This window comes from Cibotium barometz, chromosome 4, assembly GCF_041138505.1.
Source record: "Cibotium barometz isolate CiBa-2024 chromosome 4, ASM4113850v1, whole genome shotgun sequence".
Lineage (NCBI taxonomy): Eukaryota > Viridiplantae > Streptophyta > Polypodiopsida > Cyatheales > Cibotiaceae > Cibotium > Cibotium barometz.
The window spans coordinates 47,162,693-47,234,781 of NC_141049.1; the positions used below are offsets into that span (position 1 = coordinate 47,162,693).

The 72,089-nt window shown below is 38.5% G+C and overlaps 1 protein-coding gene across 1 annotated transcript; it reads right to left on the reverse strand.

The window, feature by feature from the left end:
• Nucleotides 1-21,944: 21,944 nt before the first annotated feature.
• LOC147639330 (artemisinic aldehyde Delta(11(13)) reductase-like) lies at nt 21,945-24,379 on the reverse strand. Its single transcript, XM_086783216.1, has 5 exons — nt 24,174-24,379; nt 23,869-24,009; nt 23,641-23,771; nt 23,347-23,529; nt 21,945-23,249 (listed from the first exon to the last, which is right to left on the reverse strand). The coding sequence occupies exons 1-5, from the start codon at nt 24,236-24,238 to the stop codon at nt 22,528-22,530; spliced, it is 1,242 nt and encodes a 413-aa protein (XP_086639342.1). The 5' UTR covers nt 24,239-24,379; the 3' UTR covers nt 21,945-22,527.
• Between the last annotated feature and the right edge of the window lie 47,710 nt (nt 24,380-72,089).

Consider the following 72,089-nt stretch of genomic DNA (forward strand, 5'->3'; position numbering starts at 1 on the left):
CTCCTTGACCTAGATTAATGCAATTCTAGCCTGAAAGTTCAAGGCGTGAAAACACAATCGGTTCATGATGTGAAATACATCTCACAACATGAGACACACTTCATGGCATGAAACCCATTTCACAAAATGTAAAATGTCAATTTAACAGATAATTGAGCATAACAGTTGGAGTAGTGAGTTGGCCTATTGAACTATATTCTCATGCACTTGAGGTTAGGAAAACTTATTGGAGATGACCCTACCCTTGACAACACTGCATCTAACAACGCAGGATCTTCCTACCAGAAAAGTGTTGGTTTAGGTCACTTGGCAAGCACTCAATTGAGTGTTGCATCTTGGAGAAATCTGACCACCATTGCAAAAGCTAGTAGCGAAGAATCCATGGAAGAAGGACTAAGGTTCTCCGAACTTGGAGAGGAAGGGAAACCCGCTCCTCTTGTAAAATCTAGTGGAATATTTGGTCTCCAACCCGATGCAAAAGATGAATCTCAATCTGGGGAAGCAGATGAAAGCGATTGTGTTGAAGAAGTCATCTGTGTGCGTGGAGTTAGAGGAGTTGTTGCGTCTTCACATTTGTAGCTTTACTAGAATACTCCAAGATAGAAGGGTCTAAAAATTTAATGCTAGAGATTTTAAATGACACATGCTCTGATACCATGTTGGATTTTAAGGTGGGAATACAAGTGAGGCATACATGATAAAAAGGATATGATTGCATTGTTACAAATGAGCTTGTACATAGTGCTTATATAGTCATGTGAGATACATCATAGGAGACTAGAGTCATTGCTTAGGTGTGACATCATTGATGAGGTAGCATAATCACAAGTGGCTAGCAAGGAGGTGTTTCTAATCGATTTTATCCTATGTGGTATAGATTAGGGAAAATGATTGGATTATTTTTCACACTCCCCTTAAGCCAAACATTTTACTCAATACATGGGCTTATACCTAGTAATCTCCCTTGATATACAAAATGAGATAGAGTCACCCATTAATGACATTGGGTGTGTGTAGTCTTCTCCATAATACAATCAAGGTCATGTGGGATAAAAGAAAAGGTTTTAGAACCCAAAAAGAAAGAGTTAACTAAAAAGTATAGGATACATGATCAGAATTGGGACCAACTATATGAGTTACAAAATTACTTTCTTTAGCAGTGGCAAGATTGTCTTTTTCTTTACTCTTCTTGTTTTTGTCTTTAAAATAACATTTTTGTGGTGGATGGTTGGTTTTACCACAATGCACACAAGGGTTATTAATAAAACAATCCTTTGTGAGATGGTTGGTTCTTCCACAACAAGTAACACACTTCTTACAATATATGCTTCTTCTGAAGTGAGATTATTGTTGAAGTTTAGCTTCTTCTCCTCCTCCTATAGTGAATTGATTGCACTATCCAAGGAAGGAATTGGTTCCTTCTCTTTGAGCATAGTGACAATTTTGTTATATTTGATAGGCATTTCTTTAAGCAAGATGGCTATAGCATCCACATTACAAAGGGGTTTTACATACACAAGTTGGGTGATAATGCTTTTCAACTTGTTTTTAAAAGATGCATTAGATTCATTATGCTCTTTAGGAAGCCCATATAATTGCATTTTTAGACTTATTTTACGGTGCTTTGCCAGTGCTCCAAATATTTTCTCTAGAGTGTCCCAATCTTTAAGGATGCAATGTCACAATCATCAATGTAATGAATATAGTTATCATCTAGTGCAGTGATAATGTTGCCTAGGGCTTGCTCATCACGTGCTTGATTTGCGCCTATGACAGCTCTAGTGGACACACCGTCTTCCCCTTCTATTGGTTTAACTAATGCCCAAATATTTTTCTTCATGAGATGCCCCTTGACCTGCCAAGTGTGAAAACCTTGGCCATTGAATTTGTCGAGGGAATTTGCGTTGGTAGCCATGATTAGGGTAGATGCCATTTAAGGGTGGTCTCCTACACTGAGATAAGAGGCTCAGGGCAGTGTCTATAAACCCTTTACAAGATATGGCACTCAAGCTTCATACACATGCACATATACATCATCTAAATAGAAAATTAGCATGATTAAATGAATAATATTTTAATTAGCTTATTAATGAACATAATTAAGTATTATACCTTAGTGAAGCTTAGAGGGGTGATACATGTGCATGCAAAGAGGCTTGGTTCTCCTTGCCTTGTACACCAATTGTCGAGCCCTTTTAGGGCATGAAACTACACACAATAGCATGCGTTGAAGAAAAGAGATTAAAGAAGAGCAGTTCGAGGATTGGAGAGAAGCAACCAAGTGGCGGGTGACTCGAACAACAGTGGAGAGGTTAGGATTTGCAGTGGAATGCGTAGGGGTAAGGGATTTGTGTACAGAGAACAACAAGAAGAGAACCTGCAGGATGGCGCTTGCGGGTGAGCGCAAGCATAGCAAGTGGAAATGGTTAAGGATAGGGTTTAGGGATGAGCATGTATCATTGGGATTAAAAATTTGAGATGAAGCAGAGCACACAAAAATGGCTGAACACGGCAGTCTAGTGAGCATATGAAAGTGGTTGTGTTGAAGAAGTCATTTGTGTGCATGGAGCAAGAGGAGCTGGCCTATCTCAGTCCACAAGTTTGCAACTTTGCTAGAAGACTCCAAGATGGAAGGATCTAAAAATTTAATGCTAGATATTTTTAAATGACCTATGTTGTGATATTATGCTGGCTTTTACGGTGGGAATACAAGTGAGACATTCATGATAAAAAGGATATGATTGCATTATTACAAATGATCTTGTACATAGTGCTTATATAGCCATGTGAGGTACATCATAGGAGACTAGAGTCATTGCTTAGGTGACATCATTGATGAGGTAGTATAATCACAAGTGGTTAGCAAGGAGGTGATTCTAATCGAATTTATCCTATGTGATATAGCTTCGGGAAAATGATTGGATTAATTTTAACACCTCCCTTAAAATAAACATTTCACTCAATACATGGGCTTATTACAAATGATCTTGTACATAGTGCTTATATAGCCATGTGAGGTACATCATAGGAGACTAGAGTCATTGCTTAGGTGACATCATTGATGAGGTAGTATAATCACAAGTGGTTAGCAAGGAGGTGATTCTAATCGAATTTATCCTATGTGTGATATAGCTTCGGGAAAATGATTGGATTATTTTTAACACCCCCCTTAAGCTAGACATTTCACTCAATACATGGGCTTATACCTATTAATCCCCCTTGATACAAGAATGAGATAGAGTCCCCCATTAATGACATTGGGTGTGTGTACTCTTCTCCATAATATAATCAAGGACATGTAGGATAAAAGACAAGGTTCTAGAACCCAAAAAGAAAGAGTGAACTAGAAAGAATAGGATTCATCTCATCAGCATCGGGACCAACTATATGAGTTACAAAATTACTTTCTTCAGGAGTGATAAGATTGGCTTTTTCTTTACTCTTCTTGTTTTTGTCTTTAAAATAACATTTTTGTGGTGGATGGTTGGTTTTATCACAATGCACACAAGGGTTATTAACACGTCGCCAGCGCCCTCCGACTCACGTTCTCCAATTCAGGTGAGCTTTCACGAGCGCTTCCAGGTCCCTATACTCTACCTATAAGCCCATAGGGCAATGCGTTCTCAGAAATCGCATCTGAGGTCGTTTCGGGCTCCGTTTTTGCATTTCAAGTTTTGCACAGGTGTTTTCGTCATTTTCTGCAGAAATTTTGACAGTGCACTTTTTGCAAAACAGGCATACGTACTCTATTGTGGACCATGCTACATAGCACAAGTTGTTTTCTGTTCAGTGTTTGCTTCATTACATGTAGCTTTTGCATCAGTTTCAGTCAGTGGCCATGGCTGATAACAGCAATGATGTATTTCGCATGTTATCCCTGCTGATGACAAATTGGATGGAGACAGCAACTACCCACTTTGGGCATACATGATGCAACATGTTTTGGTTGCAAAAGGAGTGTGGAACATTGTGCAGGGTATGGATGTACGTCCAGGTTCTGTGGATGTAGGATCTGTTGAGGATCTTGTAGGTTCTAGCAGCTCTACTGTTGCTGCTGTTTTACCCACTGCTGAACAAGCTCGTTGTTGGGATGGTAAAGATGCGCAAGCTCATGCCTTGATTGCACTTTCTGTGTCAAACGTAACATCACCCCACATATTCGTTTAGCTAAAACAACAAAACAGACTTGGGATATTCTAGCTGGTTCGTATCCAGGTCGTAACGAGGCAAAAATTGCTTACCTGCGTAAAGAGCTAGAATTGAAGATTATGCAAGAAGATGATGACATGAATATTTTTCTTGCTGAGATTAAAGATCTCAAAGAACAGTTGATTTCTGCAGGTGAGATTATTCCTGATCATTCTCTTGTGCAGACTGTTCTTGATACTTTACCTGAGACATATCAGACTTTTGCTTCCATGTGGAGACTTCTTAATGAGGACAGACCTGATGCTGTCAAGTATGATACTTTAGTCAACAAGCTCTTGCAAGAAGCGCAGTCCAGGCAAAAGAGGGCCAGGTAGCGTGCAGTTGATCAAGCATTTATTGCTGCCCAGTAGCAGCAGAGAAGAAGTGGTAAGGCAGTCCCTTCCACTGTTTCTTCTCCTATTAGTAGGTCTGCAACTTCTTCTCCTTCCACAGGTAGCAATAATAGGTCTGAGAAGGCTCTTGATAAAGGCAAGAAAAAGACCAGGTGCAACTATTGTAAGGCAAATAATCATGTCATTAAGAATTGCCCTAAGCTAAAGGCTAAAGAGGCAAAGAAGAAAGAGTCAAATGCAGCCACAATAGCGGATGCTTCTACAAATGCAGATTTTGCAAATGTTGTGCAGGATACAGAATGGACGTTTAGCGTGTATTGCCAGTATGGCCCATCTGTACATGATGCATGTTTGGCAGTTTCTGTTGACTCTAATGTATGGTATTTTGACAGTGGTGCTACAAAGCACATTACCTCACATTGTGATATGTTCACTTGTCTTGAGGCTGTCTCTAATGGGAATACTGTCACATGTGCCAATAATGCTTCTTACCCAGTGAAGGGCATTGGTAAAATTATTCTTACTGCTGCAAATGGCAGCGCTTTCACACTTTCAGATGCTTTGTATGTGCCAAGGATAAAGAAGAATCTATTGTCTATCTCTGCGCTTGCTAGACTTGGATTTGTAGTCAAATTTGTGGATGACAGATGTATTGTTCATGATTTGACTTCTGGTGATACGATTATTGCATCTGGGACCTTGTTTCGTGGGCTGTATAGGCTCAATTCTTATGACAAGTGTGTGGAAGATTCAGCAAATGCAGTTTCTGATGAAAAGGCAGTTTCAGATGCAAAACTATGGCATGCTCGTTTTGGTCATCTGAACTTTGCTAGTTTGCTGCGTTTGCAGAAATTTGATATGGTTGCTTCATTGCCCCCTCTTGAGGCACCATTGAAACATGTTTGTGAAGTATTTTGGGCAAAATGCACATAGGTTGAAACACTACCAAATCATCTTCAAAAGAAAATCTAAGTTGATAGCATTGTTGTACATAAATTTTTTCTAGAATATCCAATCCGACTTGGAAATACTCCATCTTCAGGTCATTTAGAATGACAACTGAATTAGCTTCTTGACATAAATATGGACTGCATAGTGCTTGACTTTCTAGCATGCGGTTTGTGGATACTAAAGGTTGAATTTGATGAATCACATTATCTTCATCTACAAGAGAAAATAGGAATTTCTCCAATACCACAACTTCTCCACATATGTGCTTGTCATGCAAACATAACACCTCATCGACATATCAGGACCTTGCATCTTCGACATTAGGAAAAATGTGGAGTCATTTTTGGGCCCTCTAAGAAATGCTAAGTCATCATTCTATTACGAAAAGGGAGATCGTGGGGGGATAACTCTATCCATAGTACCTCAAAACTATATCATGTAACATATCATTGGAAAGATCTTCATGAGAGGATTCTAATGCACCAACCTCCGACAAATTTTGAGTTTTTATGCTCAAGTTATGGACTCCCCACCAAAAAGTAACCTCAAAAGTTCCGTAACGGAAGCCTCACCCTCATTTGTCCTTATGGAATATTCCCTAGAATCGCAGAGCTTAAAAGGCCCAAAAGTGAGTCCAAATTTTCCCTAATGATTCTTATGATTCGGCTCAAGTTTCTTGGCTACTTGAGAACTTGCAGACAAAGTTGTTAACAACATGCATTGTGTCATACCTCTTATAAATTTGAGTATGTTAGCATCTTGCAAACAATTGGGTCTTCTTGGTGTGTGGTTTCGGGATAGTGAGGGCTCCTCTTGGCTTCTTTGGCTCTTGGGCTATTCCTCTTGCTGTCCTCCTTCTTCCAATACTACCTTCTCAACTCCTTCCGGTTGGCTTTGTGCTTGAACATCTCCTTCCATTGAACATGGCTTTGCATCCACATCTTCGAAACTAATGACATCACACATGAAAAGATGCAGGGGGGAAGAGAGCTTGAGCTCTTGCAAGCACACAAACACACTCATAAAACCCTAATGGAGAACACACAAGGTGAGAGGCTGAAAATCTTCTTCTTCTCTACTCGACACTCAACACACCATATACAAGATAAGAGTACACATAATATGAAAGGTACTCAACCAATACATACACGGGTTCTCTATAGTGTGAACCCAACTAAATGAGCTGGCGCTATAACTATGCCAGTCTCTAGAATGGCTGTCGCACAGCCTGTCATCCCACTGGCTGCATATCACCCATGATCTCACCAACCATGCCAGTGGTGTAAGTGTGGGGCCTATCCCCCAGGCGGGTCATCAGTGTCCACCGCCTCACTGGATGAGCTCGATATCTCAACACTCCCCCTCGAGCTCAACTCCATCTCATGTACACCAAGTGAAGCCTTGAATCTGTGGAGCTTCTCTGTACCCAATGCTTTGGTGAAGATGTCAGCTACCTGATCCTCTATGCTGACATAAACAAGGTTGAGGTCTCCTGCCAAGACCTTCTCTCTGACGAAGTGGTAGTGGACCTCTATATGCTTCGTACGAGCATGAAAGACTGGGTTCTTGTCCAACTGTATACTGCTAATGTTGTCACAAAAAATGACAACTTGTCTATCCACTGATAGACCCAAATCTGCAAGTAGCTTTCTCAACCAAGCTACCTCACATGCTGCCATAGCAGCTCCTCTGTACTCGGCCTCTGTACTGGATAGAGCAACCGTAGGCTGCTTCTTGCTGCTCCAAGTCACAGCAGCACTCCCCAAAGAAAACATGCCACAAAACCTGGTCTTTCCGGGTTTTTCATCTCCTTGAACCACTCCCCACCATGACTTGTCATGTGGTTTGAAGCACCTGAATCCTTATACCATACATCATCTTTTGGTGCTTGTTTTGCTGCACTTTTCCATTTTGCATGTTAGCCTGCTTCTTATAACATTCTGCCTGCACATGTCCAGGCTTACCACAATAATAGCATTCACGTGCATCATTATACTACCTTTGCCAATTTCCACGGCCTCTTTGACTCCCCCTGCCTCTGATTTTGCCTCTTCCACCTGCCTGTTGTTGTTGTTGTTGTGAATTCTGGGACTGTTGTTGTTGTTGTTGCTGGCCATAATTCTAATTACTTGTTCGGCCACCTCCTTGACCGCGTCCACGGCCTCCTCTACCTCGTCCTCTTCCTGAACTTGTGTAGAAGGCCTGTTGCTCCGAACTGTTTTTGGTTTGTGAAGACTGTTGGTCTTCACCCAAGCTCTTCTCTTCTATAATCAGCATAGACACCAAATCTGTAAAGTTGGGAATGTTTTCCTGAGTCTGAATAGACATCTTGAACGCCTTGTATTGTGGCCGGAGACCACGTAGACAGACTTCCACCTTGTCATCATCATCTACTAACACACCAATAGATGCAAGGGATTCCACAATACCCTTTATCTTCAATGCATAGTCATTCACAGACATGCTCTTTTTCTCCACAGTATGAAGTTCATTCTTCAACTCTATCTTATGTGCCTTGGTATTTGTTTCATAGAGCTTTACCAAGGTGTCCCATGCCTCCTTGGGGGACTTGGCATCCTGAATGTGCCCAATCATAGTGTCGTGTATACTAATGGAAAGCCAATACATAACTTTCCTGGCTCCTTGGTTCCAGTCTTTAAACTCTTTCACATCTGCAGCAGCAGTCGGATTTAGGGTATCTTCGGTGCCTCTTCAGGCTCACCTTCTATGTAGTCCCAATAGCCTTTTCCCATCAGGAAATTCGCCAACCTGAACCTCCAAGCATGGAAGTTATTCTTATCAAGCTTCTCAGCCACAATCTGGGTTATCCCATCATTTGACATCTTGCCAAACACACAATTTTACCAGAAACACTGCTGTATTTTCTACAGCGGTACTGTAGTACTCTCAAATGTCACAACTAGTGACTTCAATGTGCATACATACACCCAATGGCAACTATTAACCTCTTTGCAGCACCCACAGTGTCTACACAGTCAATCTGTCTTCCTGTAGTTCTTAAAACAGAATTCTGCAGAGAATGGTGGGATGACTTACCCGCAGTGCTCGAAATTGCCTGCTTTCTAAAAAACGGAGGTCCAGACGAGCCCGAAACGCGTTTTCGTCCTAGAAAATTGTTGTCTGATAGGACAGTATAGTTTCCCTATAGCTTTACTCCCACGAAGAAAGCTCCTCAATCAGAGATCGTTTGCCAGTGCCTCCCGTAGAGCTCCCGACAAGGGTGTAGTCACCAACACAAGTAGGAAAGAGTAGTTGAAGCTCTTACCCTTGTACCGCTTCCTGTGGTTCTCTTGCTTGCAACTTAGCCCTTAGCACGAACGAGGCTCTGATACCATGAAAAGATGCAGGGGGGAAGAGAGCTTGAGCTCTTGCAACAAGCACACAAACACACTCATAAAACCCTAATGGAGAACACACAAGGTGAGAGGCTGAAAATCTTCTTCTTCTCTACTCAACACTCAACACACCATATACAAGATAAGAGTACACATAATATGAAAGGTACTCAACCAATACATACACGGGTTCTCTATAGTGTGAACCCAACTAAATGAGCTGGCGCTATAACTATGCCAGTCTCTAGAATGGCCGTCACACAACCTGTCATCCCACTGGCCGCATATCACCCATGATCTCACCAACCATGCCAGTGGTGTAAGTGTGGGGCCTATCCCCCAGGCGGGTCATCAGTGTCCACACCCCCTCACTGGATGAGCTCGATATCTCAACAACACAAACACTCAAGAACATGAATATTAGGTTCAACAAACCCTAATTTCTAAAATTTCATTCATAAAGATTGATATTTAGCCACACCATTGGTTGACTTTGGAACTGCAACAAGTGCATTTGCAGAATTTTCTTAGCTCTTGATGGCAACGTCCACCAGCTGTACTCCATTTTGTTCGGTCATTGAAAGCGTTAGTGGTGGTAACCACCACTCATCTTCCTCACTTTCCTCATCCTCCTCAAACTTATTTGCATACTTCTCCATTACCTCTTTAACTGTTTCTTAGACCATGGATATTCGCTATGTAGTAGAGCATGATTTCCTTCTCTTCCCGTCATGATCTTCATGCCATTGCTTAGTTTTATCCAGAAAATTTAAAAAATTGATCCAATTTTTCCTTTTCTATGTGCATTTCATCATGAGATGATGCATTACGGAAATATTTAAACAATCCGGAGTACAGCTTCTTGCATAGATCCAGCGTCCAATATTTGATGCGTACCTCTTCTTTCTGACATGGCTTGCATATGTATGGACACTCCTTTGTGCGGTGCTCATGATTTTGACAAATGTAACACTTCTTCTTCTTATTCCTTGCCATTTAACCAAGATCAAATAATTGAAAAACAACATTCAAACCTGAATTTTCTTCGACTGTAGTTGAAGGCATCAGAATAGGGTTTGTGCATCATCTTCTTGAGAACCATCATTGTGACATTTCACCTCAACATCTTTGCATCAGTTTTTGAAGGAAAAATAGGTCAAATTGATCTTCTTGCCTTGATAGAGCCTAAGAAACAGGAAATTGGCTTCTAATCTGCCATTGCCCGAAACCTGCCCAGATATGCAGAAAACTGCCTGAATGTGCAAGCAAACTGCCTAAAATGCAAGAAAACTACCCAAATTATCTGTAAACTACATGATTAATTTGGTAAACTTCATGATTTGCAGAAAATGCCTGAATTATTTGGTAAACTACCTGATTGATCTGGTAAACTGCCTGATTTGCAGGAAAAACTTAATTTACACAAAACGTTAGATCATTTGGAAAATGCGTGGACAATCAAGAAAATGCCTGATCATCAAGAAAACGCTGTATAGAATGAAGATGGGTGTATCCATAATTGAAGAGAAGAGAATGAAAGTTGAAATTCCCAATCTACAACATAATTGCTTTTTCCTACATAAATCAATGCACCCTCTCCTTTGATTCCAGGTTCCCTCCTAGTCAACCTCAACGGGCTGAAACCCAGAGGCTTGGGGGGTTCACCTAAAAATATGTAAGTATACCACGTGAGTTCAAATGAAGGGGTTTTTTAATTCAAAATTTAAGGTAAATTTACAGAAATACATTTACAAAAGGGGTTTTGTAAAACAATTTTAAGAAAAAACTCGTAAGTCCATAAAGAAAAAAGGGTCATTTTATTCATGAAAAATTCACAGGTAAGGGTTTTTTTGAAATATCCCTTGAATGCACGTGATATTTAAGGATTCCTACTAGTAGTGCACCCCCCGAGCCTAGAGGATCGCCAAGTGTAATGGCAAGGAGACACACACACTCACCACCATCACAACATACACACATTAATGCAGAGAAACAAAGAGATATAGAAGGAGAAACAACCAAGAACCGTCTTCATTCATTCATTTATGAATGAATAACTCCTCTCTCTCTCTCATGTACAAGAAGAGGCATGTAACTGCCCTCATGTAATGTCTCATATCAAATATGTGAAAATGTGTCTCTAAAACATAAGAGTGCATTCACATGCTAATACTAAGGCGCATAAGTAATGTGGGTAAATCGAGCTGGGAACTCGAGGAAGAGGAGCAAATAAATCATGGTTGGAAGCGAGAAAAAGTGGAAGGGATCCAAAAAATTACGTTGCAGCTTGCTCACCCAAAGTAGGGGTCTCCCCTTCTCTTCTTCTTATTATCTTCCCTTCTTCTATATCTATAAATTCTATCGAGAGAGAGAGAGAGAGAGAGAGAGAGAGAGAGAGAGAGAGAGAGAGAGAGAGAGAGAGAGAGTTAGCGAGAAAATTAGAGAAAGAGAGAGAGAGAGAGAGAGAGAGAGAGAGAGAGAGAGAGAGAGACAAAGCGAGTTAGAGAGAGAGAGAGGAGAGAGGAGAGAGGAGAGAGGAGAGAGAGACCTAGAGTTAGAGTTAAACAGAGAGAGAAATGAAATGAAATGATATATTAACGTCTCTAAGAGGCCATAATGGCCTATGAGACCAAAACTGAGAGTACATCTGAAGTTGGTGTCTCATCAAAGAGAACAACTAAATGACACTAAAAAGTATAATAAACTGATTGTCCTACAGCTATAAGAACAGAACTATAAGACTCCGAGATGATATTGAGTAGAAAATACTAGAAAATACGAAAAAATGTATATCGGGTAGATCCATGTATGCTGATTAGTTGAAGTGTTGCCCTCTACTTAGATCAAGTATCTTCGCCATGGGGTTGTCTAGAATGGAGAGGTCGTAGAAGCGAGGTAGGTGCCTCCGATGCCGAGCAAAATAATGGCTCTGAGAGAGAGAGAGTTAAGGAGGGAGTTCAAGCATGAGAGAGAGAGAGAGAGAGAGAGAGAGAGAGCAAGTTGAGCTATAGAGAGTTAGAGTTAGAGAGAGTTAGAAAGTGATAGAGTTAGAGAGAGAGAGAGTAAAGTAGAGAGAGAGAGAGTTAGAGAAAGAGAGAGAGAAAGAGTTATAGAGATAACTAGAGAGAGAGATATAGCAAGCGAGAGAAAGAGAGAGAGAGAGAGAGAGAGAGAGAGAGAGAGAGCAAGAGTTACAGAGAGAAATATCTCCAGAGAGATTTTGAGAGACAATGAGAGAGAGAGAGAGAGAGAGTTGCCAAAGGACTAAGAGAGGAAGTGGGTCTTGATCGTCAAAATTTTCCTCAATCAATTGTTACCATTTTCCATTATGTTTTATTTTCTAGTGCTGTCTTCAATGAAATAAAAATTTTGTTTTTAGGTCATTGTTTTTGGATTTTTTTTGTTTTCCAACCTCCTTGTTTTTCTAGTGGCTCTTCTCCCTTTAATTTCCATATTCCCACATACTTTCTCTTTTGTCTGCACCCACTCTCATCTCTAAAGGGCACCATGCCTTTAAGAGGGGGCTCAAGTGGGATCGAGGGTGGAGGTGGGCGAGAAGGCAGATCAAAAAGATTTGGCCATCGAAAAACGTAAACTAGGGCAAAAAGGTAAACTAGGGAAAAAAAGTAAACTAGGGACAGTCGGCAGGTAGGAAAAGGATGTGGATCGTGGATTCATGAGGTCATGTGGTAATCATTTGGGTTGGGTGGGTAAATTTTTGAATCTTAATCATTTTTTCAACACATTGTTCCAAAGAAATCTATTGGTTGCATGTAGAGGATCAATTAATGAGGTTTGAGCACCTTCCCAAGAACACCATATTAGTGAATTTGGGAATTTCCCAATTCCCATTTTTGAATACTTAAAAAGGGGACATGGATAACATGTTTGTAAGTTTCTCAAAACCCTATCATATGACCTATCGTTGGAAAGCGCTTGAAAAATGGAATCTAAAGAGTTATAAAGTGCTCATTTTGGATTAGTGGTGTTCAAGTTATGGTTAATCCAAACTTTTGACCACGTGTCCCAAACTTGTGGGAAATCTCCATATTCCCCAATGTGGTGTTCAAGGTAAACTGGGAAAGAAAAGTAAACTAGACCTGCAAGAAATATGCTTGCTTGCACCTTCTCATATGTTTGCTTCCACCTTCTCTTTTACTCAAAGAAGCTTGCTTTCATATCCCATTGACTCTTCTCATTGAGTATTTTTATATTTTTGTGATTTAAAAAAGCTCCAACTTCTCTTTGACTAAAGTATTAGGAGAAATATGGACTCTCCATTTTCCCCCTTAAGGAGTGAATAAAAAAAGATTGGCCTGACTAACGAGAAGAGAATACATATATTATATGCACGCATATTAGAGCTATACATGCTCTATGTGTGCTTAGAGAATACATAAGAGGATTCTATAGCTATACATTGCCTCTCCTCTATGATTGTAGGTCTTCTTTTCTTGGTCCATATGCATGAGAGACTTCTATGCCTATGCATTGCCTCTACTCTATGATTGTAGGCTTTCATTGTTATGGTCCATATGTATGCTTTATGCATGCTTTAATATACATTTCTATTAGAGCTATACATGCTCCACGTGTGCTTAACTACAAGTATTGGGAAATTTTTGGGTATTTTATTGTTATAGACATTGCTATTTTTTCTCCAACAAGATCTCTACCGAAACATCGATTTTAATAGCAAAATATCGCCCAGTAGCACACATATTATTGCTGGGTAGTGATATTTTGCTCTACTGTAGCGCAACAAAATACAAATTGGTTTAAAAAAAACTAGGGTAGATTGGGGAGTCATCACAGTCCAACCCCAGTCTACCCTAGCTTTTTGTTTTTAAAGAATACAAAAAAGATAGTAACATAGTAACATTTGAAAATATAAAAGAAGGAAGTGAACATAAAATAGTTTTGATTCATTGGTAAATTGAAAGATTTATACATAAGGCCAATGGTAAGGCCTTTGGCCATATGGCCATATACAAAATAAAGCATAATGAAAATGTATAGAGTTAAGGGCTACATTAAGGTCCTCTTATGATTATTATCACTTCTTTTCAGCTTCACCCTCTTCTCTCACATTTCCATTACTTTCCGCTTGCACATGGGCACCGTTTGTAGTAACATGATGCTAAAACATAATAAAACTAACATAAGTAAAATTGAGTTTTGAAGAAACAAAATTTTTGCTACTATACTCTCATTCTATTATAGTGTATGAGATTTCAACTGGATGAGATTCATATCATTCTCATAACCTCGCTCCCTTGCGACCTCTACACATATAATTTCTTAACCCTCATGTTGAACCACTTTATTGTTTGGTCCCTCCCTCCCCCCTGGTTTCTTGGTTTCCCCAATAGGCCCCATAGTGGGCATTCCTTGTTTTTGCTATTTGTTTTTCCTCCATCACTTTCCTTGTTTTCCCAAATAGCCCCCATAGTGGCCATTCCCTATTTTTAATGTTTGGTTTACTTTAATCACCTTAACAGCCTCTGTTATGGGCACTCCTATTTTCTTTCATGCTTATTTATTTCTTATCATTCCATATACACATATTTTAGATCTTTCAAAGCTAGTTAGCATTTTTAACACTGGCTGACTTGGTCGTCCTCTTGTGACCTAGGTACATCAATCATTCCTTCTCAAGGTTCCTTGCTTTTAATCACCCCAGTAGCTCCTATTGTAGGCAATATAATATTATTTAATTATTATTTATTTCTTATCATTGTATTCATATTTTGTTCTTTCTAAGCTGGTCAAATTTTTTGACACTGGTCAACTTAGTCGTTCTCTTATGACCTAGGTACATGGACCTAGGTACATGACTCATTCCTTCTTGAGGTTGATTGTGATACTATCATGTCCATTGTAATCATTAGGAAGTGAATGGGGTCTTCTTGGGCCCTTTAATTTGCCCAAGCCTAATCAAGGTGATTAAGGAATAGCCAAATGGGGGGTTGCCATGTGGACTGAAATGTTGGGTTTGTAAGAGAGGTGTAAGAGTGGTCAAAGGGTGCACTTTTCTCCCCAAAAAGGGGGGGAGGCAATTTTACAATTTTCAGACCTTCATAACTTCTACATACAAGCTCCGATTTGAGCGGAGATTATAGATCCATGATCTACGCATCAAGAGCTTTCCATAGATATGTTACATGATATGGTTTTGTCCGCTAGATTTTAAATTCCAATTTTCCTCCAAAATTCAAATTCGAATAAAGTAGCCGTTTTGAAGCTTCTAATTAGAAAACGTTTCTTCTTAAGAGAAAAGGTTTGACTCCTTAAACTGCCAAATAAAAGGGCCCAAGAAGCCTTCCATTGAGGTCCTAATGATTGTATTGCTTATTGAGGGTGTTTTATTGGTGCATCATTTAAATGTGGACATCTAGCCATACCCATCACAATCCATCCATATATGTTACTTGTTTTGGGAATGAGTGCATGGTTAAATTGGGTTGGCATGCATTCTTACCTTTGGACTTTCCAATCATGGATATATTGATGTGTGATGCATATTTTACTTCATTTGATTCACATGTGATTGTCGAGGGAACATAAATTGCGATTTATTGACAAGGCCATTCATATTATTCTTCACCTACCAAAATTGTGGTGCCCTTGTGTGCCACAAAGTATAATATCCTTGCTAACGAGGTGCCTTTTTGGTAATGATGTGATCATGTGAACCTTAAAGGTTGCGGATCAACCTGTAATTGAGTGTGCACTTCCTCGGGGATTTTAATAGCTTTTGTGATACCCCCTCTTTAGGACACCACATGATAGATTCATGCCTAAGAGGGATAAGAAAAACTATATCACTAAACAAATATTTTCAACTACATTTTCCTTAAGGGTTTCATGCTTCATTGGGAATAAATTTTGCCAAACGAGATACATAAGCATTTTATGAATCCTATGTATCACATTATCTTTCATATTTTTTCATAGATGCATGGGTGTGGATAGTGGTTGTTCCATGCATGATGATAGGTCACTAGCATCTAATAATTTTCTTCTTCTTGAGAAGGAGACCCCTCTTCCTAAAGTTTCCATGAAGCATTGCCACAAGGCCTTTGAACTTGTAATGCTCCTTGCATTATAAGATTGATGACTTGTAAGACTATTACTTTGATTCTCCACCCAACCATATCCCAAATAGTTCCTAAAATCATGGCTATATAGGCCTAAGTAGTGCATGAACTTCTAACTCCATCCCCTTGACCTTCTTTCAATGGCTAGACATTGCCTTTTCCTTGTCCAATTCCTCTTCAACTAGCACTACAAGGGGGGGGCACCTACTTCTGTGTCCCTTGGGCTTCCATTGTGCACCATCTACTTCCCTTTTTACTTTAACTTTGATGCCTATTAACCATTGCTTAGGTATTTCATATTTAAAATCCCCTGAACTTTATTTATATGCAACCTTTTACATATAAATAATCTCTCCTAGTCTTACCTTAGTGTTTCTTGTCAGTCTCATGATATTTCATTTCCCAAAAAAAAAAATTGTCCAAAAAAAACCTCAAGAAACCTTTTCTTTAGTGTAGCCACTCTTTCCCAAGTTGATCCTTCTCTCGTCTATCTTTCCATGTTAACATTCTTTAAACATAGAATGTCTAGTTTTCTTTTCTCGATATTCATGAATATTTTCAGGCTCATGTGGAAGAATAGGTGGTTCTATAAAATCAACTATTGCTTCCTTTCCAATGATGTTATTATTGTTTCCCATCTTGCATTTCAGTCTACTCAAATGAAACATAGGATGTACTCTAGATCCTTCAGGTAAAGCTACCTTGTAAGCTACACTTCCAACTTTTTTAAGTATTGTATAAGGACAATACCTTGGAATTAACTTTGAAAATTTGGAACTTTTTAAAGTTTCTGACTTTTCAGAAACATTTACATAAACTAAATCACCTTCATCAAAATTAACTGGTCTTCTTTTACCTCGCATAACTAATAGAATGATCCTGCACTTTTTTAACATTGCAACGTTTAACATTTCTTGCATGTCTTTGTTGAGAAAGTCTTTTACACTGTGAAATTAAAAAAAAAGCCCAACTGCTATGGGTTCTCTAGGTTGAAATACGTTAGCAGAAATGGACTAAAACCAGTAGCAGAATGTTTAGCGCTATTATAAGAAAATTCCAATAATGGAAGATACTCATCCCAGCTGTTTTGCTTATGATTAACATATGCTCAAAGCATATCTTCTAGGACTTGATTAACCCTTTCTATATCTGTCCATCGCTTTGTGGATGTTCAGATGTACTCATAGTAAGTTTGGTGTCTAACTTTTTGAACGCTTCATTCTAAAAATGGCTTATAAACTTTGTATCTCGATTGCTTACTATATATGTTGGCAATCCACACAATCTATATGGATGATGGATAAACATTCTAGCCAATTCTAGTGTTTTTACTTCTTTTTTAGTTGGTATAAATTATACTAACTTGGTTAACCTATCCACTACTACCCACAGTGAATCATGCCCTCTACTTGTTCGAGGTGGTCCTACTATGAAATCCATAGAAATACTTTACCACTTACCCTCAAATATTTGTAGTGGTTGTAATATTCCACCTACTTTTAGGCGCTCAGCTTTATTGACTTGGCATTTAGGAAATTTTATAACATAATTCTAGACATCCTTCTTTAAACCTTCCTAATAAAATTTTCTTTTAACAAGTGCATAGGTCTTACAAATTCTCGAGAGCCCCACACTTGGATTGTCATGACATTCTAGTAAAATATTCTCACAAATATTTTCTTCTTTTGGTACACAAATGCAACCTTTATATAAAGAATACCCATTATCAATGGAAAAAGTTTTCCAACAAGCTTTTTCACTTATCGACCCTTATTTAAGTAATTCCTTTGAACCATTATCTTTTTTAAGTGACACCCTTTTATCACAAGAGCAGCTGCATTTTCTTTACTCTTTATTCACATTTTCTTTAATCTTTATAAAAAATTTCTTTTTTAAGCAAGTAATTCCTTGATAGGTAGGATCATTAGCGCATTTTCCTTTTAAGTGAGCCAACAACTCACTTTCTAGTTGAGTAAAATCAACTCATTTATCATGGGTGCTCAACTTAGAGCACTTGCCGCCGCCGACGACATTAAATTTTCCTTTTCTATATCTAATCTAAAAACGCATTATAGTTTGCAAGTGTTGCTTACATGATACATAATTATGCATCACTTATGAGACACCCATTACGACGGTCTTTGCAACGCGACATTCTCCCATTTAAAATGCATCTCTTAAGCGATGTTTGTCATCATTTAAGCAACGCATGTGGAAAAACACTTCATTTTGGGCCCATTGTGCTAACTTTTGTTCTAGTGTACTGATGGAGTTTGACTTTACTATCACCACCATAAGGAAAGGTTCACAACATGTACTAGCATACCACATGTCCAGAATACTTAATGGAGAACCTCCCACACTGGTGCTGACGATGAACTTCCAGATGTTACTCTATTCAAATTAGATCTCATACCCAAGTGGAGTGAATAAATCTCCAAATATCTTGTCTATACATTTCCACGACATGCAATTGAACAAGGATAGAATGTGATGACGTATTAAGTTGACAACACCTTATCAATTGATACATGGTCAATTGTATAAGCTAGATAACGATCGTGTGCAAAGACGGTGTGTCGGGGAAGATGAGTTCCTAACCAATTTAGAAAAAGGTCATATAGAAGTTTCGGTGAACATCTTTTGGACAAAGTAACAGCACTAAGAAATATCTTGCAAGTAGGGTTATGGTGGCCAACTGTGTTTGTTGATGCCATGGAATTTTTCAAACACTATGATGATGAATGATACCACTAAATATTCCCCATGGATAAGATAGCATGCCTTGGGTTGTGATCATTGTGCAACAACAATTGTTTGAGGAATGGGGAATAGACTTTGTTGGACCCATTAGTCTAGCTACGCAAAAAATGCAAGTTCGGTATATCATTATGCCACAAACTACTTCATAAAGTGTGTAGAAGCGAAAGCCACACAAAAGGCGGACGCTCATACAACTGCCAAATTCTTATATGAGCATATTATGTCAAGGTTTACGTGTCCCCTAGAGCTCGTCACACAACGATAAGGGTTCCCATTTTATTAATGAGGTCATTGAACATCTGCTATGACTAGATATTTAATGGTGCACTAAAAGTCATCACCATACTACCCTCAAGAAAATGGGCAGGTAAAAGTACTAATAAATTTCTTTTCGTGGTATCTTGACCAAGACTATAGAAGCTAGTCGTCGTATACGATTGGGAAGACCATAAGCTAATAGCAATAATTTAGTGATCAAGTTGGTGAAGGGTAACCATTGACACCTTGAATGTCATTGTGAAGAGGTTAATTTTCATTTTTGACATGGTTCTTAGACCGTGATTATAAAATTATATTAGATGGGGGTGTGATTATGCAGACTGCATAGTCACGTTTTCTTAGGAACCATAGTTTTAGGTGTGAGGGATGAGAAGAGTATCAAGACAGGTTTGGGAGAACCACAATTAATGTGTGTATCCATGGAAGGGGACGTGTTGAAACACAAGATGGAAAAAAAGATAATTGTGCATGTTAAACTTTATGGCTTACCAGTTTACCAGCATATTATAGGAATCAATCTAGAGGAAATAAGAAAGGGAATAAAGGACATGCCGTGCTACACCTGATGAAAATTTGTGAACAGAATACTTAGATGATGTGCTAGACAACAGGCAAACACAACCATATGTGCAATCAAAATCAATGAAAACTCAAAAAATGAAGAAAACAATGCAAATAGAAATAGCACAAATCTATTTATAGCCAAAAGGGATCATGGCAGATGGAGGTGAAATGCATGTGACAAAAGGGATCACGGAACTCGAGGTCAAAATGCATGTGAGATGTGGCACCGTATTATTGGCCTTGGAATCCGTGCCTTAATCATGCCAATAATTGGCATGATCATATCAACAATCCCGTTATCATGACCGTGAACCATTGTGTGCAATCATGTTAGGTGAGAAGATTAAAAATCATGTGATCCCATCCTTACCAATCACAATACATCGCTAGGGCTCTAGAAAATATTAGTTTTGGCCCATTCTTTGTGGCTTGATTGTATAGATGTAAGAATCACAACCATGATTCAACCAAAATCATGGTGATAGGACTCTTACTTTTCTCTTACATGCAGTGTGGCTTATTTTCTCTCAGATACTTGGGACGTGTTTGGTGCAAGAAGTTATAGTAACATTCTACGTGGTTGCAGATTGCTCAGATTTGAGATTGTTGCCAAAGTCTAAGGCATTCCGTAGTGGCAATATATATCTGCGTAGCACTCTGATGTGACAAGTGTGCAATCGTTTACTCCTAATTTACTTCATAACCCATAGTTGAGACCCTCGGGGGGGGGGGGGGGTGAACTACCAGAAAACCCTAGGTATCATGTGCGTTCAAGAGGTATTTGAAAAACCCTTAACAAAAAAATTTTCCCCAATAAAACAACCACTCTTTACTTATGAACTAACGGATTTTTCTCCAAAGTTAAATAAAAAAACCCCTCATGTTAATGTGATCCTGTTAAATTTTCTTAATGTATCTAATTAAAAAATACCTCCTATGCTGAACTCACGTGGTACACTAACGTTTTTTGAGGTGAAGCCCTTGAGTTGAGACCTAACTTCTTTTGAGCAACAATTCCTCTTTTAATGTGTCAGGCATGACAAAACCTTACAAGGCCAAGGGTTATTTTTGGTGGAAACATTAACCTATAAACTTCCCAAGATCGCACACTTTTAACTTTGCTGATGTTGGCTCCAACTCTGGCTCCTTCAATTTCACCCATGTCTCGTACGAGTGTAAGTTGTGACTTACTCCTGCGTCAATCATTGAGGAGATTAGTTATTTTTCCTTCCATTGAGAGAGAGTCCAACTTGGACCCAAGTAGGCTTTGCCTCAATGTTCTCTTCCTCGATCAAGGTTAGAGTAGCCATGTTTATTTGGATTGCTAGCCCATTTTGTTTTTGGCTACCTCAACACCAATACTTTATCTCTCTCATGTAAATGAATAGCTTCTTGATGCCCACTAAGTGATGAGAATAGTAGCAAGATTGTAGGCAGAAACAATGCTGCTTTAGAAGTCCAAGGATGTACTCGTGCTACAAAATCTACAGCTCCAAGAAGCTCGTTATAGCCAATGCTTTGGCTCCTCACAAAGAACAAGTCTCACCGCTCTCCAGCAAGATCTACATCCACACACGGAACACGTCATGGTACAAGAAGATACTTACACCAGATTAGTGGACAGGGTAGTCCCACTAGCTGACCTTCGAGTGGTTTCTCGTGCCCCCTCATCAAAACATTTTCCTCTTTCTTGCTTCACCAACCCTCTATGTCAATAACATTAACCTCAGCGAGGAACTAACTCAGGGGTATCTAGTGCTCATTTACTAGGATACTACACATTATGCCAATCCTATCATTATAATGATTGTGTTTATAGGGCCCCTTGAACTCAACGAGGGTCACTCCATGTATATTCATCCCCCTCAACTTTTGATCTTGGTGTAAGGTACTATTTAACTTAACTAACTTCAGCGAGAGGGAAGGAAACCAATAGAACTAATGAAACCCTCTAATATAAACTCTTTTATAGCCCCCTTTCCTAAAATATAAGACATCTTGAATTGGATGCTAACACATAGTTGGGTTGAGGCTTGGGACACCCACCTGCACCAGCTAATCCATAATAGTAAAATATATCATCCTTATGGTATTTTAAGAAATTTTTATCTCATTTGGGCACATTTACAAACCTTATTAACAACATTAATCTATGATTTCAACCAAGTGCACATTGAGTATTCCTTATTCTCTAAGGAAGGGATTTGTATGCTCCACATGATTTCTCTTTACCACAAAGAAACCATCGCCACCTTTCAATGATGGGGATAGGTATAAAAGGGAAGAATAAGAGGAAAACAGCTATCCGGTGTTTAATTTAATAACCTCTTATTTATCTAGCATTTATGATAATAAGACAAAGGATGATACTACCATGCCATTAACTAAGAAATACTTTCCCTCTTCTTCATTTGATTTCCCAACAAACACTCTCTACCCTAAGGAACCACTGGATAGCCAGTTAGATGTTGAGGCCCCCACTAAGCACCAAGATCCTGACACGATGGGTTCTACCATCCACCCCATATCCTCGAGCTCCAAAATATTAGCAAATCATCACGAGTTAGGATCCCCTACTTAAGCCGCATCTTATGCAGAAAGCTCTCGTTCAAATCACTCCATTCGACCCCACCTCTCCAATCTAAGTGAAAGCAGGGGCCAGCAAACTACTTTACCATACCCTTTAGTGGGAGATAGGCAAGAGGCAAGACAATTGGGGCAGGTGGATCACCGAGAAACATTGTGGTCTAATGTACCAAAAGTAGCGTAACCTTGGTTTGCGTAGGATTAGAAAGCAACAAGCATCGAAAAAAAGTGTTGGATGAACTTTTTTTGATGGGAGGAGGACTCTTTCATACTACATTGGAGCATAGAGTCTTGAGCCTCCCAGAAAACCATAGTCCACCATGTCACGTCAAAATCCAAGTAAAATAATAAATTGAACATTCTTTAGGGGCACGTGATATTAAAATTTCAAAACCTCGGCGACGCTGCGGCCACCACTGGCGTGCCGGGTGACGAGAGATCTCCGAGAACTCTGCCGCACGTGGGATTGATCTCCAGCTTCCTGCGCAGGCCAAGATTCTTCCTCGACCAACCGTCCGCCACCTCCTTGGAATTGAGCGTGGCGTAGTCCAAGTAACCCTTCACCTGGTCATGCGTGTAGAATGTAGAGCGGTCGTACACGTTGAGCTTAGCGTCGATAGCGAAACGCAAAGGTAGATCCGGGTTGGAGATGAAGAGCCGCCCGTAAGAGATTAGATGCGCCTCCCCGGTGCGGATAGCTTCCATGCCGGACTCACGTGTGTATCCTCCACTCGACATGACCGTTCCTTCGTAGGCCTCGCTGAAGACTAGACAGTTCTCTACGGTGTCCTTCACTCCCTCCTTGGTAAAGCGCGGCTGGGTTAAGTGGAGGTAGGCCAGCTTCATCTTGTTGAGCTCCGAGATGAGGTGAAGGCCAAGGGCTTCCGGATCGGAGTCGATGGCGCCGAGGTGGTCTATTATTGGCGAGATTCGGATGGCGGTGTGCTCCTCCCCCATCTCTCCAGCTACAGCCTCCAGCACCTCCAACCCGAACCTGCAACGGTTCTCAACGGCGCCTCCATACTCGTCCGCCCGGTCGTTGATTCCGTCCTTGAAGAATTGGTCCACCAGGTAACCGTGTCCGGCGTGGATCTCCACCCCGTCGAACCCTGCAAAATTTGCGACCCATTGGCCCTAAATCATCATTTATAGGGGCCCGTATCGACCAACTAAACGATGGACGTAGTGATCGACGTCTCACTTTACCTGCCCGGCGAGCATTCCTAGCCGCCTGCCGGAACTGATCGACAATTGCGTGGATCTCGTGGACCTCGAGGGCGCGGGGCTGTGAGTATTCCGCCATAACCCCTTCCGGTAGTCTTATGGACCACTTCTTGGGCACCTTCCGCCCAGTGGACGATAATGGAGGACATCCTTTAGGCTGGTAATCTAAAATCAGCACATTATCCTTTAGGCTGCTAATCTAAAACCACAACACCATTAATCTGAGCTTAGATCATGAACTTAATAATCTACAAGCCAAGCCCCCCACATACATACATGTATGAGATGCACGGCCCACATGCCATAGCTGGCAGAAGATGATGCCGCCCTTGTCATGCACTGCTTTCACTACCTTCCTCCATGCCTCCACTTGCTCCTCGGTCCAGATGCCAGGAGAATGAGGGAACCTGAATAAAGGAAAGTTTAGACAAGGTCTTAACATTCATTTGCAAATAAAGGGCTGCTTTAATTTTACTCTGAACATAAAAGCTTTGGGCCCCTTACCCAATGCCTTCTTGGGCGACAGCCACAGCCTCAGTGATTAACAAGCCCCCTTCAGTAGCTCTCTCGGAATAGAACTCAATATGGGCAGGCTGAGGGACATAATTTAGTGCTCGGCAGCGAGTGACCGGTGCCAACACAACTCTGTAGAGCACAAAGGAGAGGATGTAAATTATCAGAGCCATCCCTTTCAAGCACTACAGTCCCATTACATGAAAAAATCATCATAGCATCTGGAAAAATGCTTGATGTCAAAATAGTCATACTGAACGAACAATCACAAAATTAAGAAGAACATTCTACAGCACCTGTGCGAGAGCTGAAATCCGCTCAGGCTCAAGGGTGCTAAGAGGTTGCTGGAGATGTCATCCATGCTGAACTGTTGTTGTGATGGAGAAGAGGAGATGAAATGGGATGTGAAGGGGAAGGGGGGGATAGTTAGTGGTGCTGTAGCCTTAATCACAAGGTGTATTAGCTCTATAAATCAATTCTAATCCTGCGAGAAGGCTTTTCGGATGTGGAAATGTTTGCGATCGCCTGCAGGGGGCGAAGGCATTTTATACATGAAAGAGGGAGAGGAAGAATGGGTTAAGAGATTGAAGACCCTCTACCGTGACGTTTTCTGGGAAGTTTCCCGGCCGTGCAAACTACGCTGCCGCAGCCAACACGGTCGTCGGTCAATTCTAATTTAACAGTGTGAATTATTCCGAATACCAACACAATTGAGACCATAGTGCTCTTCCATAAAGCACGAGTCTTTGCGTTAGATGAGAGCTCAAGCCCCAGAGCCTCTCGGTCTGTTGAATTTAATAAATATAATGTGAATGACTTCTATTATTACTAAAGGTTATTAGTAAAATAATACAAATTGAAGCCCAGCCAAAAAGGCGGCATTCACCCCTTTAATTGAAACAGTACGAAGAATTGAACGTGTCTCCTTCTCTCTGTCTCTGTGTATGAACAAGCACACCAAACACATCTCTGTGTAATCACTGCAGCACACATTAATTTCTACATGGTATCAACGTTGCATTGAAGAGGCCCCGTGCACAGCAGGAGGCGAACCGAGCGGACATCCACCCCCAAGCACTCTTGAGCGTACAAAAATCAGCGCCTTTTGTGAGCCGCTTCCCCGCTGATCTGGAACAGCAAGGTTGACATGGCCTACATGAGTCGCTCTTATAAGGTGAACAAACTCCACAACAAGAATTACCAACCCTGGCGAATGACGATGGAGATCATTTTGGAGAAACAAGACCTGCTTGCCTTGGTGAATGCCCCATGCAAGAAGACCCTGCGACGGCAGCCAAGACACAAGCGATTAACGCGACTGGAAGAAAAGAGATCTCAATGCGAGATTGGAAATCCTCTTACACACAAAAACAGGCGGTAAGAACACTGACCACTGCACGTGCAATTTGGCTTCGCTTGCAAGAAACCTATGAACACGGGGATGTTGCCAGCCAAATTCTAAACTTGAAGAAATTAGTTAATTCTACACTCGTAAGAGATGCCCAAGTTTCTTGAATCTTGGCGCCTCTTACTTGACGAGACGATCCTCTTTGGGGTTGACTTGTCCGAAAGCATCCAAGCGATGCTTCTATTAGCCGCTTTGCCTGCTTCGTGGCAACCATTTATAACCACGAAAACATCAGCACATTTAACAATACCCACAAGACTTGATTGAACAAAATAAGCACAACGAATGGAGGATTAGAGACGCTAATCCCGCCCACTAATCTGCGTTCAACAGTCACTTCTAGCGCTCCTTCCGGGCCGGGGCAGCCTGCATGCCGCCGCGTCAGGTTTTCCCCAGCCTAACGCGTGGCAGATGCATGCTCTTGCTACACCCTCTTTGCTTCAGTTCAACACACCGATTCGTCCGGTCGACCTCAACGGCTTTGCCCCATCTCCTTCGAGCTTTCCCTCTCCACCGCCTGCAGTACTCGAAGCCTTCCAAGGCCTTCCCAAGGAAGCTGCTCTCAAGATACATGGTTCTGTCTCCGATCCAGCCCAGAACCCCCCTCCTTCGCTGGCCGGCGCCGCCCACGGTCCTCCTTCCACTGATCGTCTCTGTAAAGTGGAAGCCTTGGTGCTGCTGGAGCAGGCGCATGAGACTCACATGTTGGAGGTAAGCCCTCAGTCACTCTTCCTTCTTCCCAAATCAGAAGGATTCAGCATGATCTGGAAAACAGGGCTCTTATCGGACTGTTGGCGGGTCGACCTAGACCCCCTGCAGAGGCTATCAGAAGCTGGATTCGACTCCAGTGGGGTGCGATTGGTGTTGAAGTGAAGACCATCCAGGCTCTCCCTAAAAACCATTATCTGTTTGTTTTCAAGCTCCCGCAAATGGCGTTTGATGTCCTCAGCAGAGGCCAGTGGCTCATCCGTAATTCCCCCCTTAGCCTATTTCGCTGGAACAAAGACTTCAATCCCGAAGCCTCTGCATTGGTTAACTACCCTGTCTGGTTAGAGTTTCCTAATCTGCCCCTCCACTACCATAATCACCTTGGAGTCATTGGCTCTAAGCTGGGGAAAGTTCTGGGAGGTAAACCCCGCTCTGATTATGTGCCTTCATGGCACCCTCAAGTTCTCATGGAAATGGACATTTCTATGGATCTCCCCTCAGCTATTTATATCTTCACTGACGATGGTGAACACCTTGAGCAAGCCATAGTTTACAAATACCTTCCATCCGCCTGCTTTCACTGTGGTGCCAATGGGCATTTCATCAGAAACTACCCTCGTCGCACCCCGGACAACGCCCCTTCCCTAGCTTCTCCAGATGCCACCCCTCTTCAGCAAGCCCCTAAAGTAGCAAGAGTCACCCCCCCTAAGAGGGCGGCCAAAGAGACCTGGCAGGATCTTTCTAAGACCAGGACGAAATCTGTCAATAAATTTGCCCTTCTAGCTTCACTGCCAGAGTGGGTGGACTCTGAGGTTGAAGAGTCTCTTCTCTCTGGCTCTGATGAAGAAACCGAGGTGGGTAAATCACTGGAAGACCAGGTCAATGAAAATGACCAAACTATAATGAGAGAACTGAATGTAAATGCTCTAGCGGGAGACACCTCTGCTTATAAAGGCAAGGAAGTGCAGGTGGAGGGGGATGGACTTTCCACTCCTATGGATATCCATAAAGACCACAAGAGACCAATGCAAGCTGCTTCTCAAGCATCACCCATGAGAGCTCAGGCCAAGAAATCCATCAAGAAGTCCCATAAATGAGGATTGTTTCTTGGAATATCAAGGGTCTGTTAGACCCCAATAAGGCTAGAAAGTTGAAACAATGGTTTCGCATTAACAAATCGGAGATAATTGCTCTTCAGGAGGTGAAAGCAACTGGCAACGACCTTTTTAGCTGTCTTAAGGAGGTCTCAGAGGATCATAGATGGTTCTCTTCATCTCATTCTAGGGGATCTGGAGGAGCTGTTCTGGGAGTTCCGATCAATTGGGGTGTTTCCCCTAACTCGGTTGTTAGGGGTATGAATTGGATTTCAGTCAAGTTAGATAAGCCAGTCAAAATGCAGATTTGTTCCGTCTATGCAGGGGGTGTTGCTGCTGACAGAGCCAATCTGTGGAGTGAGCTCAAGGCGATGGATGGCCCTACAGAGTTATTGTAGGAGATTTCAACATGGTGGAGTCCTTAGCGGATAGATACAAAGGCCTGGGCCAGGTAATCAAGGGTTTAGAGAAAGAGAGTTGGGCTCAAGTCAAAGAGCTTTTTTCTTTGTGGGATTTAGGTGAGGAAGCTGAGTTCACTTGGTAGAACTACTCAGGTGAGTTCACTTGGTAGAACTACTCAGGTGATAACGCCAGGAAGGCTAGATTAGATAGATGTTACATTTCTTCGGATCTAGCCAATGTCTACTCCAGGGTTGAGTCAAAACCTAAATACTCCTCCTGTTTGTCGGATCATTATCCTTTGATAGTCACCTTGGATGACAAAGCCACCAAGGTCAGAAACTCTTGGTTCCACACTGACGCTTCCCTCTTCCAGCGAAAGGTGGTGCAAAAAGAACTCAAGAAGATTTGGCTGAATGCATTCAGTAAGGCTCACTCCTCGGCCGCCGCTGCTTGGTCTCAAGCTCTGAGGGAGTCCCAAAAAGCTCTCACTGGTTTTAGAAAGGAGGTGACTATCATAAGAAGGAAAAGAAGAGAAGCTACCTACACAAAAATCGAAATATTCTCTGCTGAAGGAAATCTCCCCACTTGGCTAGTACAGCAGGGTTGTCAGAGTATTCGGGCTAGAGAAATATTTCGGCTGCTACGCATACCTATGGGTTTCGGAGCCACCCTGAAACAAAGGTGGGACTGGGTAGTTGATAAGTTCAGGGGCAAGTTGAATAGGTGGCTGGGTATGCAGCTATCGTTAGGCAGAGTGTTGGTAATCAATCACTTTCTAGCTGCTTACGTCCTCTTCTTCCTCACTTGTTGGAGACCCCCAAACACTCATCTAAAGGAAATTGAAAAACTATGTAGAAATTTCCTATTGACAGGAGACCCTTTCAGGAGAGGAGCTGCCAAAGTTAGATGGGAATTATGCTGCCTTCCCAGGGACAAAGGGGGATTGGGGGTAGTAGATACACACGCTTGGGCTGACCGTCTTGCTGTTAAAACCATTATTAGAGCTGTCTCTCACCGTGAGGAATTCTCTTCCCCCTACTGCTATTCAGAAAACTTGACCAATTCTCCCTTGAGAAATTTTCAAGCTGGAAGGATCTGCCATGGATTACTATTTTGATAGGTCATGAAGCTGTCAAGCCTAAAGGGTCGGAGCTTCTTCGCTCTTTATGGAAAGCTTGGAACAAATTTCGTGACAAGGTAGGGGTTGTGTGGGAAAGCAGACACAGCTGCTCTATCAGAGCTTCTGACTCTCTCTGGTTTCCTCTTAGTCTAGTACCTTCGGTGCCTAGCAATTCAATATGTACTGCTCTACGTATTCATAAGAAGGGCATCAGATTATGGGCAGATGTGTTGCAATCTCCCTCCCATAGGTGGATGACCAATGATGAACTGATGATAAGATTCTCGCTTCTTCCTTGGGAAGTGCAGTTGGTGCAGGATCGTATTAACATCTTTTCTGAGAGCGAGGCATGGCAGCTAACAGTCTCTGAGCCCTTTTCCCTCAAAGCTCTATGCTGGAGAGGAGGCACAGCTTTTGATTACCCCCCTCGTGTGCACTCATCAGTGCCGTCGTCCCCTGTGCATGTGGTTCTCAAAACAAGAGATGGTCAGTCCTATATGACAGATGCCAATGGAATTTCAAATTCTTCACAATTTGCTCTAAAGAGATTCAGCCTAAGAAATCTGTCTTATTGTGGTTGATTATGCATAAAGCCATATGGACAGGTGACAAGTGCAGGAAATGTGGGCTATCAGATGGGGTGTGCGTTAGATGCAAACTTAGTATTGAAGATACTGGGCATTTGTTCAGAAACTGTCAGAGATCTGTTGACATCTTGTCACCGGTTTGCTTTGCTTTGGGCTGCCTGCCCTCTACAAAACAACTACTTCTAGGGGATACTGTTGGGGTGCTCTCACGGTGTTGGGCCAGAGTCAGAGCTGAATTCCTTTGGTTGATTTGGAAAGATAGATGTGCGACTACATTTGAGGCAGCTTACCAAATTCCAAATCCGAAAAGTCTTTTTGCTGATTTTCATGTGCAGATTTATGACTTCCACATGGTGAAGACTAGACTGTATACCATGCAAGCTGCAATACTTCGAGAACCTCCAATTCAACCAAGCAATCTGGCTCTCTACACCCAGAAACAACAGTATGTGCTCCAAAGGAAGGCGGATGAGGCCAACCGTTTTGTGACGCTACTGCAAACCAGAATTGAAGCTATACGCTAAGGAATTTTGAGGTTTGTAATTGTTTGAATGTGTTCCTTGGGTCCCAGTGCTGTATCCCAGCCAGATATTGTAATTTTTGTCTCTCTTAATTAATTCTTGCGCTTGTTGGTTTTAAAAAAAAACAATACCCACATTAATACACCCGTCGTCTTACAACAATATACACTCCGCCATAGTATCTCCAATACATCTAATACATCCTCTATGGAATGTATGCTTGTCTGTCACATAAACAACATTACAACTCACGACCTAGATCCAATTCCAAAGGATTTAGATGATCAAACTGATTGTCATCATCATGCTATAATACAAATAACTCCGGTTTCCTATTAAATAAACCATATTGTAAAATCTGTGATTGCCATGGCCATTCCGCTTCTGACTGCTGGCATAAAGACAAAAAAGGTAAATCACATTCAACTCATCATGCTAATTATGCATCTGACTCTGATGATGCATCACAACAATCACATAGTGCATGCTCATCACCTAAATGGCCATTATTTCATTTTTAAGACACAAACAACATTTTATTAATCCTAAAAAAAACCACTTTGAATATAAAATAAAACAATGATTTTCATGGAACTTGAGGAAGAGGAGGCATATAAATCATGGTTGGAAGCGAGATATTTGGAGAAAAAGTGGAAGGGATTCAAAAATTATGTTCACCCAAAGTAGTGGTCTTTGACTTATCGTTCTCTTGCATTGAAGTGTTGTATCGAGTCAGAGTTTTCAAGAAGTATAAACATATCAGGTGGATACAATTTCAGACCATGTTGCTTGTGCATGTACCTAGAATTAGTAAACTCAATATTATATGCTCCTTCTTTATGGACATGAATGGTGGTAGGTTGTAATTGATCAACACCACCAGCCAAGTTGACCACTTAGTTGATCTATATGAAAATGGATTGATTCCATCGAGACCAACACCAAGTTCTAAGTGACGGGGTTCTTAACTAAATTTTGGCCATGTTCTATAAATGTGCTTGAATTCTTCATAGTCAAATGGAATACGTAGGATCCCGTCTATGCTCAAATTCTTTGTCGTCCAATCCATAAGCTTTGACAACTCGAGGCTCCAAAATAGGTACTCTATTCATGGGGATAATGAAAAATGTCTTAGAACCTTATGAGGAATAAAGGTTTCTCCCTCCTTAAAACGTGGAAGCACCGCATTTGGGACAGAGAATGGAGTTTTTGATGCTCTCCTTTGATACAAAATGCAATCATTGATGCATGCATGGATCATTTCGTACTCAAGTCCAAGACTCGTCATCATCTTTCATGCCTCGTTCCTTGTTTTTGGGATGGTGTTATCAGGCAATAGAATCTTACTAGAAAGCAATCTGGCAACAACAATAGTTTATTAAGAAAATAAATATACCCTATCACTTACCATCCATGTATTATTGTATATGATCCATTTACATTTCTCTAGGAGTAGCGAGCTTGGAGATTTAGGATGAGGAAGGTCGTAGATAATCTCGTCATAGAAGAACCCTCATATATCTTTGTGAGTGTGTCTTCTCGGAGATATTTTTCATGAGCCTCATTTCATCTTTATTACTCTGAAACCAATCATTAAGAAATCTAGTCATGTCGTCACCATCATGCTCTGCATCATTAGGTTTCTCTGTTTGACATGTGTATTTCTCTCTCAACCTTTGAAAACTACTAGGATCCTGTGCTCTAAGAATCCGCATACACTCTAGTGACAATTGAGAGTGACCTTGATGATATAAGGGCACATCCTCTACAATATCATAGTCTAGAACCTATGATCGAATATGAATTAGACAATCATAAAGACATACTAATTCATAATAAGACAAGTGCCAACAAAGCACGAGTAAACATATTTGTAAATTCTCATCAAATTAAATTCTGACATCATGTACACATGTTTTAAATATTCTCACATTAATAGGACCTTTGGTGCCATAAGATATAATAAGTGAAAAATATAAATATAGTAGAATGTCATGGATCAAAACCCATTACAAAAGACATGTGCACAAAAATGCTATAAATACATCTATTCTCTATGTGGAATTGGTGGTCGCCTATGCCAACTATAATTCACTAGCAACTCCTCACTGGCACGCAACGATCTAATAGCATTGACTACAATGTATCTAGGTACATCTCTACTCATGTGCACTGGCTTGTGACCAATGTCACACTCCATATAAAAGTACAATTAGTTCTTTCATTCCTCCCTCTTCTACTATTGATTAGCGCCTAGATATATTTCCTTGAGTGTAAGGTCTACCTGCATCCATATACAATCTCTGTGATTCGGTCATACTCTTGACGTAGCTGATGCCATGGACCCCATGAATAGATAGGTCCACAAAATGTCATAAAAGTGACCTTAGACTGAGCTGGGACATGTAAATCATGTTCAATAAAAAGACCTCAACCCCCGCCGGCAATCGCACATGGCGCAATCACATAGCGACCACCCCTAAAGCTAAAAACCTCTCCATCAGCCGGAAGTGATGCACCCAACCAGCTACCATAATGTCTACGATTCTATGTCTTTATGAGAGGTAGTAGGCAACTAGGCAAGGAATGATCGCCAAACGTCTCGACCACCTGAGAGCCAGGAGGTAATTGGGGCGCACATGCCTCCATTTGTAACTAAAGAACAGCTTGATTGTGGCGCATGCGAAGAAGCATAGATCGATCAAGCCCATGAAAGCCATCGTCATCATCAAAAACATGTACAACTGGATTAGGCCATGATGATTGTACCTAGATGCATGTTATACATCACTTTGTCTATCAAGACCATATAGAATTTGCACGAGTCAATGTAGAATGCCTAGCAAAATAAATATCATTTACCATAGGCTGAGCATATCTCTCTGGTACACCGGTGCATCATAACATCTTCCAAACTCTAGCTTGTGGATATGGCATTACCGTCATGTTCGTCGGTGAGTGCCTTGACAGTTTAGACACCAATATGGAACTCTCTTCTCGTAGTACGTATATGCCTCATCAGCCTCATGCACGGATCTAAAGGACGTCACACAAAAGATGTCGATGGAGACGAGGACATGCCTCCTCCCCCTATCATAGGAGCTCGTAGGCGTGTTGGAGGAGGTGGTGTACCAGAGGATGAGTCGGAACCTGTTTGCCATTAGAACAAAATAAAAATTACACCAACTATTCGTTGAAGTCAGCTATGTATGAGTTTGCAGCAAAAGAATTCATAGCATGTTCAATTCTTTTGCATCATATGAACCTATTAGGTATTATATGTACTTGTAATCTTTATTTAGACTCATTTTTTTGTTGCAACCTATGTCTACGTGATGTGAAAGTCGGTGACAACTTGATGGAAGAGTGTTTCACAGCTCATAGTTATTGATACATGCATTTATTTTCTATTCTAACTTCTTGTATGTGACTTCGAAATGTAAGATATTGCGCAGTGGCGAAGAATACCCACCCCACTACTATACATCCTAAGTCGTGGAGGACCTTTTGGTGAGAGATGCAACTCCAGACACATTGGGATCAGCAAAAGGTATGTAATAATTACTCTCTAGCTATGCACTATTTTATTTCTTAAATCTTAGGTCTATATACACATGCTTTTTGATTTCGAACATATGTCTATAAGTTGCATCACGAGCTAGGCATCAGGCTGGGCATACTTATGTCACTTGCACTTGAACGACTTTCTTGCATGAAATTTTTCCTTGACACCACAGTCGAATGCGGTTCTCTTCTTATCTATTCGCTGCACTCAAAAGTGTTAGAGAGAGAGAAGTAAAAAGAGTTAGAGAGAGAGTTAGTGTTACAGAAAGAGTTAGAGGGTTAGAGAGATAGAGAGAAAGAGAGGGTTAGAGGGTTAGAGAGTTAGAGAGAGGGATGAGGCTAGAAAGAGAGAGAGTGAGTGTCAGAGAAAGAGTTACAGGGTTAGAGAGATAGAGAGAAAGAGAGGGTTAGAGGGTTAGAGAGTTAAGGGAGAGGGATGAGGCTAGAAAGAGAGAGAGAGAGAGAGAGTTAAAAAGAGTTAGAGAAAGGTAGAGAGTTAGAGAGAGAGTGAGTGTTAGAGAGAGAGAGAGAGAGAGTTAGAGGGTTAGAGAGAGAGGGGGGTTACAAAGAGAAAAGAAAATAGAGTTAGAGAGAGAGAGAGAGAGAGAGAGAGAGAGAGAGAGAGAGAGAGCATGAGAGTTAAAGAGAAAGAGAGAAAGCGAGAGGGGAGTAAGAGAGTGTTAGTCGGAGACTTAGAGAGAGAGAGATGTTTAGAAAGAGAGTTAGAGGGTTAGAAAGAGAAAAAAAGAGAGAGTTAGAGAGAGTGTTAGAGAGAGACAGAGTTAGAGATAGAGAGAGGAGGTTAGAAAGAGAAAAAAAGAGAGAGTTAGAGAGAGTGTTAGAGAGAGAAAGAGTTAGAGATAGAGAGAGGGGGTTAGAAAGAGAAAAGAGAGAGAGTGTTAGAGAGAGACAGAGTTAGAGATAGAGAGAGGGGGTTAGAAAGAGAAAGAAACTGAGTGATAGAGAGTTAGAGAAAGGTAAAGAGAGTTAGAGAGATTGTGTTAGAGAGAGAGAGAGAGAGAGAGAGAGAGAGTTGGCTGGTTCCAAAAAGTTAGAGAGAATATGAAAGGATTAGAAAAAGGTAAAGAGAGCGAGTTAGAAAGAGAAAGTAAGTGTTTAAGGGAGGGAGAGAGAGAGAGAGAGAGAGAGAGAGAGAGAGAGAGAGAGAGAGAGAGAGAGAGAGAGAGAGTCAGTCAATTCGAGAGAAATAAAGAGAATTAAAGAGAGTAAGAAAGTTTGAGAGAGTTAAAAAAGAGATTAGAGAGAGAGACTGAGTGTTAGAAAGAGAGATTTTTTAAAAATGGGTTAGAGTTAGACAGTGAGACAATTTTAGAAAGAGCAAGAGAGAGTTAGAGGGCTAAAGATATATATTTATATATATATTTCAAAGGTATTTTGTTTTATTAATTAGCCTTTTTAAGGGGGAAAAAAGAGGAGAAGGAAGAGAGAGAAAAACAAGGGGGAGAGAGAGTACAAATAGTATAAACAAAATGTTTTTTGTTTTGTTTTAAAGGGAAAAATAAAAAAGAGCGAGAGAAAAAGAAAGCGAGAAGGGCAATCAACCCATCTCGAAAGGCGGGTCTAGGCCACTCGTATAATCAATGTAAGAGGAGGAAATCTTTTAGCCTCCTGAGTTACAAATGTTCAAGACAAAAATGTATCTATTGAGAGAAAATTGTAAATGGTCATTATTTCATTTTTTTGACACAAACAACATTTTATTAGTCCTCAAAAAAGCCACTATGAATATAAAATAAAACAATAATTTTCTGGGAACTCGAGGAAGAGGAGGCATATAAATCATGGTTGGAAGGGAGAAAAAGTGGAAGGGATCCAAAAAATTATGTTGCAGCTTGCTCGCCCAAAGTAGGGGTCTCCCTCATCTGCATCAAAAAGTGGTGTGTAAAGCCTCTAAAAAGTAAAATTAGATCTTGTGTGGATAATCTCGCTCATGCTAACTATTGTCGTTAGGGTGGCCATGGGTTTTGACTAGTCATGGGGCATAGACAGTGCTACAATTTGAAGCCTTTTGAGGGCATCAAAGCCCTTCAAACCTTCTAGAGAAGACATCTTTAAAAATAGGCCTTTAAAAAAAGCCACTATTTAAAAAAAAATTCCTGAATTTTACATATAAACATACATATTTAGCCAATGAGGTGATAGCTCAAGTGGTGAAGGTGTTTGCCTAGGACCAAGAGGTCTTAGGTTCAAAACCCCCCTTGGTGCTTCCTCAACGGCATCGTCTACGGCGGGGGGGATAAATAAACGCCTACAAGCGAGAGAAAAAGAAAGCGAGAAGGGCAATTAACCCATCTTGAAAGGCGGGTCTAGGCCACTCGTATAATCAATGTAAGAGGAGAAAATTTTTTAGCCTCTTGAGTAAATGTTCAAGACAAAAATGTATCTATTGAGAGAAAATTGTAAATGTGAAATTTGGTAACGAGGATCTTAAGAGGCCAAAGGAGAGTTGATCTCACCAACCATGCCAGTGGTGTAAGTGTGGGGCCTATCCCCCAGGCGGGTCATCAGTGTCCACACCGCCTCACTGGATGAGCTCGATATCTCAACAACACAAACACTCAAGAACATGAATATTAGGTTCAATAAACCCTAATTTCTAAAATTTCATTCATAAAGATTGATATTCAGCCACACCATTGGTTGACTTTGGAATTGCAACAAGTGCATTTGCAGAATTTGCTTGGCTCTTGATGGCAACGTCCACCAGCTGTACTCCATTTTGTTCGGTCATTGAAAGCGTTAGTGGTGGTAACCACCACTCATCTTCCTCACTTTCCTCATCCTCCTCAAACTTATTTGCATACTTCTCCATTACCTCTTTAACTGTTTCTTAGAACATGGATATTCGCTATGTAGTAGAGCATGATTTCCTTCTCTTCCCGGCATGATCTTCATGCCATTGCTCAGTTTTATCCAGAAAATTTAAAAAATTGATCCAATTTTTCCTTTTCTATGTGCATTTCATCATGAGATGATGCATTACGGAAATATTTAAACAATCCAGAGTACAGCTTCTTGCATAGATCCAACGTCCAATATTTGATGCGTACCTCTTCTTTCTGACATGGCTTGCATATGTATGGACACTCCTTTGTGCGGTGCTCATGATTTTGACAAATGTAACACTTCTTCTTCTTATTCCTTGCCATTTAACCAAGATCAAATAATTGAAAAACAACATTCAAAACTGAATTTTCTTCGCCTGTAGTTGAAGCCGTCAGAATAGGGTTTGTGCATCATCTTCTTGAGAACCATCATTGTGACATTTCACCTCAACATCTTTGCATCAGTTTTTGAAAGAAAAATAGGTCAAATTGATCTTCTTGCCTTGATAGAGCCTAAGAAACAGGAAATTGGCTTCTAATCCGCCATTGCCCGAAACCTGCCCATATATGCAGAAAACTGCCTGAATGTGCAAGAAAACTGCCTAAAATGCAAGAAAACTACCCAAATTATCTGTAAACTACGTGATTAATTTGGTAAACTTCATGATTTGCAGAAAATGCCTGAATTATTTGGTAAACTACCTGATTGATCTAGTAAACTGCCTGATTTGCAGGGAAAACTTGATTTACACAAAACGTTAGATCATTTGGAAAATGCCTAGACAATCAAGAAAATGCGTGATCATCAAGAAAACACTGTATAGAATGAAGATGGGTGTATCCATAATTGAAGAGAAGAGAATGAAAGTTGAAATTCCCAATCTACAACATAATTGCTTTTTCCTACATAAATCAATGCACCCTCTCCTTTGATTCCACGTTCCCTCCTAGTCAACCTCAACGGGCTAAAACCCAGAGGCTCGGGGGGTTCACCTAAAAATGTGTAAGTATACCACGTGAGTTCAAATGAAGGGGTTTTTTAATTCAAAATTTAAGGTAAATTTACAGAAATACATTTACAAAAGGGGTTTTGTAAAATAATTTTGAGAAAAAACTCGTAAGTCCATAAAGAAAAAAGGGTCATTTTATTCGTGAAAAATTCACAGGTAAGGGTTTTTTTGAAATATCCCTTGAATGCACGTGATATTTAAGGATTCCTACTAGTAGTGCACCCCCCGAGCCTAGAGGATCGCCAAGTGTAATGGCAAGGAGACACACACACTCACCACCATCACAACATACACACATTAATGCAGAGAAACAAAGAGATATAGAAGGAGAAACAACCAAGAACCGTCTTCATTCATTCATTTATGAATGAATAACTCCTCTCTCTCTCTCTCATGTACAAGAAGAGGCATATGGCCATGGGTTTTGACTAGTCATGGGGCATAGACAGTGCTACAATTTGAAAATCTTTTAGCCTCTTGAATAAATGTTCAAGACAAAAATGTATCTATTGAGAGAAAATTGTAAATGTGAAATTTGGTAACTATGGGAGGATCTTAAGAGGCCAAAGGAGAGTTGAAAAAAAAAAACATACATATTTAATTAATTGTTGAAGGTCATTGGCCTTCAAATTGATGGTTATGGGGTAAGCCCTTGAAATACATGGGCTCATCACGTATGGGCACACATAACAGACACAAAGATCGACGTGATATGTCGGCAGATTTAAGGTCTGCTTTATGGAAGAAAAGGTAAGTCTGGACTCTCGACTCTCTTTCTCTGAGCCTCAAGTCTATTGCTATTCGGAAAATTTCAGAATTTTGACCCCGTGTGTGCGCGCTGCGGCCGTGAAACTTCCCTGGAAATGTCGTGGTCATTCTCATCCACCTAATCTCCTACGGCCGGCTGTCTTCATCTCCAACTGTGCGCTTCGCCATTGCGGCTAATCTCAACCAACCAACCTGATCGTCAAAATTTTCCTCAAATCAACCAACCTGATCGTCAAAATTTTCCTCAAATCAATTGTTACCATTTTCCATTATGTTTCATTTTCTAGTGCTGTCTTCAAAAGTTCGTTTTTAGGTCATTGTTTTTTGTTTTGTTTTGTTTTTTTTTGGGGGGGGGGGGTTCCAACCTCCTCGTCTTCTTCTCCCTTCAATAATTCAATTCCCATGTATGGAGAAAGCGAAAAACAAATACACCCCCCCCCCCTCCCCACAAGATAATATGCATGTGTTCCACATGCACACACTTATAAGAGCAAGAATTCAATAAGGGGAACGAGAGGCCAAAAGGAAAAATTATATTAATGAACATTTTAAAGAGGATGGTGTTAAGAAAAAGAGGGGGAGGAGAAACAAATCAAAGGTGAAGAGGGAAGAAGTTCAAGGAAAAGGCGAGAGAGAGAGAGAGAGAGAGAGAGAGAGGCCAAAAGAAAAAATTGTATTACTGAACATTTTAAAGAGGGAGCATAACAAGCAAAAAGAGGAGGAGAAGAAGAAAATCAAAAGTGAAGAGCAAAGGAATTCAAGAAAAAGGGGAGAGAGAGAGAGAGAGATTATAGTCATTTGTCTCTCTTCCACCTTTAAAGGGGATGTATGTATTGAAAGAGAAAGAAAATGAAGAAAAAGAAAGGAAGAGGAAGGGGAAAGAAAGGGGAAAAGGGTGGAGTGTAAAATCAAAAAGGGATTTGACTTTAGGAAATTGAAGAAAGGGAAAAGGAAGAGGATGGCATGTGACAAAAGTAGGGGACACATTTTGCATGAGCTAAGGTGGTGTGATGCGGACTTGTTTACACATATGGTTAACTATGGTTTTGTGAGTATATCAAACAATGGGAAATAAATAGTCCTCCACCCAATTGAAAAGTTATTCTTGTACTTTTTTTCCTTCTGCATTGCTTTTTATTTTAGATATAGTCATGCTACCAAAGCATTAGAGTTTGGTAGCATAGTTAGCAAGAAAATGCTACTAAACACAATCAAAATTTGATTTAATACATATGTTGATGATGACATGGATGAATTTTGTAAGGCTGATGCAAGTTAATGCCATTAAGTTCTTAGCTCTAAGACCTTTGAAAAATCACATGGTAAGTCCCCCTACTTCTCTTCTTCTTATTATCTTCCCTTCTTCTATATCTATAAATTCTATCGAGAGAGAGAGAGAGAGAGAGAGAGAGAGAGAGAGAGAGAGAGAGAGTTAGCGAGAAAATTAGAGAGAGAGAGAGAGAGAGAGAGAGAGAGAGAGAGAGAGAGAGAGAGAGAGAGAGACAAAACGAATTAGAGAGAGAGAGGAGAGAGGAGAGAGGAGAGAGAGACCTAGAGTTAGAGTTAAACAAAGAGAGAAATGAAATGAAATGATATATTAACGTCTCTAAGAGGCCATAATGGCCTATGAGACCAAAACTGAGAGTACATCTGAAGTTGGTGTCTCATCAAAGAGAACAACTAAATGACACTAAAAAGTATAATAAACTGATTGTCCTACAGCTATAAGAACAGAACTATAAGACTCCGAGATGATATTGAGTAGAAAATACTAGAAAATACGAAAAAATGTATATCAGGTAGATCCATGTATGTTGATTAGTTGAAGTGTTGCCCTCTACTTAGATCAAGTATCTTCACCATGGGGTTGTCTAGAATGGAGAGGTCATAGAAGCGAGGTAGGCGCCTCCGATGCCGAGCAATAATGGCTCTGAGAGAGAGAGAGAGAGAGAGAGAGAGAGAGAGAGAGAGAGAGAGAGCAAGTTAGAGCTATAGAGAGTTAGAGTTAGAGAGAGTTAGAAAGTGATAGAGTTAGAGAGAGAGAGAGAGTAAAGTAGAGAGAGAGAGAGTTAGAGAAAGAGAGAGAGAAAGAGTTATAGAGATAATTAGAGAGAGAGATATAGCAAGCGAGCGAGAGATAGAGAGAGAGAGAGAGAGAGAGAGAGAGAGAGGAGTTAGAGCTAGAGAGAGAGAGAGACATAGAGAGAGCAAGAGTTACAGAGAGAAATATCTCCAGAGAGATTTTGAGAGACAATGAGAGAGAGAGAGAGAGAGAGAGAGAGTTGCCAAAGGACTAAGAGAGTGTAAGATTCTTCCCCCAACCCCTTTTTGATGTCTAGTATCTTCCCCTGTAATCAATCCCTCTTCAGAAATATAAAGACCTTGTTTCTATCTGTTTTAGCCTAGAGAGAGAAAAATTATTCTAGAGAGAGAATATTCAGATTTTGAATATTTTTGGATAGAAAAATATCTCTTATAATTCAGATGAGTTCCCCTGAAACAGAAATTCAAAAAGAATTTTCCAATGTGCAATTGGAATTAATTGGAAATAGGTATAAAGAACCTTAGTCTAAGGGTCTAGATTTTCAGAAATCTTTAGACTATGGTCCAATTAAGGTTCCTATGGACCAATAGCATCAATCCATGTGTAGGGAGGAGATAAATCCAACTTGTAAAAAGAAAATACCCAAAAATGAGTAAATGCTCACATGAGGTGAAGAGTTGAAAATGTACAAGGTTTATTAGTAAAAAATTATGAGCAATATTAAAAGTATGACATATGTAAGGAAGAGGAGTTCTTTAAAGGAGGTGCATATTTCACATAAGATGAAGAGTTGAAAATGTACAAGGTTTATTAGTAAAAAATTATGAGCAATATTAAAAGTATGACATATGTAAGGAAGAGGAGTTCTTTAAAGGAGGTGCATATTTCACATAAGATGAAGAGTTGAAAATGTACAAGGTTTATTAGTAAAAAATTATGAGCAATATTAAAAGTATGACATATGTAAGGAAGAGGAGTTCTTTAAAGGAGGTGCATATTTCACATAAGATGAAGAGTTGAAAATGTACAAGGTTTATTAGTAAAAAATTATGAGCAATATTAAAAGTATGACATATGTAAGGAAGGGGAGTTCTTTAAAGGAGGTGCATATTTCACATAAGATGAAGAGTTGAAAATGTACAAGGTTTATTAGTAAAAAACTATGAGCAATATTAAAATTATGACATATGTAAGGAAGGAGAGTTCTTTAAAGAAGGTGCATATTTCACATGCTTGAATGAGTTTTAAACTCATAAAAATTGAGATATTTCATCTCTCCTCTCTCCTCATTCAAGTCTAGTTCCAAAAAGTTAGCTTAACTGACCTAAAAATGGTCAAATACTCACCAAACTGATTTAGAAAATTCTAGAATCAGTTTGTTTGGTTAGGAGCTCAATTTTTCCTATAAATAGAAGCCTCACCCTTGTTGAAAAATATATAGTGTTTATGCATCGTTACTCTACTCCACCTAAGCCAGAAACTGTGAATTCATTTAATAATTCACTAGTTTTTGGAGCTTCCCTCTTTCTTCAATCCCCATTAGTGGCTCCATCAACATACTTAACCAATTGATTGGTTGGGGGCCTCTACCGTGAACAAAGAATCAAGCAATTTGTAAGGTAATTAGTGAATATTGCTCTTTTCTATAATTTCTCAATGTTTCTCTCTTCTCAACCCCTCTCAAGCTTGAGAAGCTTAATTGGTATGGTTTTTTAAATGCTATTGAAGTTAATTAGTGAATAGTAGTGAAGAGTTACATAATTTAATAAATGCTATTGAAGTTAATTCCCATTTATGTTTAAATTCTAATGGTTTTTATGTAATTTCTCTCTCTCACTCAAGAAATGGTCATACTCATGACCCATTCTCAATCCAAAAGAAGCTTTTCATAAAGCTTTTCCTTAATCCAAGATTAAGCTATGCTTGAGGCCAAATTAATGGTTTTTTTTTCTATGCTTTTAGTTTATGCATATTGATGATTCAATCCGTTATGGATTAATGATCCAATTAGAGATCATTTTAATTATTTCCTTAATGATAAGCTTTATCCCTTAGAAAAATTGAGATTTATCAGTCATAGTAGCGGAGCTATGGCAAAATTTTTATAAAAAATTATGCATAAAATAATTTCATTCAAAGCATAAAAAGAGGACTTCCTACCATATTCTAGGAATTATCATCCTAGACTAATTGAAAGAATTTCATTATAATCATGGAGAAATTAAATTTTTATATTATGCATAAAGAATAAGTTTTTATATCAAAAGTGTTACTTTTATCATTTTTATTTACATGCATAGAAGTATGCATAATGGATAAATTTTTATATCAAAAGTGCTACTTTTATCATTTTTATTTACATGCATAGAAGTATGCATAATGGATAAATTTTTATATCAAAAGTGTTACTTTTATCATTTTTATTTACATGCATAGAAGTATGCATAATGGATAAATTTTTATATCAAAAGTGTTACTTTTATCATTTTTATTTTCATGCATAGAAGTATGCATAATGGATAAATTTTTATATCAAAAGTGTTACTTTTAGCATAATTGAATTTCATGCATAGAGGTATGCATAAGAGATGAATATTTTATTATAAAAGTGTTACTTTTACAATAATTGAAATTCATGCATAGAGGTATGCATAATAGATGAATATTTTATTATAAAAGTGTTACTTTTACAATAATTAAAATTCATGCATAGAGGTATGCGTAAAAGATATTCTTTTATACTAAAAGTGTGATTTTCATCATAAATGGATTTTATGCATAACTTAGATGCATAAGAGAAATTCTTTTATTCTAAAAGTGTAATTCCTACCAAATTGAATTTATGCATAAGAAGATACATAAAAGATTGATTTTTACTTCGAAAGTATTAATCTCCTTAAATAGAATTTATGCATAAATAAATGTGTAAAGAAATCTTATATCAAATATAAGAATTCTCTTGTATTCTATAAATAGATATGAGATGTGATAGGATGTGATAAGAGGTGTATAAGATGTGACAAGAGGTGATAAGATGTGTATGGGATGAGATAAGAAGTGTATGAGATGAGATAAGATGTATATGGGTTGTGATAGGGTGAGAATGGATGTGATATAAAAGATTAGATATGAAGGCATATGGGGTTATATGAATGGGAATGTGAAAATGGATGTATGTATGTGGATGTGTGGATGTGGAGATGGTAGTGTGGATGTATGCATGTGAAAATGGATGTATGCATGAAGATGTATATGCATAGATGTGAATGTGGATGTAGACGTGGTTGTATAGAAGTGAATGTGGAATGTGGATATGGATGTATGTATGTATGTGGATGTATAGATGTGAATGGGAATATAGATGTGGATATAGATGTGAATGTGAATGTAGATGTGGATGTATGTGAATGTGGATGTAGATGTGGTTGTATAGATGTGAACGTGGAACGTGGATGTGGATGTATGTATGTATGTGGATGTAGATGTGGATGTATAGATGTGAATGGGAATGTGGATGTGGATATATGTGAATGTGGATCTAGATGTGGATGTATAGATGTGAATGTGGAATGTGGATGTGGATGTATGTATGTATATGGATGTAGATGTGGATGTATAGATGTGAATGTGGAATGTGGATGTATGTATGTATGTGGATGTAGATGTGGATGTATAGATGTGGATGTATAGATGTGAATGGGAATGTGGATGTGGATGTATGTATGTATGTGGATATGGATGTATGAATGAGGACGTGATAGTGGATGTATGCATGAGGATGTGGATGTATGAATGAGGACGTGATAGTGGATGTATGCATGTGGATGTAGATGTGGATGTATAGAGGTGAATGGGAATGTGGATGTGGATGTATGTATGTATGTGGATATGGATGTATGAATGAGGACGTGATAGTGGATGTATGCATGAGGATGTGGATGTATGAATGAGGACGTGATAGTGGATGTATGCATGTGGATGTAGATGTGGATGTATAGAGGTGAATGGGAATGTGGATGTGGATGTATGTATGTATGTGGATATGGATGTATGAATGAGGACGTGATAGTGGATGTATGCATGTGGATGTGGATGTATGAATGAGGACGTGATAGTGGATGTATGCATGTGGATGTGGATGTATGGATGTGGATATGGATGTGTATGTATGAATGTGGATATGGGATGTGGATGTATAAATGAGGATGTGAAAATGGAGGTAAGCATGTAGATGTGGATGTATGGATGTGAGTGTGGATGTGGATGTGGATGTATGGATGTGAATATATGATATGTGATGTGAAGGAATATGAAGTGAAGAGATGGAAAATGATGTGATTGGATGAGTACACATATAAATGGAATGAGGAATAAGTAATGTGGATTATATGAGGGATAATGTGGAAAAATTAGAGTTAATATAGAAATTGTATTTGTAAACTGTTTGTAAATGCTGTTTGTAAATGGCTGTTTTATGTCAAGAATGCTGGGAAAGCATTTTGACCGTCTTGTGATTAAGGTCGTGGAGACCTAACTGATAAAGTTGCAACTGCTGACGGAGAGTCAATGGAGGACGTCTCGCGTAGCAAGGTCGGCCGAGGTCTTGACCAGCCTCGGTTCGATTAAAATGGTGAGCTTCCGGTACGGTGGATGAGGGACCAAGGAAGCGGCCTATGAGTGAAGCGCTAGGTCACCTGCGAAGGATCCTAGAGGGTGCAGACCATACGGTGCTCGGGCTCTGGGTCGCCTAGGATACCCACGCGTGCGTCTAGAACAAGGAGTAAGAGTTGTTTTGTGAAACCGGGCATGGATCTGGTTGATTGACCTTGCTGGTCTTCAATGGATGAGTCCATGGCTCTTTATATGGATCTGTTGGTTGATCTTGCTGATCTTCAACGAGAGTCCATCTTGATTTTTATAAGTGATTATATTGCCGAGTATTATGGGGTAGGAACTATTGAAAAGACCCCTGTGTGGACAGGTGGTGAGCGTTCTAGTTGCCAATGATGCCATAGATACTCTGATGAAGGAATGATGGAAAATTATGAATCAACCGGATAAATTGGAAGATTGTGATCAGTGGTACTATGGTTTCATTAAAGAATTGTTTTAAAGTTAGCTGATGCTAAGAAAAAGGCAATTTTCATATTGGGTGTGTAAGTGGTGTGGCTAGTTTTATGTTTGCATGAAATTCCGGCTAGGGGGCCTTGGAACTCTTTTCCTTGGTACCCGGGACAAAACCTAACCAAATTCCAAATTGGATCCCATCACTACAGTGGTTGGGCGGTTGGCTAACCCATGGGATCGGATGGGGTTAGGCTGGACTGATGGATCCGTAAATCGAGACTCAAACTTTTGTTTTTACGATAGATAAAATAAATCCCGGACAGTAACTGTTCTATGGATAGCAATCAACGGCTGTGCCTCTTGAATGGGGAAAAAAGCGTTGATCCCAATGATCCAAGTGCAAGTTTCTTCCTTAATCTGACCATGTATCTTATAGATGCAATTGGATCAGCTCGAACAGAAATATTCTTGACTACGTTAGAGTAAAAAGTTATCCAGGTGGAATCGCCCGTGCTTTCCGGTAAAGGAAGTTTTTCCGGGTTCGGTTTTGGAACAACCGACGGATTAGTCTCTTATCTGGATATCCGTGGGTGAGGCCCCGAATGTGGGACCCCTGTCCCGTGCGAGAAGTGCTACTTCCGCTGCTAGTACCCCGAATCCGTTGATCGGTGGGAAACAGGGATCTCTCAGTTGGTATCAGAGCGAATTGGTTAATAAAGATCAACTGAGAAGACAAATATGTCAAAAATTTATGTAGAAACACAAAAAGGTTGTAATTGTGTGGTATAATTCATACAATTTGATATTCAAACTGAAATTCGTAATTTGGTAATTGGGTCTTCAGATAGAAGTACCGCAATTATATAGAATCCCTGACTTGCTTGAGGCCTAGACATGATGGTATTTACCTTATAATTCCAAGAGCCACGACTACCCGTATATACCGAGAGTATACTGCAGCTCTTTACTGACAGTATATACGAGTAAATCTAAGACTTGAAATTATAAGCGTTAATGCTATCCAGATGATGAATTCGAATGTGGTTGATATGATTTTTAATTCTGTTTGAGAATTGATGAATTGAATTGGATTCTGATTGAAAATTCTGATTGAAAAATGATGATTTCTGAAATTAGTTAAAATATAAAAATCTGAACAAAACCACAATGAGAATGAATGGGACGAGTCCCAGTGATGATATTCATAACTGGAATGATGATAATGAATTCAGCAAATCACTATGAGATTAGTGGGTTGTACTGTCAAATTGTTACTGTTAACACTTGATCAGTAGATCATGTTAAGGGATGACAAATTGAGAACTTGCTTGACTGAAATTCCCATGGAGGAATGTTTAGAAGGAAATTTTTCGGTCTAATGGATCATTATCATGTTAAAGATATGAATGATATGATCTGAATATTAATGATGAGTTCTATATAAGGGATATTTATCCCAGTGTTCTGTTGGGTTGACCAGAATATAAGGAACCCCAGAATAAAATTGGATCTTAAGAAAAAGAGCTGTCCTCTACCTTGCGAGATGAGGACATCTCGCACTTTTTAAGTGGGGTAGAATGTAAGATTCCTCCCCAACCTTCGAGGTATACAGGAGTAAGAATCTCCCTTTCTGATCTTATAATTATTCCCTCTCTAAAATAAAAGAAAGTTTCTGTTTAAAAAAGGAAGACCCTTTTCCTAGAATACTTCTCAGGAGTCACGCCTATTTTAAGGATTCAGAACAATGAGTTCAGAAGTGAAAATCGGTGTTTTGGATACCAAGGTTTTGGTTTTCATTCGAGTACGGCCCAAAAGAAGTTCTTTATCTATTGGGGAGTTTAAGAAGTTATCCCCCAGATATTGTGAGCCTTATATCTGAATTCAATGAAAGTAGGTGACTTAGCCTACAAGCTTCTTTTATCTCTTCATCTCAAAATTCTTGATGCCTTCTATAGAAAAATGTGTCAAACCCAAATCATGGAAAGACGGTAAAACTTCAGTGGCAAGTTACCGTTGGCTTCTAAGTTACGCTAGCTCCTTCCTTTATATAAGTCGTAACTTTTACTTGTCGCTCACAGTAATCTTACTTCCATCGATCTCCTTTCTTTCTTAATCTCCTTCATGGCTTGGCAACAAGAACTAGTTTTATCCATAATGATTCCTCACCTTCAAGACGCAAGTGAATCTGTGAAGAAGGATTTTATAGAGCAGTATGAGCGCTCACTTTTCCCTCACTTGGGAACTTCTGTAGCGCAAACCAAATGGCGGACCTATCAAAACATAACTAGGGTAACACCCTGGGGTTAGCAGCACTTTCGTAACAATGTCCGCTTGGCCATGGTTATTGAAGCTTTGGGTTTGGGTCCCCGATACTACTGCGTCATGAGATCAAGGCATCCTGGGTTTTCTGAGCGGGTCTTCTTACTGGCGTGTTTTCTTCCTCATGAGAAGATATGCCTTTACCCCGTTTTTGGCTTGCCTCTCAGAGGTCCTTTTGTTAGAACACCTCATACCACTGAGATAGGCGCAGCAATAACCCACAGAATCATTCCCATAGATGAGTTACCTTATACTTGTGCAGCTTGTGAGGACTGCTTTTGTGATCATATGATGGACGGGCTTATGGAAGTGTAAAGAGTTCCTCTATCTTTACTGTATAAGTTCCGAGAATGAATAAAGTTTAAATCTTGTTCGTATTTTGAATCTTGCTCTCTTTAAGACTTATCTTGGTGGTTAATCTTGATTAATTTTTTTTTTCCAAGTCTCATATTCGTGAATCTTGCGAAATTATCACAAGTTGCGAGATGAGGACATCTCGCGTTTTTTAAGTGGGGTAGAATGTAAGATTCCTCCCCCAACCCCTTTTTGATGTCTAGTATCTTCCCCTGTAATCAATCCCTCTTCAGAAATATAAAGACCTTGTTTCTATCTGTTTTAGCCTAGAGAGAGAAAAATTATTCTAGAGAGAGAATATTCAGATTTTGAATATTTTTGGATAGAAAAATATCTCTTATAATTCAGATGAGTTCCCCTGAAACAGAAATTCAAAAAGAATTTTCCAATGTGCAATTGGAATTAATTGGAAATAGGTATAAAGAACCTTAGTCTAAGGGTCTAGATTTTCAGAAATCTTTAGACTATGGTCCAATTAAGGTTCCTATGGACCAATAGCATCAATCCATGTGTAGGGAGGAGATAAATCCAACTTGTAAAAAGAAAATACCCAAAAATGAGTAAATGCTCACATGAGGTGAAGAGTTGAAAATGTACAAGGTTTATTAGTAAAAAATTATGAGCAATATTAAAAGTATGACATATGTAAGGAAGAGGAGTTCTTTAAAGGAGGTGCATATTTCACATAAGATGAAGAGTTGAAAATGTACAAGGTTTATTAGTAAAAAATTATGAGCAATATTAAAAGTATGACATATGTAAGGAAGAGGAGTTCTTTAAAGGAGGTGCATATTTCACATAAGATGAAGAGTTGAAAATGTACAAGGTTTATTAGTAAAAAATTATGAGCAATATTAAAAGTATGACATATGTAAGGAAGAGGAGTTCTTTAAAGGAGGTGCATAAGGAAGGAGGTGCATATTTCACATAAGATGAAGAGTTGAAAATGTACAAGGTTTATTAGTAAAAAATTATGAGCAATATTAAAAGTATGACATATGTAAGGAAGGGGAGTTCTTTAAAGGAGGTGCATATTTCACATAAGATGAATAGTTGAAAATGTACAAGGTTTATTAGTAAAAAACTATGAGCAATATTAAAATTATGACATATGTAAGGAAGGAGAGTTCTTTAAAGAAGGTGCATATTTCACATGCTTGAATGAGTTTTAAACTCATAAAAATTGAGATATTTCATCTCTCCTCTCTCCTCATTCAAGTCTAGTTCCAAAAAGTTAGCTTAACTGACCTAAAAATGGTCAAATACTGACCAAACTGATTTAGAAAATTCTAGAATCAGTTTGTTTGGTTAGGAGCTCAATTTTTCCTATAAATAGAAGCCTCACCCTTGTTGAAAAATATATAGTGTTTATGCATCGTTACTCTACTCCACCTAAGCCAGAAACTGTGAATTCATTTAATAATTCACTAGTTTTTGGAGCTTCCCTCTTTCTTCAATCCCCATTAGTGGCTCCATCAACATACTTAACCAATTGATTGGTTGGGGGCCTCTACCGTGAACAAAGAATCAAGCAATTTGTAAGGTAATTAGTGAATATTGCTCTTTTCTATAATTTCTCAATGTTTCTCTCTTCTCAACCCCTCTCAAGCTTGAGAAGCTTAATTGGTATGGTTTTTTAAATGCTATTGAAGTTAATTGGTGAATAGTAGTGAAGAGTTACATAATTTAATAAATGCTATTGAAGTTAATTCCCATTTATGTTTAAATTCTAATGGTTTTTATGTAATTTCTCTCTCTCACTCAAGAAATGGTCATACTCATGACCCATTCTCAATCCAAAAGAAGCTTTTCATAAAGCTTTTCCTTAATCCAAGATTAAGCTATGCTTGAGGCCAAATTAATGGTTTTTTTTTCTATGCTTTTAGTTTATGCATATTGATGATTCAATCCGTTATGGATTAATGATCCAATTAGAGATCATTTTAATTATTTCCTTAATGATAAGCTTTATCCCTTAGAAAAATTGAGATTTATCAGTCATAGTAGCGGAGCTATGGCAAACTTTTTATAAAAAATTATGCATAAAATAATTTCATTCAAAGCATAAAAAGAGGACTTCCTACCATATTCTAGGAATTATCATCCTAGACTAATTGAAAGAATTTCATTATAATCATGGAGAAATTAAATTTTTATATTATGCATAAAGAATAAGTTTTTATATCAAAAGTGTTACTTTTATCATTTTTATTTACATGCATAGAAGTATGCATAATGGATAAATTTTTATATCAAAAGTGCTACTTTTATCATTTTTATTTACATGCATAGAAGTATGCATAATGGATAAATTTTTATATCAAAAGTGTTACTTTTATCATTTTTATTTACATGCATAGAAGTATGCATAATGGATAAATTTTTATATCAAAAGTGTTACTTTTATCATTTTTATTTTCATGCATAGAAGTATGCATAATGGATAAATTTTTATATCAAAAGTGTTACTTTTAGCATAATTGAATTTCATGCATAGAGGTATGCATAAGAGATGAATATTTTATTATAAAAGTGTTACTTTTACAATAATTGAAATTCATGCATAGAGGTATGCATAATAGATGAATATTTTATTATAAAAGTGTTACTTTTACAATAATTAAAATTCATGCATAGAGGTATGCGTAAAAGATATTCTTTTATACTAAAAGTGTGATTTTCATCATAAATGGATTTTATGCATAACTTAGATGCATAAGAGAAATTCTTTTATTCTAAAAGTGTAATTCCTACCAAATTGAATTTATGCATAAGAAGATACATAAAAGATTGATTTTTACTTCGAAAGTATTAATCTCCTTAAATAGAATTTATGCATAAATAAATGTGTAAAGAAATCTTATATCAAATATAAGAATTCTCTTGTATTCTATAAATAGATATGAGATGTGATAGGATGTGATAAGAGGTGTATAAGATGTGACAAGAGGTGATAAGATGTGTATGGGATGAGATAAGAAGTGTATGAGATGAGATAAGATGTATATGGGTTGTGATAGGGTGAGAATGGATGTGATATAAAAGATTAGATATGAAGGCATATGGGGTTATATGAATGGGAATGTGAAAATGGATGTATGTATGTGGATGTGTGGATGTGGAGATGGTAGTGTGGATGTATGCATGTGAAAATGGATGTATGCATGAAGATGTATATGCATAGATGTGAATGTGGATGTAGACGTGGTTGTATAGAAGTGAATGTGGAATGTGGATATGGATGTATGTATGTATGTGGATGTATAGATGTGAATGGGAATATAGATGTGGATATAGATGTGAATGTGAATGTAGATGTGGATGTATGTGAATGTGGATGTAGATGTGGTTGTATAGATGTGAACGTGGAACGTGGATGTGGATGTATGTATGTATGTGGATGTAGATGTGGATGTATAGATGTGAATGGGAATGTGGATGTGGATATATGTGAATGTGGATCTAGATGTGGATGTATAGATGTGAATGTGGAATGTGGATGTGGATGTATGTATGTATATGGATGTAGATGTGGATGTATAGATGTGAATGTGGAATGTGGATGTATGTATGTATGTGGATGTAGATGTGGATGTATAGATGTGAATGGGAATGTGGATGTGGATGTATGTATGTATGTGGATATGGATGTATGAATGAGGACGTGATAGTGGATGTATGCATGAGGATGTGGATGTATGAATGAGGACGTGATAGTGGATGTATGCATGTGGATGTAGATGTGGATGTATAGAGGTGAATGGGAATGTGGATGTGGATGTATGTATGTATGTGGATATGGATGTATGAATGAGGACGTGATAGTGGATGTATGCATGAGGATGTGGATGTATGAATGAGGACGTGATAGTGGATGTATGCATGTGGATGTAGATGTGGATGTATAGAGGTGAATGGGAATGTGGATGTGGATGTATGTATGTATGTGGATATGGATGTATGAATGAGGACGTGATAGTGGATGTATGCATGTGGATGTGGATGTATGAATGAGGACGTGATAGTGGATGTATGCATGTGGATGTGGATGTATGGATGTGGATATGGATGTGTATGTATGAATGTGGATATGGGATGTGGATGTATAAATGAGGATGTGAAAATGGAGGTAAGCATGTAGATGTGGATGTATGGATGTGAGTGTGGATGTGGATGTGGATGTATGGATGTGAATATATGATATGTGATGTGAAGGAATATGAAGTGAAGAGATGGAAAATGATGTGATTGGATGAGTACACATATAAATGGAATGAGGAATAAGTAATGTGGATTATATGAGGGATAATGTGGAAAAATTAGAGTTAATATAGAAATTGTATTTGTAAACTGTTTGTAAATGCTGTTTGTAAATGGCTGTTTTATGTCAAGAATGCTGGGAAAGCATTTTGACCGTCTTGTGATTAAGGTCGTGGAGACCTAACTGATAAAGTTGCAACTGCTGACGGAGAGTCAATGGAGGACGTCTCGCGTAGCAAGGTCGGCCGAGGTCTTGACCAGCCTCGGTTCGATTAAAATGGTGAGCTTCCGGTACGGTGGATGAGGGACCAAGGAAGCGGCCTATGAGTGAAGCGCTAGGTCACCTGCGAAGGATCCTAGAGGGTGCAGACCATACGGTGCTCGGGCTCTGGGTCGCCTAGGATACCCACGCGTGCGTCGAGGAAGATATTGGAACAAGGAGTAAGAGTTGTTTTGTGAAACCGGGCATGGATCTGGTTGATTGACCTTGCTGGTCTTCAATGGATGAGTCCATGGCTCTTTATATGGATCTGTTGGTTGATCTTGCTGATCTTCAACGAGAGTCCATCTTGATTTTTATAAGTGATTATATTGCCGAGTATTATGGGGTAGGAACTATTGAAAAGACCCCTGTGTGGACAGGTGGTGAGCGTTCTAGTTGCCAATGATGCCATAGATACTCTGATGAAGGAATGATGGAAAATTATGAATCAACCGGATAAATTGGAAGATTGTGATCAGTGGTACTATGGTTTCATTAAAGAATTGTTTTAAAGTTAGCTGATGCTAAGAAAAAGGCAATTTTCATATTGGGTGTGTAAGTGGTGTGGCTAGTTTTATGTTTGCATGAAATTCCGGCTAGGGGGCCTTGGAACTCTTTTCCTTGGTACCCGGGACAAAACCTAACCAAATTCCAAATTGGATCCCATCACTACAGTGGTTGGGCGGTTGGCTAACCCATGGGATCGGATGGGGTTAGGCTGGACTGATGGATCCGTAAATCGAGACTCAAACTTTTGTTTTTACGATAGATAAAATAAATCCCGGACAGTAACTGTTCTATGGATAGGAATCAACGGCTGTGCCTCTTGAATGGGGAAAAAAGCGTTGATCCCAATGATCCAAGTGCAAGTTTCTTCCTTAATCTGACCATGTATCTTATAGATGCAATTGGATCAGCTCGAACAGAAATATTCTTGACTACGTTAGAGTAAAAAGTTATCCAGGTGGAATCGCCCGTGCTTTCCGGTAAAGGAAGTTTTTCCGGGTTCGGTTTTGGAACAACCGACGGATTAGTCTCTTATCTGGATATCCGTGGGTGAGGCCCCGAATGTGGGACCCCTGTCCCGTGCGAGAAGTGCTACTTCCGCTGCTAGTACCCCGAATCCGTTGATCGGTGGGAAACAGGGATCTCTCAGTTGGTATCAGAGCGAATTGGTTAATAAAGATCAACTGAGAAGACAAATATGTCAAAAATTTATGTAGAAACACAAAAAGGTTGTAATTGTGTGGTATAATTCATACAATTTGATATTCAAACTGAAATTCGTAATTTGGTAATTGGGTCTTCAGATAGAAGTACCGCAATTATATAGAATCCCTGACTTGCTTGAGGCCTAGACATGATGGTATTTACCTTATAATTCCAAGAGCCACGACTACCCGTATATACCGAGAGTATACTGCAGCTCTTTACTGACAGTATATACGAGTAAATCTAAGACTTGAAATTATAAGCGTTAATGCTATCCAGATGATGAATTCGAATGTGGTTGATATGATTTTTAATTCTGTTTGAGAATTGATGAATTGAATTGGATTCTGATTGAAAATTCTGATTGAAAAATGATGATTTCTGAAATTAGTTAAAATATAAAAATCTGAACAAAACCACAATGAGAATGAATGGGACGAGTCCCAGTGATGATATTCATAACTGGAATGATGATAATGAATTCAGCAAATCACTATGAGATTAGTGGGTTGTACTGTCAAATTGTTACTGTTAACACTTGATCAGTAGATCATGTTAAGGGATGACAAATTGAGAACTTGCTTGACTGAAATTCCCATGGAGGAATGTTCAGAAGGAAATTTTTCGGTCTAATGGATCATTATCATGTTAAAGATATGAATGATATGATCTGAATATTAATGATGAGTTCTATATAAGGGATATTTATCCCAGTGTTCTGTTGGGTTGACCAGAATATAAGGAACCCCAGAATAAAATTGGATCTTAAGAAAAAGAGCTGTCCTCTACCTTGCGAGATGAGGACATCTCGCACTTTTTAAGTGGGGTAGAATGTAAGATTCCTCCCCAACCTTCGAGGTATACAGGAGTAAGAATCTCCCTTTCTGATCTTATAATTATTCCCTCTCTAAAATAAAAGAAAGTTTCTGTTTAAAAAAGGAAGACCCTTTTCCTAGAATACTTCTCAGGAGTCACGCCTATTTTAAGGATTCAGAACAATGAGTTCAGAAGTGAAAATCGGTGTTTTGGATACCAAGGTTTTGGTTTTCATTCGAGTACGGCCCAAAAGAAGTTCTTTATCTATTGGGGAGTTTAAGAAGTTATCCCCCAGATATTGTGAGCCTTATATCTGAATTCAATGAAAGTAGGTGACTTAGCCTACAAGCTTCTTTTATCTCTTCATCTCAAAATTCTTGATGCCTTCTATAGAAAAATGTGTCAAACCCAAATCATGGAAAGACGGTAAAACTTCAGTGGCAAGTTACCGTTGGCTTCTAAGTTACGCTAGCTCCTTCCTTTATATAAGTCGTAACTTTTACTTGTCGCTCACAGTAATCTTACTTCCATCGATCTCCTTTCTTTCTTAATCTCCTTCATGGCTTGGCAACAAGAACTAGTTTTATCCATAATGATTCCTCACCTTCAAGACGCAAGTGAATCTGTGAAGAAGGATTTTATAGAGCAGTATGAGCGCTCACTTTTCCCTCACTTGGGAACTTCTGTAGCGCAAACCAAATGGCGGACCTATCAAAACATAACTAGGGTAACACCCTGGGGTTAGCAGCACTTTCGTAACAATGTCCGCTTGGCCATGGTTATTGAAGCTTTGGGTTTGGGTCCCCGATACTACTGCGTCATGAGATCAAGGCATCCTGGGTTTTCTGAGCGGGTCTTCTTACTGGCGTGTTTTCTTCCTCATGAGAAGATATGCCTTTACCCCGTTTTTGGCTTGCCTCTCAGAGGTCCTTTTGTTAGAACACCTCATACCACTGAGATAGGCGCAGCAATAACCCACAGAATCATTCCCATAGATGAGTTACCTTATACTTGTGCAGCTTGTGAGGACTGCTTTTGTGATCATATGATGGACGGGCTTATGGAAGTGTAAAGAGTTCCTCTATCTTTACTGTATAAGTTCCGAGAATGAATAAAGTTTAAATCTTGTTCGTATTTTGAATCTTGCTCTCTTTAAGACTTATCTTGGTGGTTAATCTTGATTAATTTTTTTTTTCCAAGTCTCATATTCGTGAATCTTGCGAAATTATCACAAGTTGCGAGATGAGGACATCTCGCGTTTTTTAAGTGGGGTAGAATGTAAGATTCCTCCCCCAACCCCTTTTTGATGTCTAGTATCTTCCCCTGTAATCAATCCCTCTTCAGAAATATAAAGACCTTGTTTCTATCTGTTTTAGCCTAGAGAGAGAAAAATTATTCTAGAGAGAGAATATTCAGATTTTGAATATTTTTGGATAGAAAAATATCTCTTATAATTCAGATGAGTTCCCCTGAAACAGAAATTCAAAAAGAATTTTCCAATGTGCAATTGGAATTAATTGGAAATAGGTATAAAGAACCTTAGTCTAAGGGTCTAGATTTTCAGAAATCTTTAGACTATGGTCCAATTAAGGTTCCTATGGACCAATAGCATCAATCCATGTGTAGGGAGGAGATAAATCCAACTTGTAAAAAGAAAATACCCAAAAATGAGTAAATGCTCACATGAGGTGAAGAGTTGAAAATGTACAAGGTTTATTAGTAAAAAATTATGAGCAATATTAAAAGTATGACATATGTAAGGAAGAGGAGTTCTTTAAAGGAGGTGCATATTTCACATAAGATGAAGAGTTGAAAATGTACAAGGTTTATTAGTAAAAAATTATGAGCAATATTAAAAGTATGACATATGTAAGGAAGAGGAGTTCTTTAAAGGAGGTGCATATTTCACATAAGATGAAGAGTTGAAAATGTACAAGGTTTATTAGTAAAAAATTATGAGCAATATTAAAAGTATGACATATGTAAGGAAGAGGAGTTCTTTAAAGGAGGTGCATAAGGAAGGAGGTGCATATTTCACATAAGATGAAGAGTTGAAAATGTACAAGGTTTATTAGTAAAAAATTATGAGCAATATTAAAAGTATGACATATGTAAGGAAGGGGAGTTCTTTAAAGGAGGTGCATATTTCACATAAGATGAATAGTTGAAAATGTACAAGGTTTATTAGTAAAAAACTATGAGCAATATTAAAATTATGACATATGTAAGGAAGGAGAGTTCTTTAAAGAAGGTGCATATTTCACATGCTTGAATGAGTTTTAAACTCATAAAAATTGAGATATTTCATCTCTCCTCTCTCCTCATTCAAGTCTAGTTCCAAAAAGTTAGCTTAACTGACCTAAAAATGGTCAAATACTGACCAAACTGATTTAGAAAATTCTAGAATCAGTTTGTTTGGTTAGGAGCTCAATTTTTCCTATAAATAGAAGCCTCACCCTTGTTGAAAAATATATAGTGTTTATGCATCGTTACTCTACTCCACCTAAGCCAGAAACTGTGAATTCATTTAATAATTCACTAGTTTTTGGAGCTTCCCTCTTTCTTCAATCCCCATTAGTGGCTCCATCAACATACTTAACCAATTGATTGGTTGGGGGCCTCTACCGTGAACAAAGAATCAAGCAATTTGTAAGGTAATTAGTGAATATTGCTCTTTTCTATAATTTCTCAATGTTTCTCTCTTCTCAACCCCTCTCAAGCTTGAGAAGCTTAATTGGTATGGTTTTTTAAATGCTATTGAAGTTAATTGGTGAATAGTAGTGAAGAGTTACATAATTTAATAAATGCTATTGAAGTTAATTCCCATTTATGTTTAAATTCTAATGGTTTTTATGTAATTTCTCTCTCTCACTCAAGAAATGGTCATACTCATGACCCATTCTCAATCCAAAAGAAGCTTTTCATAAAGCTTTTCCTTAATCCAAGATTAAGCTATGCTTGAGGCCAAATTAATGGTTTTTTTTTCTATGCTTTTAGTTTATGCATATTGATGATTCAATCCGTTATGGATTAATGATCCAATTAGAGATCATTTTAATTATTTCCTTAATGATAAGCTTTATCCCTTAGAAAAATTGAGATTTATCAGTCATAGTAGCGGAGCTATGGCAAACTTTTTATAAAAAATTATGCATAAAATAATTTCATTCAAAGCATAAAAAGAGGACTTCCTACCATATTCTAGGAATTATCATCCTAGACTAATTGAAAGAATTTCATTATAATCATGGAGAAATTAAATTTTTATATTATGCATAAAGAATAAGTTTTTATATCAAAAGTGTTACTTTTATCATTTTTATTTACATGCATAGAAGTATGCATAATGGATAAATTTTTATATCAAAAGTGCTACTTTTATCATTTTTATTTACATGCATAGAAGTATGCATAATGGATAAATTTTTATATCAAAAGTGTTACTTTTATCATTTTTATTTACATGCATAGAAGTATGCATAATGGATAAATTTTTATATCAAAAGTGTTACTTTTATCATTTTTATTTTCATGCATAGAAGTATGCATAATGGATAAATTTTTATATCAAAAGTGTTACTTTTAGCATAATTGAATTTCATGCATAGAGGTATGCATAAGAGATGAATATTTTATTATAAAAGTGTTACTTTTACAATAATTGAAATTCATGCATAGAGGTATGCATAATAGATGAATATTTTATTATAAAAGTGTTACTTTTACAATAATTAAAATTCATGCATAGAGGTATGCGTAAAAGATATTCTTTTATACTAAAAGTGTGATTTTCATCATAAATGGATTTTATGCATAACTTAGATGCATAAGAGAAATTCTTTTATTCTAAAAGTGTAATTCCTACCAAATTGAATTTATGCATAAGAAGATACATAAAAGATTGATTTTTACTTCGAAAGTATTAATCTCCTTAAATAGAATTTATGCATAAATAAATGTGTAAAGAAATCTTATATCAAATATAAGAATTCTCTTGTATTCTATAAATAGATATGAGATGTGATAGGATGTGATAAGAGGTGTATAAGATGTGACAAGAGGTGATAAGATGTGTATGGGATGAGATAAGAAGTGTATGAGATGAGATAAGATGTATATGGGTTGTGATAGGGTGAGAATGGATGTGATATAAAAGATTAGATATGAAGGCATATGGGGTTATATGAATGGGAATGTGAAAATGGATGTATGTATGTGGATGTGTGGATGTGGAGATGGTAGTGTGGATGTATGCATGTGAAAATGGATGTATGCATGAAGATGTATATGCATAGATGTGAATGTGGATGTAGACGTGGTTGTATAGAAGTGAATGTGGAATGTGGATATGGATGTATGTATGTATGTGGATGTATAGATGTGAATGGGAATATAGATGTGGATATAGATGTGAATGTGAATGTAGATGTGGATGTATGTGAATGTGGATGTAGATGTGGTTGTATAGATGTGAACGTGGAACGTGGATGTGGATGTATGTATGTATGTGGATGTAGATGTGGATGTATAGATGTGAATGGGAATGTGGATGTGGATATATGTGAATGTGGATCTAGATGTGGATGTATAGATGTGAATGTGGAATGTGGATGTGGATGTATGTATGTATATGGATGTAGATGTGGATGTATAGATGTGAATGTGGAATGTGGATGTATGTATGTATGTGGATGTAGATGTGGATGTATAGATGTGAATGGGAATGTGGATGTGGATGTATGTATGTATGTGGATATGGATGTATGAATGAGGACGTGATAGTGGATGTATGCATGAGGATGTGGATGTATGAATGAGGACGTGATAGTGGATGTATGCATGTGGATGTAGATGTGGATGTATAGAGGTGAATGGGAATGTGGATGTGGATGTATGTATGTATGTGGATATGGATGTATGAATGAGGACGTGATAGTGGATGTATGCATGAGGATGTGGATGTATGAATGAGGACGTGATAGTGGATGTATGCATGTGGATGTAGATGTGGATGTATAGAGGTGAATGGGAATGTGGATGTGGATGTATGTATGTATGTGGATATGGATGTATGAATGAGGACGTGATAGTGGATGTATGCATGTGGATGTGGATGTATGAATGAGGACGTGATAGTGGATGTATGCATGTGGATGTGGATGTATGGATGTGGATATGGATGTGTATGTATGAATGTGGATATGGGATGTGGATGTATAAATGAGGATGTGAAAATGGAGGTAAGCATGTAGATGTGGATGTATGGATGTGAGTGTGGATGTGGATGTGGATGTATGGATGTGAATATATGATATGTGATGTGAAGGAATATGAAGTGAAGAGATGGAAAATGATGTGATTGGATGAGTACACATATAAATGGAATGAGGAATAAGTAATGTGGATTATATGAGGGATAATGTGGAAAAATTAGAGTTAATATAGAAATTGTATTTGTAAACTGTTTGTAAATGCTGTTTGTAAATGGCTGTTTTATGTCAAGAATGCTGGGAAAGCATTTTGACCGTCTTGTGATTAAGGTCGTGGAGACCTAACTGATAAAGTTGCAACTGCTGACGGAGAGTCAATGGAGGACGTCTCGCGTAGCAAGGTCGGCCGAGGTCTTGACCAGCCTCGGTTCGATTAAAATGGTGAGCTTCCGGTACGGTGGATGAGGGACCAAGGAAGCGGCCTATGAGTGAAGCGCTAGGTCACCTGCGAAGGATCCTAGAGGGTGCAGACCATACGGTGCTCGGGCTCTGGGTCGCCTAGGATACCCACGCGTGCGTCGAGGAAGATATTGGAACAAGGAGTAAGAGTTGTTTTGTGAAACCGGGCATGGATCTGGTTGATTGACCTTGCTGGTCTTCAATGGATGAGTCCATGGCTCTTTATATGGATCTGTTGGTTGATCTTGCTGATCTTCAACGAGAGTCCATCTTGATTTTTATAAGTGATTATATTGCCGAGTATTATGGGGTAGGAACTATTGAAAAGACCCCTGTGTGGACAGGTGGTGAGCGTTCTAGTTGCCAATGATGCCATAGATACTCTGATGAAGGAATGATGGAAAATTATGAATCAACCGGATAAATTGGAAGATTGTGATCAGTGGTACTATGGTTTCATTAAAGAATTGTTTTAAAGTTAGCTGATGCTAAGAAAAAGGCAATTTTCATATTGGGTGTGTAAGTGGTGTGGCTAGTTTTATGTTTGCATGAAATTCCGGCTAGGGGGCCTTGGAACTCTTTTCCTTGGTACCCGGGACAAAACCTAACCAAATTCCAAATTGGATCCCATCACTACAGTGGTTGGGCGGTTGGCTAACCCATGGGATCGGATGGGGTTAGGCTGGACTGATGGATCCGTAAATCGAGACTCAAACTTTTGTTTTTACGATAGATAAAATAAATCCCGGACAGTAACTGTTCTATGGATAGGAATCAACGGCTGTGCCTCTTGAATGGGGAAAAAAGCGTTGATCCCAATGATCCAAGTGCAAGTTTCTTCCTTAATCTGACCATGTATCTTATAGATGCAATTGGATCAGCTCGAACAGAAATATTCTTGACTACGTTAGAGTAAAAAGTTATCCAGGTGGAATCGCCCGTGCTTTCCGGTAAAGGAAGTTTTTCCGGGTTCGGTTTTGGAACAACCGACGGATTAGTCTCTTATCTGGATATCCGTGGGTGAGGCCCCGAATGTGGGACCCCTGTCCCGTGCGAGAAGTGCTACTTCCGCTGCTAGTACCCCGAATCCGTTGATCGGTGGGAAACAGGGATCTCTCAGTTGGTATCAGAGCGAATTGGTTAATAAAGATCAACTGAGAAGACAAATATGTCAAAAATTTATGTAGAAACACAAAAAGGTTGTAATTGTGTGGTATAATTCATACAATTTGATATTCAAACTGAAATTCGTAATTTGGTAATTGGGTCTTCAGATAGAAGTACCGCAATTATATAGAATCCCTGACTTGCTTGAGGCCTAGACATGATGGTATTTACCTTATAATTCCAAGAGCCACGACTACCCGTATATACCGAGAGTATACTGCAGCTCTTTACTGACAGTATATACGAGTAAATCTAAGACTTGAAATTATAAGCGTTAATGCTATCCAGATGATGAATTCGAATGTGGTTGATATGATTTTTAATTCTGTTTGAGAATTGATGAATTGAATTGGATTCTGATTGAAAATTCTGATTGAAAAATGATGATTTCTGAAATTAGTTAAAATATAAAAATCTGAACAAAACCACAATGAGAATGAATGGGACGAGTCCCAGTGATGATATTCATAACTGGAATGATGATAATGAATTCAGCAAATCACTATGAGATTAGTGGGTTGTACTGTCAAATTGTTACTGTTAACACTTGATCAGTAGATCATGTTAAGGGATGACAAATTGAGAACTTGCTTGACTGAAATTCCCATGGAGGAATGTTCAGAAGGAAATTTTTCGGTCTAATGGATCATTATCATGTTAAAGATATGAATGATATGATCTGAATATTAATGATGAGTTCTATATAAGGGATATTTATCCCAGTGTTCTGTTGGGTTGACCAGAATATAAGGAACCCCAGAATAAAATTGGATCTTAAGAAAAAGAGCTGTCCTCTACCTTGCGAGATGAGGACATCTCGCACTTTTTAAGTGGGGTAGAATGTAAGATTCCTCCCCAACCTTCGAGGTATACAGGAGTAAGAATCTCCCTTTCTGATCTTATAATTATTCCCTCTCTAAAATAAAAGAAAGTTTCTGTTTAAAAAAGGAAGACCCTTTTCCTAGAATACTTCTCAGGAGTCACGCCTATTTTAAGGATTCAGAACAATGAGTTCAGAAGTGAAAATCGGTGTTTTGGATACCAAGGTTTTGGTTTTCATTCGAGTACGGCCCAAAAGAAGTTCTTTATCTATTGGGGAGTTTAAGAAGTTATCCCCCAGATATTGTGAGCCTTATATCTGAATTCAATGAAAGTAGGTGACTTAGCCTACAAGCTTCTTTTATCTCTTCATCTCAAAATTCTTGATGCCTTCTATAGAAAAATGTGTCAAACCCAAATCATGGAAAGACGGTAAAACTTCAGTGGCAAGTTACCGTTGGCTTCTAAGTTACGCTAGCTCCTTCCTTTATATAAGTCGTAACTTTTACTTGTCGCTCACAGTAATCTTACTTCCATCGATCTCCTTTCTTTCTTAATCTCCTTCATGGCTTGGCAACAAGAACTAGTTTTATCCATAATGATTCCTCACCTTCAAGACGCAAGTGAATCTGTGAAGAAGGATTTTATAGAGCAGTATGAGCGCTCACTTTTCCCTCACTTGGGAACTTCTGTAGCGCAAACCAAATGGCGGACCTATCAAAACATAACTAGGGTAACACCCTGGGGTTAGCAGCACTTTCGTAACAATGTCCGCTTGGCCATGGTTATTGAAGCTTTGGGTTTGGGTCCCCGATACTACTGCGTCATGAGATCAAGGCATCCTGGGTTTTCTGAGCGGGTCTTCTTACTGGCGTGTTTTCTTCCTCATGAGAAGATATGCCTTTACCCCGTTTTTGGCTTGCCTCTCAGAGGTCCTTTTGTTAGAACACCTCATACCACTGAGATAGGCGCAGCAATAACCCACAGAATCATTCCCATAGATGAGTTACCTTATACTTGTGCAGCTTGTGAGGACTGCTTTTGTGATCATATGATGGACGGGCTTATGGAAGTGTAAAGAGTTCCTCTATCTTTACTGTATAAGTTCCGAGAATGAATAAAGTTTAAATCTTGTTCGTATTTTGAATCTTGCTCTCTTTAAGACTTATCTTGGTGGTTAATCTTGATTAATTTTTTTTTTCCAAGTCTCATATTCGTGAATCTTGCGAAATTATCACAAGTTGCGAGATGAGGACATCTCGCGTTTTTTAAGTGGGGTAGAATGTAAGATTCCTCCCCCAACCCCTTTTTGATGTCTAGTATCTTCCCCTGTAATCAATCCCTCTTCAGAAATATAAAGACCTTGTTTCTATCTGTTTTAGCCTAGAGAGAGAAAAATTATTCTAGAGAGAGAATATTCAGATTTTGAATATTTTTGGATAGAAAAATATCTCTTATAATTCAGATGAGTTCCCCTGAAACAGAAATTCAAAAAGAATTTTCCAATGTGCAATTGGAATTAATTGGAAATAGGTATAAAGAACCTTAGTCTAAGGGTCTAGATTTTCAGAAATCTTTAGACTATGGTCCAATTAAGGTTCCTATGGACCAATAGCATCAATCCATGTGTAGGGAGGAGATAAATCCAACTTGTAAAAAGAAAATACCCAAAAATGAGTAAATGCTCACATGAGGTGAAGAGTTGAAAATGTACAAGGTTTATTAGTAAAAAATTATGAGCAATATTAAAAGTATGACATATGTAAGGAAGAGGAGTTCTTTAAAGGAGGTGCATATTTCACATAAGATGAAGAGTTGAAAATGTACAAGGTTTATTAGTAAAAAATTATGAGCAATATTAAAAGTATGACATATGTAAGGAAGAGGAGTTCTTTAAAGGAGGTGCATATTTCACATAAGATGAAGAGTTGAAAATGTACAAGGTTTATTAGTAAAAAATTATGAGCAATATTAAAAGTATGACATATGTAAGGAAGAGGAGTTCTTTAAAGGAGGTGCATAAGGAAGGAGGTGCATATTTCACATAAGATGAAGAGTTGAAAATGTACAAGGTTTATTAGTAAAAAATTATGAGCAATATTAAAAGTATGACATATGTAAGGAAGGGGAGTTCTTTAAAGGAGGTGCATATTTCACATAAGATGAATAGTTGAAAATGTACAAGGTTTATTAGTAAAAAACTATGAGCAATATTAAAATTATGACATATGTAAGGAAGGAGAGTTCTTTAAAGAAGGTGCATATTTCACATGCTTGAATGAGTTTTAAACTCATAAAAATTGAGATATTTCATCTCTCCTCTCTCCTCATTCAAGTCTAGTTCCAAAAAGTTAGCTTAACTGACCTAAAAATGGTCAAATACTGACCAAACTGATTTAGAAAATTCTAGAATCAGTTTGTTTGGTTAGGAGCTCAATTTTTCCTATAAATAGAAGCCTCACCCTTGTTGAAAAATATATAGTGTTTATGCATCGTTACTCTACTCCACCTAAGCCAGAAACTGTGAATTCATTTAATAATTCACTAGTTTTTGGAGCTTCCCTCTTTCTTCAATCCCCATTAGTGGCTCCATCAACATACTTAACCAATTGATTGGTTGGGGGCCTCTACCGTGAACAAAGAATCAAGCAATTTGTAAGGTAATTAGTGAATATTGCTCTTTTCTATAATTTCTCAATGTTTCTCTCTTCTCAACCCCTCTCAAGCTTGAGAAGCTTAATTGGTATGGTTTTTTAAATGCTATTGAAGTTAATTGGTGAATAGTAGTGAAGAGTTACATAATTTAATAAATGCTATTGAAGTTAATTCCCATTTATGTTTAAATTCTAATGGTTTTTATGTAATTTCTCTCTCTCACTCAAGAAATGGTCATACTCATGACCCATTCTCAATCCAAAAGAAGCTTTTCATAAAGCTTTTCCTTAATCCAAGATTAAGCTATGCTTGAGGCCAAATTAATGGTTTTTTTTTCTATGCTTTTAGTTTATGCATATTGATGATTCAATCCGTTATGGATTAATGATCCAATTAGAGATCATTTTAATTATTTCCTTAATGATAAGCTTTATCCCTTAGAAAAATTGAGATTTATCAGTCATAGTAGCGGAGCTATGGCAAACTTTTTATAAAAAATTATGCATAAAATAATTTCATTCAAAGCATAAAAAGAGGACTTCCTACCATATTCTAGGAATTATCATCCTAGACTAATTGAAAGAATTTCATTATAATCATGGAGAAATTAAATTTTTATATTATGCATAAAGAATAAGTTTTTATATCAAAAGTGTTACTTTTATCATTTTTATTTACATGCATAGAAGTATGCATAATGGATAAATTTTTATATCAAAAGTGCTACTTTTATCATTTTTATTTACATGCATAGAAGTATGCATAATGGATAAATTTTTATATCAAAAGTGTTACTTTTATCATTTTTATTTACATGCATAGAAGTATGCATAATGGATAAATTTTTATATCAAAAGTGTTACTTTTATCATTTTTATTTTCATGCATAGAAGTATGCATAATGGATAAATTTTTATATCAAAAGTGTTACTTTTAGCATAATTGAATTTCATGCATAGAGGTATGCATAAGAGATGAATATTTTATTATAAAAGTGTTACTTTTACAATAATTGAAATTCATGCATAGAGGTATGCATAATAGATGAATATTTTATTATAAAAGTGTTACTTTTACAATAATTAAAATTCATGCATAGAGGTATGCGTAAAAGATATTCTTTTATACTAAAAGTGTGATTTTCATCATAAATGGATTTTATGCATAACTTAGATGCATAAGAGAAATTCTTTTATTCTAAAAGTGTAATTCCTACCAAATTGAATTTATGCATAAGAAGATACATAAAAGATTGATTTTTACTTCGAAAGTATTAATCTCCTTAAATAGAATTTATGCATAAATAAATGTGTAAAGAAATCTTATATCAAATATAAGAATTCTCTTGTATTCTATAAATAGATATGAGATGTGATAGGATGTGATAAGAGGTGTATAAGATGTGACAAGAGGTGATAAGATGTGTATGGGATGAGATAAGAAGTGTATGAGATGAGATAAGATGTATATGGGTTGTGATAGGGTGAGAATGGATGTGATATAAAAGATTAGATATGAAGGCATATGGGGTTATATGAATGGGAATGTGAAAATGGATGTATGTATGTGGATGTGTGGATGTGGAGATGGTAGTGTGGATGTATGCATGTGAAAATGGATGTATGCATGAAGATGTATATGCATAGATGTGAATGTGGATGTAGACGTGGTTGTATAGAAGTGAATGTGGAATGTGGATATGGATGTATGTATGTATGTGGATGTAGATGTGGATGTATAGATGTGAATGGGAATATAGATGTGGATATAGATGTGAATGTGAATGTAGATGTGGATGTATGTGAATGTGGATGTAGATGTGGTTGTATAGATGTGAACGTGGAACGTGGATGTGGATGTATGTATGTATGTGGATGTAGATGTGTATGTATAGATGTGAATGGGAATGTGGATGTGGATATATGTGAATGTGGATGTAGATGTGGATGTATAGATGTGAATGTGGAATGTGGATGTGGATGTATGTATGTATATGGATGTAGATGTGGATGTATAGATGTGAATGTGGAATGTGGATGTGGATGTATGTATGTATGTGGATGTATAGATGTGAATGGGAATGTGGATGTGGATGTATGTATGTATGTGGATATGGATGTATGAATGAGGACGTGATAGTGGATGTATGCATGAGGATGTGGATGTATGAATGAGGATGTGATAGTGGATGTATGCATGTGGATGTAGATGTGGATGTATAGAGGTGAATGGGAATGTGGATGTGGATGTATGTATGTATGTGGATATGGATGTATGAATGAGGACGTGATAGTGGATGTATGCATGAGGATGTGGATGTATGAATGAGGACGTGATAGTGGATGTATGCATGTGGATGTAGATGTGGATGTATAGAGGTGAATGGGAATGTGGATGTGGATGTATGTATGTATGTGGATATGGATGTATGAATGAGGACGTGATAGTGGATGTATGCATGTGGATGTGGATGTATGAATGAGGACGTGATAGTGGATGTATGCATGTGGATGTGGATGTATGGATGTGGATATGGATGTGTATGTATGAATGTGGATATGGGATGTGGATGTATAAATGAGGATGTGAAAATGGAGGTAAGCATGTAGATGTGGATGTATGGATGTGAATGTGGATGTGGATGTGGATGTATGGATGTGAATATATGATATGTGATGTGAAGGAATATGAAGTGAAGAGATGGAAAATGATGTGATTGGATGAGTACACATATAAATGGAATGAGGAATAAGTAATGTGGATTATATGAGGGATAATGTGAAAAAATTAGAGTTAATATAGAAATTGTATTTGTAAACTGTTTGTAAATGCTGTTTGTAAATGGCTGTTTTATGTCAAGAATGCTGGGAAAGCATTTTGACCGTCTTGTGATTAAGGTCGTGGAGACCTAACTGATAAAGTTGCAACTGCTGACGGAGAGTCAATGGAGACGTCTCGCGTAGCAAGGTCGGCCGAGGTCTTGACCAGCCTCGGTTCGATTAAAATGGTGAGCTTCCGGTACGATGGATGAGGGACCAAGGAAGCGGCCTATGAGTGAAGCGCTAGGTCACCTGCGAAGGATCCTAGAGGGTGCTGACCATACGGTGCTCGGGCTCTGGGTCGCCTAGGATACCCACGCGTGCGTCGAGGAAGATATTGGAACAAGGAGTAAGAGTTGTTTTGTGAAACCGGGCATGGATCTGGTTGATTGACCTTGCTGGTCTTCAATGGATGAGTCCATGGCTCTTTATATGGATCTGTTGGTTGATCTTGCTGATCTTCAACGAGAGTCCATCTTGATTTTTATAAGTGATTATATTGCCGAGTATTATGGGCTAGGAACTATTGAAAAGGCCCCTGTGTGGACAGGTGGTGAGCGTTCTAGTTGCCAATGATGCCATAGATACTCTGATGAAGGAATGATGGAAAATTATGAATCAACCGGATAAATTGGAAGATTGTGATCAGTGGTACTATGGTTTCATTAAAGAATTGTTTTAAAGTTAGCTGATGCTAAGAAAAAGGCAATTTTCATATTGGGTGTGTAAGTGGTGTGGCTAGTTTTATGTTTGCATGAAATTCCGGCTAGGGGGCCTTGGAACTCTTTTCCTTGGTACCCGGGACAAAACCTAACCAAATTCCAAATTGGATCCCATCACTACAGTGGTTGGGCGGTTGGCTAACCCATGGGATCGGATGGGGTTAGGCTGGACTGATGGATCCGTAAATCGAGACTCAAACTTTTGTTTTTACGATAGATAAAATAAATCCCGGACAGTAACTGTTCTATGGATAGGAATCAACGGCTGTGCCTCTTGAATGGGGAAAAAAGCGTTGATCCCAATGATCCAAGTGCAAGTTTCTTCCTTAATCTGACCATGTATCTTATAGATGCAATTGGATCAGCTCGAACAGAAATATTCTTGACTACGTTAGAGTAAAAAGTTATCCAGGTGGAATCGCCCGTGCTTTCCGGTAAAGGAAGTTTTTTCGGGTTCGGTTTTGGAACAACCGACGGATTAGTCTCTTATCTGGATATCCGTGGGTGAGGCCCCGAATGTGGGACCCCTGTCCCGCGCGAGAAGTGCTACTTCCGCTGCTAGTACCCCGAATCCGTTGATCGATGGGAAACAGGGATCTCTCAGAGAGGAAGTGGGTCCTGATCGTCAAAATTTTCCTCGATCAATTGTCACCATTTTCCATTATGTTTTATTTTCTAGTGCTGTCTTCAATGAAATAAAAAGTTTGCTTTTAGGTCATTGTTTTTGGATTTTTTTTGTTTTCCAACCTCCTTGTTTTTCTAGTGGCTCTTCTCCCTTTAATTCCCATATTCCCACATACTTTCTCTTTTGTCTGCACCCACCCTCATCTCTAAAGGGCACCATGCCTTTAAGAGGGGGCTCAAGTGGGATCAAGGGTGGAGGTGGGCAAGAAGGCAGATCAAAAAGATCTGGCCATCGAAAAACGTAAACTAGGGCAAAAAGGTAAACTAGGGAAAAAAAGTAAACTAGGGACAGTCGGCAGGTAGGAAAAGGATGTGGATCGTGGATTCAGGAGGTCATGTGGTAATCATTTGGGTTGGGTGGGTAAATTTTTGAATCTTAATCATTTTTTCAACACATTGTTGCAAAGAAATCTATTGGTTGCATGTAGTGGATCAATTAATGAGGTTTGAGCACCTTCCCAAGGTAAACTGGGAAAGAAAAGTAAACTAGACCTGCAAGAAATATGCTTGCTTCCACCTTCTCATATGTTTGCTTCCACCTTCTCTTTTACTCAAAGAAGCTTGCTTTCATATCCCATTGACTCTTCTCATTGAGTATTTTTATATTTTTGTGATTTAAAAATGCTCCAACTTCTCTTTGACTAAAGTATTAGGAGAAATATGGACTCTCCATTTTCCCCCTTAAGGAGTGAATAAAAAAAGATTGGCCTGACTAACGAGAGAGCTAGGATTCTAGATCCATGTTACTGGGATATTTTTGCCATATCTTTGCCCAAATCTCTTAAGATAATAAAATAATAGAGCCCATATCTTTAAAAAATAGATTTCATGTCAGATTTCGTATCTTTCATGTCAAATGTACCTGGTGGTCAGCACATGGAAGTTTGAAAATCGAATTTCATTTTTTTCCATTTTTTATGCTTTACTTTCCCTCCTTTTGCATTTCACTACCTTTTCATTTTCCCTCTTTTTTGGCACAATTCAATTTCGCCATATCTTCTGCAACTCTGGTTCTTTCTTCACAAAAATTTACAGGCATGTTGTTCTCGACCATAGCTCTCTCCTTCTAAAATTTCATCTCATTTACAGGTATGTTGTTCTCGACCATAGCTCTCTCCTTCTAAAATTTCATCTCATTTACAGGCATGTTGTTCTCGACCATAGCTCTCTCCTTCTAAAATTTCATCTCATTTGGACAAAACGCTTGGGAGTTATGCCCATTTTCTCACATGAACTTTCTCTTCTCTGCACCACAGATAGCTATCTTGATGTGAAGTGCCATCAAATTGTTGTGAGTAATTATCACATGTTTAGGGTTTGTCTATGTTTTGTCTTGATGTGAGTAATGATCATAGGTTTAGGATTTGTTTATGTTTTGTCTTGGTGTGCTGCTGTTTATTTTCTTAGGAGAGCAAGGTTGTGAGCAACAAGGTTGTGTAAATCAAAGCAGTAAGTTGTTGTTTTAATCTTTATTTGTTGCTTTCAATCTTCTTTGCACAGTGAAGTGGCATAAAATACTGCAATTATGATCATAGGTTTAGGATTTGTTTATGTTTTCTCTTGATGTGTTGTTGTTTATTTTCATAGAGAAACAAGGTTGTGAGCAGTAAGTTGTTTATTTCTTGTTGTTTTAATCTTTATTTGTTGATTACAATCTTCTCTGCACAGTAATGATTTCAAGTGGCATAAAATACAACAGTAATGATCATAGGTTTAGGGTTTGTGTATGTTTTGTCTTGATGTGGGTAATAATCATAGGTTTAGGGTTTGTTAATGTTTTATCTTGATGTGTTTATTTTTATTTTCATAGGAGCAACAAGGTTGTGTAAATCAAAGCAGTAAGTTACTATTTATTTCTTGTTGTTTAATCTATATTTGTTTCTTACAATGTAACATATATTTATTAATCATACAGTCTAGCTTTATTAATTTAGATGTCTTCAAGGAGGAGGAATATCATTAATATTCACACAGTGGAGGTGTTTAACAAGAGAGATGATGAAGGTAACTGGATCCCTAATCAGTACAGTAAATTAAATTGGATTTTAATGTGACCAAGTACTTGTGGCAATTTCAAGGTCAAGCTCAAAGATGTCACAGACCCCAACAAGTAATGGAAAGGTAGAATCATAGAGTTCAGGAGACGCACAAATGGTATGAGAACAATTACAGAGACTTTCATTCAACATGTTTATAATGTAGACGGTGTGTCTCTAGCACTCTTATGGATAGCCACTAACTCAGAGTCTATCTCTACGATGAGGTCCACAATAGATGAGCGGCCGTCCTCACATGACTCCATGCTAGACCCTAAGCCTAACACAAATGGGCATGTCAATGCGAAAGGTCAAATGCTTAATGCTAAGAAAATTCTAAGGTAGCACTAATGAAGCTATAAAAAGACACTAATAATGGATTTAAAGCCCACTAATTACACTTCAATCCAAGAGAGCAAGGGCAAATAAAATGATAAGAGAGAATCAGGGGAAAAAAAACTTTGTGGTTTTTTAATCTCGATTGAGGTTCAAGGGTGTGCAAGATTAACAATGTAGGATCCCACTACTCCCTCCACACACCGGATTCCCGGTTAGCTGGCAAGCGGAAGCAGCTCCCTAATGTGCGGGGCAGGGTTTCCCACTTGGGGCCTTGCCTTTGAATGTCTGGGCACGAGATTAAGCTAGTGGTCATTCCGAAAACCGAAACCGGGAAAATTTTCCATGCCTGAAAAACGGGGATGATTCCACCATTTTGAATTTCTTAACAAATTTTTCTAACGAGGTCAAGATACTGAACTAAACTTCATCTGAATAAACCAGATAGAAGGGAAACTATTATAGACTTAACTTAAAGGGATCAACGCTTTTTTCCTAATTGAATCAGGCACAGCCGTTGATCTATTCATTAGAGAAGTCTTTAGGCTTTTTTTTAAGTACTCGAGTTCTAATCGTGTTCCTATTAATCAATTTTATTATTAAAACTCTACTGATTCCAGCCCAACCCCATCCGGCCCATGGGTTAGCCACCGTCCAACCGAGGTCCAACCACTGGAATTGGTAGAACCAGACAAGTACTCACCCACCCATAATTGAATGCCTTTCTTAACTTTTGCTTTAGAATACAGATACGCACACACTCCTCTTTTGCTTTAGAATACAGATACTCCTCTTTAAACTTTAACTTTTAAAACAATCCATTGACAAACAATTATTGGTTATAGATTTCATAACTCAAAATTTCCATTCAATTCTCCGTTGAGACCAGCAGGTCAGCAACGAGATCCAGTAACAGATTACAATAATTTTCTCGTCATCATAC

Bases quoted from the DNA above. Each gene is read 5' to 3' on its own strand.
- LOC147639330 (XM_086783216.1), bottom strand. From the start codon at position 24,238: ATGGATGACATCTCCAGCAACCTCTTAGCACCCTTGAGCCTGAGCGGA. The intron at 24,010-24,173 runs GTGCTGTAGAAT...TGTGCTCTACAG, and splicing joins GGATTTCAGCTCTCGCACAG to AGTTGTGTTGGCACCGGTCA. The intron at 23,250-23,346 runs GTAAAGTGAGAC...CAAATTTTGCAG, and splicing joins TAGGAATGCTCGCCGGGCAG to GGTTCGACGGGGTGGAGATC.